The sequence below is a fragment of the Amblyomma mixtum genome, chromosome 3 (genome assembly GCF_055824585.1).
Source record: "Amblyomma mixtum isolate Tamu chromosome 3, ASM5582458v1, whole genome shotgun sequence".
Classification (NCBI taxonomy): Eukaryota; Metazoa; Arthropoda; class Arachnida; order Ixodida; family Ixodidae; genus Amblyomma; species Amblyomma mixtum.
In genome coordinates, this window is record NC_143014.1 from 131,764,768 (window position 1) to 131,834,720 (window position 69,953).

General features: G+C 44.5%; 4 protein-coding genes and 2 long non-coding RNA genes across 26 annotated transcripts; 2 read left to right on the forward strand and 4 right to left on the reverse strand.

Moving 5' to 3' along the window:
* Positions 1-10,573: 10,573 nt before the first annotated feature.
* LOC149351955 (uncharacterized) lies at positions 10,574-19,969 on the reverse strand. Of its 7 annotated transcripts, none has more exons than XM_089581167.1 (13): positions 19,882-19,965; positions 19,258-19,330; positions 18,387-18,485; positions 18,207-18,285; positions 16,982-17,286; positions 16,830-16,895; positions 16,635-16,671; positions 14,996-15,133; positions 14,294-14,322; positions 14,123-14,181; positions 13,433-13,514; positions 12,797-12,881; positions 10,574-10,785 (listed from the first exon to the last, which is right to left on the reverse strand). In XM_089581167.1, the coding sequence occupies exons 1-13, from the start codon at positions 19,940-19,942 to the stop codon at positions 10,675-10,677; spliced, it is 1,224 nt and encodes a 407-aa protein (XP_089437293.1). In that variant the 5' UTR covers positions 19,943-19,965; the 3' UTR covers positions 10,574-10,674. The 7 variants fall into 7 exon arrangements, with proteins under 7 accessions (XP_089437293.1, XP_089437295.1, XP_089437296.1 ...); XM_089581169.1 differs by having other exon boundaries at positions 19,793-19,943; XM_089581170.1 differs by having other exon boundaries at positions 19,781-19,936.
* On the forward strand, positions 15,316-27,971 carry LOC149351956 (uncharacterized). 2 transcript variants are annotated; one of them, XR_016290666.1, is made up of 3 exons: positions 15,316-20,261; positions 21,626-23,540; positions 26,611-27,971. It is a non-coding gene; the product is annotated as an uncharacterized LOC149351956 (long non-coding RNA). The 2 variants fall into 2 exon arrangements; XR_016290665.1 differs by having other exon boundaries at positions 21,626-27,971.
* Positions 27,972-30,120: 2,149 nt separating this feature from the next.
* Positions 30,121-39,516, reverse strand: LOC149351957 (uncharacterized). Of its 7 annotated transcripts, none has more exons than XM_089581175.1 (13): positions 39,431-39,514; positions 38,807-38,879; positions 37,936-38,034; positions 37,756-37,834; positions 36,531-36,835; positions 36,379-36,444; positions 36,184-36,220; positions 34,545-34,682; positions 33,843-33,871; positions 33,672-33,730; positions 32,982-33,063; positions 32,346-32,430; positions 30,121-30,332 (listed from the first exon to the last, which is right to left on the reverse strand). In XM_089581175.1, the coding sequence occupies exons 1-13, from the start codon at positions 39,489-39,491 to the stop codon at positions 30,222-30,224; spliced, it is 1,224 nt and encodes a 407-aa protein (XP_089437301.1). In that variant the 5' UTR covers positions 39,492-39,514; the 3' UTR covers positions 30,121-30,221. The 7 variants fall into 7 exon arrangements, with proteins under 7 accessions (XP_089437301.1, XP_089437302.1, XP_089437303.1 ...); XM_089581176.1 differs by having other exon boundaries at positions 39,342-39,492; XM_089581177.1 differs by having other exon boundaries at positions 39,330-39,485.
* LOC149351958 (uncharacterized) lies at positions 34,874-47,521 on the forward strand. 2 transcript variants are annotated; one of them, XR_016290668.1, is made up of 4 exons: positions 34,874-39,810; positions 41,175-41,230; positions 43,059-43,089; positions 46,160-47,521. It is a non-coding gene; the product is annotated as an uncharacterized LOC149351958 (long non-coding RNA). The 2 variants fall into 2 exon arrangements; XR_016290667.1 differs by lacking the exon at positions 43,059-43,089 and having other exon boundaries at positions 34,883-39,810.
* Positions 47,522-49,670: 2,149 nt separating this feature from the next.
* LOC149351959 (uncharacterized) lies at positions 49,671-59,074 on the reverse strand. 7 transcript variants are annotated; one of them, XM_089581182.1, is made up of 13 exons: positions 58,979-59,067; positions 58,355-58,427; positions 57,484-57,582; positions 57,304-57,382; positions 56,080-56,384; positions 55,928-55,993; positions 55,733-55,769; positions 54,094-54,231; positions 53,392-53,420; positions 53,221-53,279; positions 52,531-52,612; positions 51,895-51,979; positions 49,671-49,882 (listed from the first exon to the last, which is right to left on the reverse strand). In XM_089581182.1, the coding sequence occupies exons 1-13, from the start codon at positions 59,037-59,039 to the stop codon at positions 49,772-49,774; spliced, it is 1,224 nt and encodes a 407-aa protein (XP_089437308.1). In that variant the 5' UTR covers positions 59,040-59,067; the 3' UTR covers positions 49,671-49,771. The 7 variants fall into 7 exon arrangements, with proteins under 7 accessions (XP_089437308.1, XP_089437309.1, XP_089437310.1 ...); XM_089581183.1 differs by having other exon boundaries at positions 58,890-59,041; XM_089581184.1 differs by having other exon boundaries at positions 58,878-59,034.
* An 8,250-nt stretch (positions 59,075-67,324) lies between these two features.
* LOC149351960 (uncharacterized) lies at positions 67,325-68,095 on the reverse strand. Its single transcript, XM_089575655.1, has one exon. The coding sequence runs from the start codon at positions 68,093-68,095 to the stop codon at positions 67,325-67,327; it is 771 nt and encodes a 256-aa protein (XP_089431781.1).
* Between the last annotated feature and the right edge of the window lie 1,858 nt (positions 68,096-69,953).

Genomic DNA, 69,953 nt, shown 5'->3' on the forward strand with positions numbered 1-69,953 from the left:
TTGGCGAGAGTGTGCGAAATAAAAGCGAACCGCTACCATTTGAGCGAGCTATCCCGTCGGAGAATGCAGCGGCGACATGTATTTATTTCGAAGCGGGCGAGCTGGGCGCCGCCATCTGCTGGAGGAGGAGGGTGTGATCTACACTGAATACAGCATTTCGTGAAATGGTTTGGATAAAGTGACCAGACGTCCCGATTCAGGCGGGACATGTCCCTCTTTTGCGGGCCTGGTCCTGCTGTCCTGCCAGCATGCCTGTGGGACGGCGTTTTGTCCCGCCTTATCTACACTGGCTACACGCGCTCTGCCTAGCTCCACCAACCAGCCTAAATAATGGCAGAAACAAGCCATTGCCAGGTGGCTCGCGGAAAAGCGCTCGCAGTTGTGAGTCGCGTTTTTTCTCAAACTATAGCTAGATCTAGCCAAAAAAACTGTTAGAGTGTTGGCTAGCTAGTGAGCCGAAGTTAAATCCGGGTACAAAAATTGTTTGCCTATGCTATAGTTATGCGTTTGTCCACGCTGTTCCCTCCGCGTGCTTGCGTTTGTTTGTTTTATTGCTTCTTTGTCGCACCAATGAAAATGCCTGAATGGAAGTGCAAGTTCACCGGAGCACTGGGTAAGGAGTTCCTATTCCTGAAGAAAGGTAAGTCGGAGCACGATGTCCGCTCCGAGAAAAGTGGACGAGACTTTTCCATCGCCCGCATTGGACGTCTTGAAATTTTAAAACACATAGGCACCGTCGTGAAGCACAAGCGGCATATGCCAGCTGCTGCGTCTTCCATTGCACCGAAGAAGCTTTTCAAGCAAGAACATGCCCCCCTCCCCCCCTTAATGTCCCGCTTTGGGGTCTGAAGAACATGGGCGTCCGGAGGGGGGGGCAAGGGGGGGGCGGCTGCACCCCCCTGGAAAATCACTCACTCTAACCGTGAGTGATGGCCGCACACCAGGGGCGGCGGTGCGCTCAGCAAAAAGAGTAAAAGCGGCCCCGCTTCCAGCTTTGGGTCACATCTGCGAAGTGCCGCGTCCGGGGACGCGTCGTTGCAGACATACAGCGGCACCGGCGAGCATGTGTTTCGAGGCGTCTTGAGATGGGTGCCTGTTTCTTTGATCTCTAGAGAGATAGCCACACGGAGGCAGACAGTGCACAATCCGGCCACCGATGAATTCTTCAGGAGGGAGGGACAAATCAGCCGTGTCCACCCCCGCTTTGTCGGGCTGCTCAAGGGCAAGCAGGCGATGAGTTGGCGCCGCCGCCGCTCGCTGTCTCCTCCGATCCACGGGAGAGCGCAGTTCGGTAGAAGCGCCGCTTTCAGAATCTTCGGCAAAGGGGATTAGCAGTTGCTTTTGTTCACGGCGACGCAGTCTCCAGAGGCGCCCCCACACCAGCGTTCCTTGCATCTTCTCCGGAAGCCAGCGCCTTTGGTCAAGGCAGCCCGATGGCGCCTGCCTGGCTCGCCTGGCTCGCCTGTCACCTCTGGCTGGGCCTCAAATCCCAACAGCGCCCATGTACTGTGCGATGTCAGTGCATGGTAAAGAGACCCAGGTGGTCGACATTATCCGGAACTCTGTACTACTCCGTCCCTCATAGCCTGAGTCGTTTTGGGGCTCTGAACCCCATAAAAACACACAAAACAAATTTTCCGACCGGAGTGGCGAGTGTCCCTTCCCCTCGGAAGTCGCGAGGCGTTCCTTTCACCCCCAAAGTGCTATTAGGAACGACGACAACAAGTCTCGCCGGGTGGCCGCCAGCACGCCTGTTTCTACTGTGTATGGCTGCTAGCGACTTGAGGGTGATTGCTTTCGGGCCTGCCGCCATGGACCACAAGCACCGAGAGGACCCAGGTGCCAGCTGACTTCAATTACGGAGTTTGCCCGGTTGGAGTGCAGGAACAAAACCAGACCCCCTTCATAAAGTGCCTGCACGTGTAGAACGCCGCCGCCGCCTCGGGGAGACGAACGTTATCTTCCCCATTTGCCGTGACCGTGCCAGGGAACAAAGGGCCTCGTCTCCGGTTGCTCTTTGGCGTGCCCAAGCACCGCGACAAGCTGGCGGGCCTCATCTCCGACCCAAGCACGAGGAACCACTTTCGGCGTTTTCGTGACCTCGCGTCTGGCCTCGAGCGGCGGGTGGCATTTGATGATCAACAGATGTCGGTGACCCGCAGAAACCTTCGGCTGGCCGGAGGCCATCACCTACCGCCGTCAACGCTACCTCGACGACAACCTTCTTTCCCTCAGACTCCACATGTGAAGGGGGCGTGACCATGAGTGCAGTGTCGTGTGTGTGCGCACAGGTGAAAGCTCTAGGCCCCTCCCACTCCGGCAAGGGCGTCCTCAACCTAGGGACTTTAGGGAACAAGAAGGATATAAAACTCGACAACGGATGCGGCAGAATCGTCTCACTTCTAACCACCAATGTAAAATGTAAATAAACCTATTCTCCTTTCGCCATCTACCTCTTCGCTCAGCGGCACTCCTGTCCTGAACCCTCAACTCCAACAGTGCGTATTCGGGGATACTGCGGCAAGTAGGCCCTTGCAAGTGCGCGCGCCTCTGTGTTTGTGCTTCGGTATTTTTAGTGGCCGGTTGTCAACGAAGCTGAGAACAATCAAGACAGCGGACGAGAAAACGACGAGCGGCGAGTAGTGTGTGTGCAAATACTCGACTGTGCGGTTGCGCGAGCAAGATGGAGCGAGGTGTATGAAGCTGCGAGCGTGCATTTATCTTGTAAATAAGTTTTCGTTGTATATATAGTCATTTTTTGTTTTCAACGTACGCATTCAACCGTTTTTTCGATCAATGTGTATATATTTTTAACACTACCAACCCCGAAGAACTCCATAGCCAGCTTTGTCTCGCGCGGTTCCGAATGATGGACATTCGGCGCTTCTTCAAGCGTCAGCGGTTGTCTGACGAAGCGTCATCCAAATGCGCCCCTGCAGATTCTGGTGTGATATGTGACAACGGTGTAGCATTTGAACAGAGTGATGCAAGCTTTTATCACCGGACAGTAGCTGATGTCGTCGACTCCATGGAAGGGACTCTGTCAACAGTGAGTTCAGGTAATGCAGCAGGCCGAGATGATTCCATTTCTCCTTTCTTGGGATTTAAGTCCGGATTTGACCAGAGCGATGCAACCTTTCATCACCGGACAGTAGCCGACGTCGTCGTCTCCATGGAAGGAACTTCACCAGCGAGCTCCGGTCACGCAGTAAACCGAGACGATTCCCTTTCTCCTTGCTTGGGATCGAAGTCCGGAGACAACATCAAGAAAACAAATAACTTGCCTCAAGAATATGACTTAGGAGAGTTTCTAGGCAAAGCTAAACTCACTGGCATACCGGACTTTTTGAAGTTACGTCTTCTTACTAAGCCATGGTCACCAAATGTTACATACGATTTTAAGAAGGATGTAACACCTGGAAAGAGGCCTTTTCGACATCAATGGCTGGGAGATTACGCCCCCTGGCTTGCGTACTCAGCGACAGCGAAAGGCGCTATTTGTCGTTTTTGCGTCATTTTTCCTCCACGTGTTCACCGGGGTACTCAAGGAAGTTTTATCGTGCGCGCTTTCAGTAACTACAGAAAAATGCACGAGGCGTGCAGGGATCACGTAAAATCCCAATGGCACCAGGAGGCAATGACGGCCTCACAGAACTTTATGGATGTGATGAAAGGCAAGCAGCTACCCGTTGTAGAGCAGCTGAATAGAGCACTCCACGCGCAAGTTGAAAGGAACCGTGAGAAACTATTTCCAATAGTTTCCACCATTGTCTTTTGCGCGACGCATGACTTGCCAATTCGCGGCAAGCAGTCCGATAGTGGAGTCTTCAATGATCTGCTTGACTTTCGTGTAGAAGCTGGAGATACTCTACTTCAGGAGCACTTCGCTTCTTCTGCTGGCAATGCCAAGTACACTTCTGTCCGCGTCCAGAACGAGATCATCACAATCTGTGGCGACATCCTGAAAGAGCAGATAGTTACCGAAGCTAACAAAGCGTTTGCTTTTTCCGTTCTTGCTGACGAAACTGCAGATATTTCAGGAAAAGAGCAGATGTCTATAGGCGTTCGCTTTATTGACAAGGCGGGAGCCGAAGTGTGCGTTCGAGAGCAGTTTTTGGGATTTGTAGAGCTGGAGCAATTAAACTCCGCTTGCATCGCCGCGGCAATCTTGAAGTTTTTGACGAATGTCGGGCTGATTCTTTCGAACCTCGTTGGACAGGGGTACGATGGATGCTCTACAATGGCTGGAAAAGAAGCTGGAGTGAACAAAATTATACAAAAACAGTTCCCGAAGGCACTATTTTTCCACTGTGCAAGTCACAAACTAAATCTCGTCATCAACGATCTGAACGACGTCTCTGAAATTCGAAACACAATTGGCATAATCAAACAAACCATAAACTTCCTCCGCGAGAGCGTACTCCGGAGAAAATTGGTGCCGAACATTCCGATGCTGTGTGAGACAAGATGGTCTGCAAAATATAAGTCTATTAGGATCTTCTCTCAGCATTACGTGGCCATAGTCGAAGCACTCGAGGAGCTCGCGTCCACGGAATCATGCTCGAACGCTGCAACTAGACAACGAGCTCACATCCTCTACTGCGCAACAACAAGCTCATCTTTCATCGTCTGCTTGCATATTGTAGTGAAGTACAGCGCTCGGCTCGAACCAGTTACGAACATTCTGCAAGGTGTATCCATGGACTTCCATTCTGTGCATGACCACATCACTGAGCTGCAACGTATTTTTCGCGGCCACCGGACGAACGCTGTAGAGGAGTTCTCTAACATCATGAATGCAGCAAGGGAGGCAGCCAATCACTTAAATGTGGTGATATCTGTGCCAAGACAAGTCTCTCGTCAGGCCCACCGAGACAACTACGGGATTCAGTCGCCGGAGGAATACTACCGTGTGGCAATATATGTGCCGTACTTGGACTCCCTCACTGCTTCTTTAGCTCGGCGCTTTTCTGAAAGCAATGAGAGGATCTTCAAACTTCTCCAGCTGCATCCATCAAAAATGAAGCACTTGAGCCGTGTTGAGTTCGCTGTTCTCGCCGAAGAACTCCAGTGCTTTTACGGCATCGACAATTTCAAGGAAGAGGCCATCTCTTGGTACGAGATGTGGTGCAACAAAACTGGGGACCCATCAGAAATAACTTACTGCGAGCTTCTACATCAGGCCAAGACATTCTTCCCTGGTGTTGCAAAAGCCATTGAGGTGGCTCTGGCTTTGCCAGTTACTACCTGTACGGTCGAACGCTCCTTCAGTACAATGAGGAGAGTGAAAACGTGGCTACGCTCAACGATGACAAACGACAGACTGGACGGCCTTTGTATGATGAGTGTGCACCGAGAGCGTGTAATGAAGCACAGGAATGAATTTATCACCCGTGTCATCACGCAATTCGCCCAGAAAAATCCGAGGCGTCTACAGTTGCTGTTTACTGACTGACTGTCGTTGCGTGTTTGTGAACATATTGTGCTGTGTGCTGGTCATCAATGCGGGTGTGTCGAGAACCCGTATGCAGCAAGACTGAGCACTCTTCTCCACGAAGTGATAGTATCTTTTTGCATTTTTATTAATTTTAATTGTTTCTTCGTTGATAAACTCTAATGTATCTCTCCTAGCCACGCTTTAATTTGCTGTTTGTAATTTTTCTTTCATGTGTGTATTTTACTTATTTATTTTATTTATTTATAAATAAATAAATTTACTCCGCAAATAGTGCCTTTTTGCTACGAACATAACCCCCCCCCCCCCCTCCGGCGCCAACAGCCAATGGGGCCCCCCCCTGCAAAAAATTCTGCGGACGCCCTTGCTGAAGAATATGGTCACTTTAGGTTTGGAACACTTTCTTTGGTGCTGCTGGCACACACAGCTAATATGAAGTGGGCTGTTTAAGCCATATTGTACCTGCAAACACGTCCTAATCGGGTATGAAACATCACGGTTAGAAGAATACCAGCCTTTAGCACGGTGGTGATGTACGAGGCAAGACGCTAGCTTTCAAGTCAGCTGTAATTTTGTACCTCGTCTTTGGTGCCTCCTTTTAGTGCATAAATGAGAGGAAGCCAGCAGTGCATTTACCGGTCTCTTTAACGCGAGAGGTGAATGAAGCAGCGTTGACAGGTTTCACTTCGAATATTTTAAGGCATCTGCATGCTGTAAAAAAAAGGTAGTTAATAGAAAGTACAAAGCGTGATGCCAGTGTCAGTCTTGCAAATTATGGTAATGACATTCTCAAAATACTGGAATTGAAGGGGAACAGAAGAATAATGCAAATGAAGTGATGTCCAAAGTAGAGAGAACCACTGGTAAGCGGTACAGTGGATGAGTACCACAGAGCATTTACACAGAAACACAGCACTCACTGAAGTTTTAATGCCAAGCTTATATGCAAGCAACACTTGAATGGACAGGCTGCAAATGCATTCACTGTCTGCTTCGATGGTGTTGTTTGATGAACTGCCTATTGTCAGGTTGTGGGTTCATTTTTAGACACTGGTCATTTGCATTTGCATTGAAGAAAACGTATACTGAGAAACCAAATAGTTGCAAGTGACACTTATGCTCCATGTGACAGTGCCATCGGCAGGGATAACTCCGTTATATGCTGACCGTGTACTTCTCATTGAGCATATCTTGCTTGTACGCCACACACCATGAACCAAGTGTGCTACTGTTTATGGGGTTCAGGTATGACTTCCACAAGTTGAGTCCTTCAGTTAGTTTGCGCCATCTTGTTCAAGTGTCATTTCAGGCTGACTAAGCTCCAATATCCGAGCTTCTGCTGCACAGCAATAACAAGAAAGCACATTGTATCATTCCATTCTTCTGTTGATTTTTCTAATTCCATACTATGAGCAGCATGTTCGTTGGCTCCAGAAGTGCCGTGATGTGCACCCATAGCTGCCCCTTCATCTTCATCAGCATTGGTGCTTCAAATGGTGGCTATGAAAGCACAGTATTTTTTTGAAGAAATAAGGGATTTTCTGAAAATTTTCAACAACTGAAGTACAGACTTGGGTTACTGACATGTGACTTGAACGCGAACCATAATTTATTTTTAAAACAATCTTAATCAAGCAAGTTTAGGTGCACAGAAAGGCCTTGTATTAAATTATTAAAGAAGTACAGACACATTTTCACCTTTTCACATTTGTTCAAACAGTATCTGATACCCTCTGCACTGTTTTTTGTTTTCCTTATGTGTGAATCATACATGTTGTATAAACATTAAAGGTGCACTGAAGAAGAATCTGAACTCGCCTTTTTGCCGCGGGAACTCAATCTACACGTTCTGAGCATTCTTAGAAACTTCGATTTATTGACCTGTGTGGCCGATTTCCCTAATTAAATCGAATTAATGTCCGGCTCCCGCCTTTTTTTTTAATTCTCCCTCGTACTGTGGGCGGAGTCGACCAACGCGGGGAGTGCCTTTCACCCAGTCCCGTGGCGGCTTGCCGCTCTGCTATCGGCGGAGTAATACGTAGTAATCCGCAGAAGCAAATAGTCCGCGCGTATTTTTACTTCTGCGGGCTTATTTTGCGGCTATATTATCTGCGAATGAAACTATTTATTCACGAAAACCTAAAAAACAACATAAAGCGAAAGCAAAGCCTCCAAGGAGCTGGCTGAAAGGCACTCCACGCGTTGGTCGACTCCGCCCACCGTACGAGGGAGAATTCAAAAATAAAGGCGGGAGCCGGACGTTAATTAGATTTAATTAGAGAAATCGGCCACACAGGGCAATAAGTCGAAGTTCCTAAGAATGCTCGGAACGTGTAGATCGAGTTCCCGCGGCAAAAAGGCGATTTCAGATTCCTCTTCAGTGCACCTTTAACCAAGCCATTCATCACAAGAATCTACTGTTTTCTGCTCCCATATCTGCAAAAATATCTGGTGAATGTATATTTGTAGCCCACAAACGTCAGAACTGTCACACGGTTTGTCATTGTTGCAGCCTGTGTGATTTGTAAGGTGCTTTGAATGCAATTTGCAGGCATTTCATCATGTGGCATTCAGAAGACTTCTTTGTACGTCACATAGTGCCAACAGGTATCGTTACATTTCTTATAAGTGTTAAAGAAAACGTGAAACTTTACATGACCATTGCAAGTACTGCATGCATGTTAAAGGTGCCCTGCGACGTAGATAAAGCATGGGGTCTTTATTCTTTGTATGCAGAGTAAGGGACATTGTGAGTCCCGAACGCGCAATGAGATCACCGAAATCATAATATTTGATATTTTAATCTTCGCTAGAAATGCTTGTTTCGAGCCGATGGTGTCGCAACGCGGCGGCCATTTGCGGCAGCGGAAATGAGGAGGCATCCAGATAGGGCGCTGCCTTTCTCATTGGTTGGGCGTCCAGTTTGCATATTGTTCCTTTATACTTGCGAAATGAATCCAAAATATTATGTCTCTGAGTACTGAAAGCTTTTCGCATGCCACAAAAACTGGAAAGAAGCAGGGAAAGCGAATGAAAACTAACAAGAATACAGCTAGGGGCGATACTTTCCATTCCGCTTCAAACCTTCGTGGCAGCCAGCGCTGTTCAAAAAACCTTGGCTCAAACCAGAAAGCGCGCGCGTCGAGACCGGCCGTGACCATACCAAGACGGCAGCGAAAAAAAAAGCTAGTCGACAAGAAAGGCCGGACAGGAGACCAGAGTCGAGTTTGGGGGGGGGGGGGGGGGGGGGGGGGGGCTACTGCCCACCTCCTTCCAGTCCGACTAAAAAAGAAACTTCGGGGAGCTTCCTTTGTTGTTAGTCACCCCTGCCCTGAGTACGGCGTCGCGTACACGGGGTGAAGACGCCGTCAAGATGCGCGGGTGTCTACAGCCCCGACAAAGCAACAACTGCATGGACGCTTCCGCTGCGTGTGCGCCAGGCGCGGTTCTGATTGGTAGCGCCCAATCTCGGTACTGGGTGAGTGAAATGGGCGAGTGAAGTGCGTTTTCGTCTGAGCTTTTCATTTCGAATTTTCAGAGTGGAATAACTTTCGTTTGCATGCTCCGATTTCAATAATTCTTTTTGCTCTGGTCTCTGGAAAGCATGATGAATCTATTTAATATTAACTGGCACCGAGGAAATCATCGCGGTGCCCCTTTAATGCTGAGTGCAGATCTACATTATTAAAAGTTGTCTGTACTTCTTTTATGGAAAATGCATACAGATTTAATTGGCTTGCTATCATATTACTCCTATGGATTAATTGACTCCCATTGTGGTTATCTGTATGATCATGCCCTTGAGCCCTGGGGACCATCCTATCCACAGTGACTAGGTAGCTGGGATTGTAAACGCTGTTGTCATGACCCGTTGTCAAAAAGGCATGTTTCTTCCTGTTGGATTGCACATCAAAACCCATCGATGGAATGTTTGACATTTGAGTGGTGCACCTGGCAGAATTTAGCCTTGGAACATCTGTATATTTTGCTTAGAGTAGTTATTTTGCAAGCTCCCATAATGCATACCACAAACAGGCGTAAGTCTTGTCCCGCTAGGCATAAGTGGGCAACATTATGCAGGAAATGTCTATTGCTTGAAAAGTGCAAGTTTATTGGAGCAACACTGCGACTTGCAAGTTAGGCCTAATACAAATGGCACCACTAATTGAAAAAAGAAAAAAAAAACGCAGTCAAGTTGATATCGCATGCCACATCAGTAAGTTTGCATTGCTAAGTGAATTCACCATATCACAGGTGCTGTTCAGTCTGTAGTGACGATGGAATACTGAGTCCAATGGGCTTATGTTCCTCTTTCTGAATCCTCTGTAGTTTGCAGAGGCACTTGCTGTGGGAAGACAGTGCAGATGTATGAAAGGTCTGTAGAGATTGCACCCACTATGTGAAAGAGTCATCACAAGTGTTGAGGGTAGAAAGAAAGCTGGACTAAAGGTCACATATCAGTTATGCATGTCCCATTTCTCCCGCTGACAACATAAATTCGGAGAAATTGGCTGCAGTTTTCAAACCACCTTCTCACTCTGTGCATACCCCCCACCCCAACCCACAAACCCACCAAAAAGAAGAAAATCAAACTCCACAGATCCGGCAGTGCCGTGTTTAACAAATTCGCATGACTAAGAAACATTCAGTGGTCAGTTGGAGACAGTGTTAGAGAAACCAATGCACATTCAAGGTCTGATGTTGGCGCAAGTTATTATCCACAACAGCAATGCAGAGTGAAACATTCAGACACCACGTTCCATTTGTTTGCATTCAGCAATTCAGCATTAGCCTGCTGAAGCACTGAACTTATGATTCAGGGAAGCCTGCTACTAAAGCCAGGCTGTGCAAGCTTTTCTGCACGCCATTGCTGGCGGCTGTCACTTTGCAATCTTTTGTTCACCTCTGAAAATGCCATCCTGTCTTGCAACAATGGAGTGCCTTAGTGAGTGCTGCTAGCAGGAAATTTACAGCATGTCTGTTGTACTAAGGCTTGTGCTTGTGACCCAGTGTGGACTGAAGAAGCGGTGTGTTGAGTGAAACTTGTATCTGTGCTGATGGCTTTGTTGGGCATGTGCACAGCACATCATGGTACTTCCGCAAGTAAAACAACACGAGGAAATGCGAGTTTTTATCTTCTCCATTGCTCTGCACGAAATGGACTACACCAAAGTTACAACACCGCCAAGCATCTTGGCCGTGCAAAAACTGGGAAGCGACTATTGGTTGCTGCTTTGGCTCCTGTGTGCAGCCAAAAGCTTGTTCACAAACTCCTCCACATCAGGTTCCGCAACTGGCTGCACTGCAGGCCTGCACATCTTGTCAATGTCCTGAAAAGGCAGACACAAAGTAGTGGACGCCATTGGGGCATCAACTTAAAAACTACACACTGCTTGCTTTTGTGGAAGCAGCAGGCAATAACTCTGCCAGTAGAAAACTGGAGATGCTCCTCTAACTGCCTTTTTCACCCTCCTCCTGAACAACCGCACCAAACGTGCACTGTGTGCTGTCTTCAAGCAGCCGAGAGAGACTTAAGACAATGGTATGCCAGACTCTCTGGACTGCGAAAAAAAATTTGAGAATGCCAGCGAATGCAGACTGCTTGTACAACTGCCCTTTTCCAGGTGGATACCGCATTTACTGAACATATCCCATGAACCCCTCATATGGATTGCACGAACGTCCTAGACATAATTGCTACAGCATTTGTATTGAACGTTTCTTGAACTAATACTGCATTTGTGTGCTTTCCAGCTAAGTAAAAAAGCATTAATAGTGAAACCATCATGAAGCTGAGTAAATATCCTTACTGCCTGAGAATGCTGCAAATGTTACAGCTCTGCTTTGTAACCACAACAGAAAGCATACATGCATCCCACGATTTGATACAGTAGGTGATGTGACAGTGGAAGACTAAAATGTGGTATACTGTGCATATCATTTTGGCTAAACTAGTTTTTTTTTAAATATAAAATACTCGGAACTGAACGTTCAGTGCAACTAATTTATGCAAGCAATCTAGTGAAAAGATGAATCTGAAGTTAAGCCTGAGACAGTGTTAGTGTTCACCTACAACATGCAGCGTACATAGGTATTTTACGACCTAGCTTTTGACTACAAGTGAAAACTCATTGTTGCTAAAGCACAACACACTGCTCTGTGGTTCCTTTCCTGCAATAGTTTTGCTTTCGATAAGGCACTGTTGCCTGCATACAATTATTAATTCGGACATGATGAACGCACGAGGTGCTGTCACCTAAAGCTGGCTGGGCATGTCTGGATGACATTTTTAATTCCAACAGCAAAATTTTCCTTTCCAACAAAATACGTATCTTGTTTACAGAAAAGTCTCATGTTTAAAAACACTAGTATGTGGAAATTTAAAATTTTCTTGCATATCACCTTATAGAGAAACTGCTACATGACAACAGTGATTTACTGCACGCACAAGTAACTTGTTTTTTTTTCTGAACAAAATACAATTGAAAAGAAGAAACTATCGATTTTCTTCTTTTTAAGCCAAAAAAAGACAAGGTGTAAAAAATGGGTGCAATTATGCATTTCACTGCAACTTCCTTTCTAAACAGCTTGTAAAGTTAGCTCAGTGAAACTTACTGTCACCATAGTTATGTACCTTTTCCGCAGGCATGCCAGTATTCATGTTAAAGAAAAAGACATCTCTGCTGTTTTCCAAAGTTACAGGCACTTGAGGTCACAGCTTCTTTCAACAGAATCATCAAGTTTAGCAGCGACGAACACCCCTTTGTTTACAATTATTGTGTTGAAAATGAAAATGAGTTCCATATCTCGGTAAAGTGAAGGTACGCTCCCGGAGAAAAATGCCAGAAATCATGTTGTGGCACACTTGCACAGACACAAAGTTCAGAAAAAAAAAAAACATACACATTCCGGAACATGAGTTGGATAAACAAAACATTTCGACATTCACAGGCTTCTTAATTTATATGTGCATCCAAATTAGTGCAAGTAGCATCTTCTAGCACTATGAGCAGAGCATTAAAAAAAAAAGGAAAGGAAAGGTTTGCAGTTCCTTTTGATTTCACCCTTATTTCATATAAATTAGGAAGGATCTAGTCACGTGTAATTTCAGTTATTTTGCCGCTACTGCTGATGCCTGATGGACTCCGCTGAGAATGCTGATCTCACCCCAAGCCTAATGGGGCTATGCCAGGCCCATGAGAAGTGCTTGCATTGTCTTTTCTAGTGTCTTGCATCCAGTTTCGGTTTGTTTATCAGGAATCACCTCCAACTTACGTGAATATTCAACAAATCTAGCGCCTCAGTCTCTGCCAAATGTCTAAAAAGTGAGCTCACATTTACCTTATCATTCAGCAACACGAACGGCTTCTTGCAAGCAGCAGACAGGCGCTGGTCAATTTCTGCTTTCGCTGCCTTGAGGGTCTCCCTAGCAAAGCAAGGATTGAAACTTCTTGTGAAACCCTAACAGCTTAAAAATTGCAGGTGCACCAAAAGAATATCTGACGAACACATACTTTTTAACTTCTTGCAGGAAAGCTCGGAAACTCTCAATTTCTGACTGTAAGCACAGGCACAACAATCAAATGCTACAAAGATTTTCTTGCGTCACAGATCTGAACTACTTGTATGACTATGATAACTCGTGTAATGCGTAAATAGTCTGCCTGAACACAGACCTTGCAAATATAAAAAGTGTTAAACTAGAAACTGTTGCTGGTGTGTGTTGAAGAACACAGTGCCCTGAACGTGAATGCATACATGGCACAGCAGCAACTCATAAATAAAGCACCGGAAATGCAAGCACGTAAAATTTGCTGACTTTGAAAAACCTCCGCTATTCTTGGTGATCTCGCTGAACTTCCTGGACCAAGAATGTCCATGCAAAGGATAGTGCACACGGTTGTTTCAGTTAGTAAGGCAAGGTTATGAAAGTTATGCCTAAGTGTCAGCCTTGTTAAATGGAATACAGAAACTAACTTTTGTTCTTGCAGTCGTCGTAGTGTAGTCCTTAAGGCAGCCAAGTGCAGTTTCGCTGCTTCCAAAACCTGCTGAATACAGCCTTGATGGCAAAAGAGCACAGTTCAGTTCAGTAACCAACCAGTCACAACACTTTTTTTTTTTTACACACTTCCAAATAGCGACAGTACAACACCCCCCCATCCAACAAGCTGCATAATTATAACAAGCTTGATTTCAGCAAAAGCAGAAAGCAGGCAAACTGAGCACTATTGTTTTGTATGCAATGTATGTGAAACAGGAAACACATCCATTTTTGTGACAGCACAGTCGTGCTGCTACTTGTTATATCCACTCAAGAATTTTACAGCTATTCAAATGTGAAGCCTCTGGCCATTAACAATTTCTGAGAACAATGACACCTTGCATACTTCTTTTGTTCTTTTCACTTAACTTTCAACATGAACAACATTTGGCATGAATCAACAACAGCATCTTGTAATACTGGCACATGTAAGATGTAGTTTCACATCAGTCGCATTCACTGATGGGATAAAAGTAAAGCTTTACTGCAAAAAAAAGTATTTTTATGTGGAAAAAAACCTTTTCCTTGCCCTCTTTTGTAACCGCATGTAGTTAACTATGACTGGTCATCTTAAAATGCCAAACACCACAAGTTCTTGGATATTCTGTTTAAGCAAAGCAACTTGCCTTCCTTGTCCGATTGGGCTGACAACTTTTTGTTCAATTCAGTACAGTTCTTGAACATCCTTAAAAAAAAGACATTAAGAAGAACATACTGTAGCAACTAGACAAAAACCTGTGCTTTTATTGCGAAGCTCAGCGGAGGTGGCCAACGCCACAAAGCAGTACCGCACTCACCCAACAACATCCACAAGTCCGGACGAGCTCTGTAAAGAAAATTTGCCGGATTTTATAGGGGCTGCAACACTTGTGCATTCAACATAACCATACAGACTGACATACGAAAGCATAGCACGCGGGCTGCACTTTCACATAAAAAGAAAACATTGCAGGATTAAAATTCTGCTAATGAGTTATGCCTGTGGTGTGTGTATTGCAGCTGTGAGGTTAAGTTCATGCTGAAAACATCAGAAAGTCGTGTTAGCCTCAGTGTCAGCTGCAGTACCAAGGCAAGGTATAACAGCACACTCGTACTTACACCACTTTAGCAAGTGGACCAGCGTGCACAGCCAATTCCAGCTTCCTGACCCATGCCATGCATTCACAATGATCCTCATATTATTGAAGTATGCTCATTACAACATTAGCACTAAAGTACTTGCAACATTGCGAAAAGGTATTTACAACGTAGCATGTCTAGAATATTTCCTCAGTTAAAAAACAAAACAAAAAAAGACTTAACAACACTAAACAAACTTTTCGGCACCTACTCTGATTATATTTCTTTTTCGAGAGTACGACAGATGCCAGAACCACCCCAACATTACATTGTAAAGCTCTGTGTTTCAGTGCAGAACTAAAGCAGTAGCTACATTGAGGGGGCAAATTAGGCCTTTAAGCACTGCAGATGGCCTGCAAAACAAGCAATGAATTACTTACGAGAAATGTGGATTGCTTGTCAGTAAGTGATGACAGATCAATCACATGCTTGGACCTGCCAAGAGTCTCAACTGCTTCACTGATGCCTGCTACTGCTTTCTTCGTATCTCGTTCCTCAGCTCTCATTTTCCGGCAAAGCTATGATAAGAGCAAGATAAAAAAAACTACACATGCACGGAAGAGACTTAAGACAGCACGTAGATACTGCTTGTTTTTTTCCCCTTTTGACGCCTACAAATGGTTTGGTTTAAGGGGGTTTAATGTCCCAAAGCGACTCAGGCTATGAGGGACGCCGTAGTGGAGGGCTCCGGAAATTTCGACCACCTGGGGTTCTTTAACGTGCACTGACATCGCACAGCACACGGGCCTCTAGAATTTCACCTTCATCGAAATTCAGCCGCCGCAGCCGGGATCGAACCCGCGTCTTTTGGGTCAGCAGTCGAGCGCTGTAACCACTGAGCCACCGCGGAGGGGCTGACGCCTACAAATGGATCTACAGTCAACCCTTCAAAAAATTATGGCTGATTTGCGTAGTTCAGCAAAATTAATGCGAATTACGTGAGCTAGCATTTCGGTTTCACTTCAGTTCAAGTATTCAGATGCACTGTACACAGATGGCAGTTGTTCGGATAGCGATAATTAGTTAATGCTCATATATGCGCACTTGGTCATTCTCTACATCACATTCATAGATTCCTGGGAGTCCTCATACCACTCCTGGTATGCAGCAGTGGTGCAGCAGTTAAATGGTATGCCACTCCCCAGCAATGGCAGGGGCTGCCATCGACAGGGCTCGTGAAACCCAGGTTGCATTTCCCGAGCAACCTCTCACGACCAATCATTAACTGGATTGCTGCGGTGGGCTGTTTGCCCACAACCCGGTGACAAGTGGGCAACCTGCCAGGCGTATATTTACACACACACACACACATCAGGGCAGGTTATGCTCTGTGGCAGGTCTCAGACATACAGAAAAACAAACACACATCGGCTAAACTGCGGGAAATAGCCACTATAAATGCTAGTGCACTAAAAAACTTAGAAGACAGCATCTCTAAGCAAGAAGTCAAACAGAAATCAGAAAGGTCACCTAACCATCCCAATCAAACCTCCCAAAAGGCAGATGCTCGGGGAATGTGTGCGAATGCCCATGCTCATTTATTAATGTGCTACCATTAGAAGGGTCTATGCACGAAAAAATAGTGACTGCTGTCGCGCGTGACGCAGTGCAAACCTTGTCACGCCATCTCAACCTGCCCACCATAGCAAGTGGCAATTAAATTAATGACTAGGTCATGAGAGGTTGCTTCGGAAGAGCTGCCTGGGTCTCACAAGCCCCACTGGTGGCTGTGTTTGAAACAACCACCTGCCATCGCAGGGCAGTGACGCATCGCTGAACCACTGCACCAGTGCGCCAGGAGTGTTATGAGGACTTCCAGCGACCTATGAATGTAAAGCAGAGAATAACCAATTCCGCATATACGGGCATTTACCCATTAAGGCTACCACATCATACCCTTTAAGGCGGAGCTACTACAGAAAACGCTGACGAATTCAAATGACCGACCAGTTATCACCTAAGAAGTTTTTTTTTTTAGTGCTTGTTGGAATGCCAAAAAAAAAAAAAAGAGAGACTGACCTTCTCTAGCCTCACAAGAGTGTCATCCGATTCAAACCTGTCGAAAGAGAAAATGCAGAGATAAAGCCTAAATAACCTTTAAAATCATATAAACTTTTCAACAGGCTACCTCCTACAATAATGAACTCGCACATCTATACTTGACTAAAACAGAACACGATCAGGAAAAAAAAAAAGAACAAAACACTGACTCACCTCTGAACCTGAGCTTGCAAGTGTTTTATCGAAAGTTTCAAGTCTGACTGTTTCTTTTCCAATAAACTGCCAAGATTAAATTATGAAAAACGTGAGCATTAACAAAGGTTTGTAGGTATCAAAGATCACAAAACGAGCAAATGGAGGTTCACCTTTGCGGCTTCGCCTTTTCCGATTCAAAAGCATCCAATTCTTCCTGAAAAGCAGCATTCTGTGATCGTGTCTGAATCGTATCCTTCTTAATCATTTCTAATTTCCAAGCTGGACGCTTTGATGGAGAGAAGGGGCTACTGAAATGTAGTGAATCCTCCAGTGAATCCTCCAGTGAATCCTCCAGTTTGCGGTGAAGCACGAACATGGACAGGCTGGCAAGAAACTTGGAGCACTGCGGCGTTCCAGGCCGAAGCAGCAGCGCAGCGCTGAACTCTTGAATGTAAGGAGCTGCAAGCTCATCACCCTACAGGGACCAATCAGAACAGTACTGATCGCATGCTACTCACAGCAGCCATGCTCTATACTTCTACACATGCGACAAGACATGCCTTACAAGCAACCTGTGGGTTCTTTCATCACTGCTTTTAAAAGCTTTTCTTTTTCACAGTGCTTTTATGTCAGCGATAAACAGTACTACTATAAGGAAACACATTAGATTTTCTGAGTAATACTTCTGCCTCAGATTCCACGCTGACAACTGCAAAAGTGGAACTGTGCAAAAAAAAAAAACTGCCGGCAAAAGGACAAATTTTTCTTCTGTTTTCAGTCTGAGGATTCAACTCTGCTAAAAACAACTTTTCTCAAATGCACCTTAACAATGGTACCAAGTTCAGCAACCCTGCAATAGTACAACCTAATTACACGGAAAAAATTTTGCTGTGACATCAGAAATCCTTTCCAAGGTGACAGCCTTGCTATTTTGCAATTCTTTCAGTGCAGCTGAAGTCTCTCAAAGATGCCTTTTTTTTGTTTATTGAATTTACCAGTTCTCACTTTCATTATGGCAAATGTGACACACACAGTAGACACAGTTTGAAGTACAAGCACTGCCAGCACTTCATAAGTCCACTTTCTGATTAGCAACATCACCCACAGTTTATAAACTGTAGTCTCTACATTCTTTTATGATGATTCAGGTTCAATATAAAAGAAGGTGCCTGACAAGGCCATAAGCACAATGCCTAGCAAGTGCTTCAGAGTCCATTGAGACATTGTGACTGTCTCAATGATGATGCCCACCACAGAAAAGAACACTTTCAGGTAAAAGAAAGGAACCATTTCTGGTACATCAGGGAAGGATGATGGCTAGAGAGATGACTAATAGCACTGCACATACAAAAAAAGGTGGGTCAGTATTATTTAACAACATCTGCTAGTACTTGCCTGCAAAGTAGACATCCAATGTGTGATCTCTCCACGGAAGCATTTGTCCGACTCGCCAGTCTTTACTGGCCAGATATTCCTGCAAGGCCACATATAAGCAAGGTCAGCCAGGCGCTCACTGCAGCTGACCTGCAAGCCATATTATTTTGTTCAGGGAGAAAATTAAAAGGAATGACCTACTTCATCCTTGACTCCACAGCCTTCTTGTCATACGTGTAATAGAGGAAGTATAGCACTTGGCGAACAGTGGCTGGAGCTTGTCTGCCCCTGAAGTGCTCCCTGTTAGAAAAGCATAAAGCGGAAATCTATGCATAAGACTTGGAGACACTTAAGCTCAGTTTCAACATATGACGCGACAGTGTTAATCATTCACTTCAGCAGCCTGGGGTCCTCTTCGCGTGTAACTTAGCAGACATGGACACTACCGACCGTGGCAGGTGGCTGTTTCAAACACAGTCAGCGGTGAGGCTTGTGTGAGACTCAGGTTGCTTCCCGAGCAACCTGTCACGACCAATGATTAATTTAACTGCCACCTGCCACGGTCCGCAGTTTGCTCACAATCCGGTGAGCAGGTTGTGAGTACATTGCATGTTCACGGTACCTAGATGGGAGGTGGGACATCAGCTTTTCTTGACAAGGTGACGATGCCGGGGTTGTCACTGAATGGGGCCATTAACACTAATGCATTAATATCAAGTTAACGTCTGCAGTATCCAGTCATTACATGCAAGAATGAAATGGCCATAATATAACCCTACAACTCAAACTGAATATAAGATGGAATGGAACTAGACAGACAGCTCATGCACGTGTGTTTACATCATCCGTGATCCTATCAAGTAACCCCTTATAATTAAGATAATGCTGTTGGGCTTGTATACTACCCGAAGTTGCTGCAAGCCTGGGAAAGTTACACACATGTACCATAGCGGTCACTATGCTTTGCACACTACTGTCTCGTAAAAAACTGTTAGTACAGCAAGTCCTAAAGTAAAGCATCAGTCAAATGACATCCTTTGTGACCTAAAAGGTTGAAAGAAAAGGCACTTACGGTAGAAGCTTAGTGTCATCATATGGCTTGAAGTGCATAGCGTCAAGACAACCCAGCAAAAGATCCTCCATTCCTGTGTTAGCGGTGAAATAGCAGAATTGCATGCCAATGCTTAAACTGCAAAAAGTACACGAAGGAGAGGAGCATGGGTGTGCACAGAGGGGGCCTAGGGGACAGTGGCCATTTGACCCAACAAGTTTTACTACAGGGATAATCATCCGTGACGCAGGTTCTCTGGAAATGTAGGCTGCTAAAGGTATACGGATACACCACATGCGCCCAGACGCGTGCAGTGTGTCCGCGTGTGGTCTAAGTTTTAACGCGATAGCATTAAGGAGTTCGCGTTGCAGAAAATCCGGTGTCGTCGTCGGATGCGCTAGCTGTAAGCTTTGAAATGAGCGCCAAGGTTTTACGACATACAAAAGCGGATAATCCTACGAAACGCACAGCCTGCACCAGAACTTTGTACTAATACGGTTTTCTAGATCAAAACTTTGATGAGAAGAAAACGCGACGAACGCACGACGTCCGTTACCGAACAGCACTCTCCGTCCTGAGCACGAGATTGACGAGATGTATTTCCTACTTCGCAGTAGATAGTACACTATTCGCAGTTTCGCGGACCTGAACCAAGGCCTCTTGACCACCTGAACATCGAGAGAACAAACTCCGCAGAACTGCGCATGCGCGCCCAGAGAGTAGGTGGAAAGGAGGACGGTTGGCGGATGTGACGCCGAAGGGTTTTTCGGTTTTCTGTTTTTGCGGCATGTAGCTCTCGAACCCAGACGCCTAAAATTATGCCGAGGCCCGTCCGAGACCGAGGATGGCGCGCGTTTCAGAGAACGGGCGAACTCGTGTATGCTCCAGCGCCTCGTTGCGCTATCTGCGCTTTCGTTTCTCTCTCGTGAATCGGCCCGCTGCTGTTTTGGTAGATGCGAGCTCGGTGAATTTTGCTCTCAGTTCATGGTTTAGGCAGTCCTACCTTCAACCTTTTCCAGACTGAGGTGAGTGCTGTCAAAATAATTCATTGTGCACGCGCGATGTTGTTTCGTACTTGCCCGCCAACTAGATAAAAAGTGTTCGTCGTCGCTCTGTCATCGCCTTGTGGCTTGTTGAAAGAGCTGCTGCACGACTGCGCAAGTGTGTGACGGTCTCGATTATTAATGCGGCGTCTTCTGATGTAAATTTCGCGACATCGTGCGGGGGAAGGCGCGCGAGGAGACCGCGGAGTGGCGTCGATGAGGTCGTTTTTTCGCGCTTGAGAGGACTGTTGCATGTTTGCTACTGTGCACCTATCGATAGTCGGTTGCCTCTAACGAAGGTTTGTCTTTTTCAAGATTCATCTCCGGCGCTATGAAAGCGTCGGGATTGCCGACAGGTAGGTGGCGTTTACCTGTGCGGACCAGTTGTATGTTTTCCTTCCTTTTTCACGCGGTGCTGCAATGCAGGAGATAAGCTTCTTTGTGATACTTCCAAAGAGCGAAAGAAGGGGTTGCTGGCCAGCGGGGAGCCTAAGTTTAAATATGAGCTGGCTCAGTGTGAAAAAAAAACTGGCGTACCTCGGAGTGCCACGAACCTTCTGTACAGGATGAGACTGCAGTAATGCATTCATTGTGCTTATCCGCTCAGGCCCGTCACTGCCAAGTAACTCATGTGTAAGGCGACGGATGCCGCAAGGAATACGTGACTTCATTAGCCTTCAGCTAGCACTAGGTCGATGCCCATGGAAATATTTATCGTTTTACAACCGAAATAACTGCATTGGTATAATTCTCTGAGTTTGTTTAAACATTTGGGATGCCTGTCCCTACCATAGTTTCCCAACACTTGTTCTGTGTGCTCCAATGCATTCGAGGAAGCTATGGGAAAGATTTCCAGAAAAAAATAATGCATTCATAAGTAACAGGCAGTGCGTGCCTTTAAGCCGCTGCCAAGGGCACTGAGAGGGTATTCAGACAAACCAAAGATGACGCTGAGCCAGCATGTCTTTTGGAGGAGAGCTAGCAGCCGCTGTGTGGACTTCATGTGGCTATCAAGGGACAAGGCAGCAGCTGCTATAACCACTTTTCAGCGCAGTTCCATGCAAGCAGCATGTGCAGCACTTACTGTATCAGTGAATCCACTACACTGTTTTGTTTGTTGTAATTAATTGTTTTGGAAATGCACATCTAGTACATTTACGAAACAATTAATTCGTGTGTGTATCAACCAGCAGCTACCAATGTCGTTACTTTGTTTTTCTGCTGCAGCAGGAGCCCTCACTTGCTTTACTCAATTCTGGGAGCGAGTTTGTTGAATTCATCTGTGCAAACTGGCCGTGTTTGTAGCATTACTCTGATCTGCAGCATGCGCCTTTCCTTATTTGCAGATCCTTCCACCAGCTGGATTCTACCTTGACCTCATTACCACAGTGAGCTGAGATTGGTATGGCGTAATGCATACTTTCGCTGTTTCCACAGGTTCGGAGCGTGCTCCTGGTTAAGTTTTAAAAAGTTTGAATTTTTGAAAGCATGCCCGCAATGTATTTACTTTTATTGTGGGGTGCGTATTTTGGCACCTCCGCATTTATGGTACGCTGTTGTTTGAAAAGTTATTCTGAGCACTTTCGGCTACATGATTTGCAGAGAGAGAAGTTGGGCAAACACCAACGCACCTATGTAATTTGCCTACAGAATGAAAGCAGCAGATTTAGATCTGTACAAGTTTGTACTAGATTCATAAGCAGACAGTGTGCCGTATAGAACAAGCTATACACAGCCTCTTGTACATGTATAACAGCTATTGTTCTGTGGGAGCACCCTTTATGTGAAGCTGCTGTGGTGGCTCAGTGATTATTTTGCTCTGCTACTGACCTGAAAGATGCAGGTTTTCTAATGCCTAAAATTCCTAAAAAAAAGTCTTGTGTGGAAGCACTGTGCGATGTCAGTGCACGTTAGAGAACCCCAGGTGGTCGAAATTTCCGGAGCCCTTCACTACGGCGTCCCTCACAGCCTGAGTTGCTTTAGGACGTTAAACCTTCATAAACCATAAACCTTCATGTGCGGTGGTGTCCAAAACATAGCTTTGTTGAAGGTAACTTGGCATGTAATAGGCCACAGCTTCTTGCAATCACTTGAGAGCGTCTGTTGCAACTTGTATGAGGCAACATGCCCCCAGATCTGTCGCCGTTTATAGCAGTTACTTGGGTATACTAGAATTCAAGACAACCCTTCATCTGGTTGCCTTTGAGTCAGGTGCCCAAGTGGTTCAAAGTTGAAACTCTTAATGGACTACAGACACCTATTTTTAGTTGCATGTTTTCTTCTTGCAAATGATGCATTAGACATTGAACTTATGGATCACCACTTGCTTTCGCCTGCAACTGCTAAATAATTTATAACTGAATTTCTTATTTCATGTTGTTCTCGTTTCGGTTTTATCAACCGAACAATGGCGGTGACATGTAGTTGGCCTTTAGGTTGCGTCAGCAGGAAGAAACTTCATATACATGCTTTTACGTAGGTTTGATTCACTACAACACTTAAACCAGCCTGCTTCTAGAAATGGAATGGCAACAAATGACGTATCAGCAGTTGTATTGCCGTTTTTATCGTGTCTCACGTGACCTAGATACCAACTACACATCACAGCCATCGTTCAGTTGATGAAACCGAAACAACGTCGGGAAGAAATACAATTCTAAATTATTTACCGGTCATAGGCGAATGTCGCACGGTGGTACATGTATATTAATGTCTAATGCATCATTTGAAAGAAAACACGAAGCAAAAATTTGGTGTCTGTAGTATTTTAGGCACCCTGTGAAATACTCTTGTGGAAGTGGTACAGAGAGGAAAGGAAAGCCCACTGCATTGGCAGCATTTTTGCTGTTTTCCTTCATGCGTTTTCTCACCTGAACAGTTTTTCTGTAGGTAATGTGTTTTTCTGTAGAAACTTCTGTTTCTTCAAGTGAGGACTAAATTTATTGTAATATCTAATATTTTATTATTGTATTATTAGTGCATGATTTATATTGATGATTCTTCTTCCAAAACTCCAGGGCCTTATTTAGCTCTCTTAGGCTGTTGTACCATTCTTTAAATCTCTAGAGCTGGTTACCTGCTTCATGTTTTTGTGCTTTCTGTTGTATATTTCTGCTCTGTTAGCAAGAAAGATTAATCTCCATCAAAGTGCGCCCTCCCAAACAGAGTGGTGACATGCTCGGTTTATTAATACCCCTCCGTTTCTTCGTTATACTCCTGTGTACATGTAGGTCTTTGAGGAACTGAAGTTTTTGTGCATAGGTGAGTATATATAGTTTGGAATTGAGATGTGAACTTACAGTTGTAAACCACAATTCTCAATTTCGCAGTACATACACCATGACATGGTGCATGTACTTGTGTGGGATAAAGTAACACACCTGTCCCCTTTGTTTCAAACTGCATTTGATTTCCACTCTTTGGAGTGCAACTTTATTAAATCAAGCTCAGAATATAGAATGACATCAGCAGCTTTGTTAGCCGGGCCACCATCAATGCAGACAACAGTACCGTCGATACACCCAGCTCTGTGTGGCATTTGCGAGTGCACCGTAGTAAGCACAGTTAGAGTAGTTCTAGGCAGTGGTGGCGGCAACAAAGGCAGCACACTATTGGAGAGATCAGTTGCCAGTGCTGATCAGTGGCAGTCGTGGAAGTAAGCCAGAATCTTGAGCTTCTCTCAGCAGCAGTCCTAGTGGGCAGGTCGGTGCAGGCGTAAGTCATGAGCAGAAACAGGGCAGTCTGAAGTCCATAGTCACCACTCATGGGGAATGCTGGGACAGAAGAAGGTATCTGGGTTCACAGACATACTTTGGTGAGGAGTAGCTCAGCTGCAAAAGAGCAATGTCATTAGAGGGCAGGGACTGCGGAACTTTTTTGGGGGGTTGGGGGGCAGGACTTGGAGTTTGTTCAGTTATTTGTTTATTTATTCCATGTTTTACTAAAATTATTATTGAATTTTATTTACTTTTGGTTTTTACTCTTATATTTTACTGCTCAAAAATATATTTGTTATTGCATGTAAAACTTAAATTGAAATCGGCAGCTTTATAACCTTTTCCAACCTAGCGACCACTACGCTGGACATCAGAAAAAAAGCAATGAAAAAAATCAAACAAAGCTAAATCAAAACCAAAACCATTTCGATGGCTTCTGGAAGAGACGAGGAATATCTCCATCATGATAGTTCCTCTCTTGGCCGCATCTTTTTAGGAGGGCAGCTTCCACGAGCAGACCGCCACGCGCGACGTGCTCAAGCAAACAATTTCTTTTAAAGTTTCCTCTTCATCCAATTCAAATATATATATAAATTCTCGCAAGTGAATCAAATTTCATTTGAAACAATGTGGTTAAAAGTTTGCCCTAGTTGTGAGTAGTTTTTTCGCAATGTGATAATATTTTTATCTCCAATGTACTGGTCACTAGGATTTAATTGTTCGTATTGTTCTAATCCGTGCGCAAGCAAGTTACATTTGATTTTCAATATTGTTTGGTGCCAAAATTAAATAACTCCCACTATCGTTCGAGAAACACCCTGATGTGGATTTGTCGTCCAAGTAATATGCTTCTGAGCACCATTCGGTTGTTTTATTTGTAGGAAAGACTCTCACTAATGAGGAAATTAGGGAAATTTTGTTTGGAGACTACTCAAACCTTGATGTCAATTCGTACTCAGGCGGCAAAGCGGAAAAATTCCAACCACAGTCTGGGCTTCATAGTGAAGAAAGTAGCTACAATTCTTAAAGTGCAGATGAAAATGTGCTACTCCTAGGGCAACAAATAAATCCCAGTGTTCAGTATACTGGACATGGTTCTCCCTTGAAAACCGCTGTACTTACTGCCCTCGTAATTTGTTTACAAGCTTTTTAATAGCTTCTAACGAGATAAAACCACCACAAATTTTTGTGCTCGCCACAAAAATTCGGGATGAAAAGGGATAAAGATGTAGATGCAAGGAGTGATGAACTGCATTCGGAAAGTTTGCACATAGTCTGTGTGAGTTCTGCAGATCACGTTCATGAACAGGGGTCAGTAAATCAACTAGTACTGCAGGGATGTGATTGGTTGAGGATACTCAGATGAAATGCTTTATGACTGGCTATAAAGCAACTAGCTGAGCCGCGCTGTGCTTTACATTAATAATGTCCTAAAACTGAATGTCAGAAATCTCATCTGGGTGCATATATTAAGTTAGTCCTTAAGGTGTATTACAGTATATTTAAGAAAGTGATGAATACATGCATGATACAGTAAAATACAGTGAACATTCCAGTAACTTGCATAAACATTTCTTTCATAACAGCTATATATGAAAATCAAACTTTATTTGGCTGTTAGCACTCCCCTTCCCCCCCTTATATGAATGTGCCAGTCATGCCAAAATTAAATTTATTCATTCATTTACTTGGCCGTCATGTTCAAGAATGGGAAATGGGCACTTGCTGCTGGAGGAGTAAGGTAGAAATTGAAAGCTCCACCTTAAGGGTATGACGCGATGACTTGAACGTAGTGGGTTCTTTCCCATAAATGCAAAACATCATTCTCGACTTTACATTCATAGATCCCTGGGAGCCCTCATACCACTCCTGGTGCTGTGGTGCAGTGGTTAAGCGATGCACCACTGCTCTGCTATGGCAGGTGCTGTCACCGGTGGGACTTGAGCGACAAAGGTTGCTCTTCCTGAGCGACCAATCATTAATTTAACTGCCACCCGCCACGGTCACCAGAAAATCCGGTGTCAGCGTCGGCATTGTGTGTGAAAAACCGCGTGCATGGCTCGGGCAGGTGGTGCCCATAGAGCAACCTAGGAGGCAGGTGGGCCATCTTGGTCACGTGACCTTGAGGCGTCATCACAACCTGCCCACCAGATAGTGAGCAAACTGCCCATCGTGGCCGGTGGCAGTGAAATTAATGATCGGTCGCTCGGGGAGAGCAACATGGGGCTCACCACTGGCAGTACCTGTCATCGCAGGGCAGTGGTTCATCGCTCAACTGCTGCACCACTGCTCCAGGAGGGGCATGAGGAGTCCCAGGAGACCGATAACGCTATCGTGTCATACCCTTAGGGCCGAGATTAAGTGTCCCTTCCAATTTTTCTTATTCTAGGTCGTGGTCTAAATCTGCAATTCCTTCTGTTTCGGTTGCTATAAATTTTTATCAACTGCATAAAACCTGCATACTTTAATTGTGGCGGTCAGTGCTTCATCCACTACGCATTTCACTGTGCTAAACAAAAACTTATTCAAGTTGTCGGGAGGCATGGGTAACCACAAGGGGAAAGTTGCACTTCTACTGCCAGGGCAGCTGTCGTGGTGCTTCTGTGTGCTTGCAGGTCCAGATCAGCTTCTTCAAGCCCTTGTGCTGCACTGACAGCATCCAAGCAGGTTGTGTTCCTTCTGTCAAGGAGGATGTTGTTTTCTGAAAATGTTCTGCGAGGACTACAGCAATGCATCGATTGCTCCAATGATGACATACTGCGTGCAGCATGAGAAACCAAATGGCAATAGAAAGAGCACATACACATACCAGCACTGCCTCACAAGTTCAGGCTGCAGATATCATTTTGTCACAGCTACAAGACAGTGCTGGCACGCATATGTGTTTGTTCTATTGCTGTCTAATTTCTCACACTGTGCACAGTTTTATGTGCTGCCTCCAACTAGCCCAGCTTGCATTGCAACCTACATTCATGGCTGATAGGAGACTGTGCATGCAAGCTGCTGTTTACAGAAGTGGTATGCCTTGATATACAGGGTGCTCCGTATTTATCAGTCGGGGTTGTAAAAAAAATTCTCCTGCGCAAACTACTTATCTGTTTGAACTTGAGCACTGGCCATAATGTAGCTTATGATAGTCTGCATTTTTCAGTAATTGGTTTAAACATCAGAACTTGCTTGAATTGTCCGGAATCGGCAAAAAACTACAGTTCGTCTAGGTAAGCGGAGCAGCATATTTGACAGGCTGTGCCAACTGGGGTACTGCGAGACCTACTCCAGCTCCGAGCAGGGATATTGTTTGCCTCGCAGTTCACCAGATGGCAAAGCCTCTCAAATCGGCTATCCCGCTCGCCTCCATGAAAATTCCGCGCGCAGACGACTCCAGTCTTTCACCGATTCTTGGCAGTCCAGGCAAGTTCCGACGTTAAAGTATTTATCGGAAAACACAGATATCATAAGCTACCCTGTGGTCTGTGCTTTAGCAGAAATAGACCAGTGGTTTGCACAAGAGAATTTTTTTACAACCCTGACTGATAAATATGGAGCACCCTGTATATGGCGCCTGTACCATGCAGTGAATGCACTGGCACAAAGTACTGCAAAAAGCGACCTACATTAAGATGGTCATTTTTCTTTCCACGATTTCATTCCAGAGTGAAACAGTTATATTTTACTTCTGTTCTTGGAAAAAAAGGACACACAAACACACACACAAAAAAAAAAACTCACGCAGTGGCTCAGTGGTTATGGTGCTTGGTGTCTAACCCGAAAGACGTGGGTTAAATCCTAGCTGTGGCAGTTCCATTTCAATGGAGGCGAGATGCTGGAATCCTGTGTACTGTGTGATGTGTCAATGCATGTTAAAAGACCCCGGGTGGTTAAACCCACAGCCCTTCCTCCACTATGGCATCCCTCATAGCCCGAGTCGCTTTGGAACGTTAACCCAATAAACCAGACCAAACCTGTTCTTGCAAAATGTGCTTCTAGTTCATCACTCTGATGCTTTCTGCTCTCATTTGGAACATAACACTGTACAGTGCTGTGATCGACAAGAAAAATGGCCTGTAGTTGACCTCCCGCTCTTGGCTTCCACTTACCAAATCCTGGCAAATCCTGCGGCTGATAGCAAGGGCCTTGACGAGTCGGAGAGTGCCGCTTCACGCATGCCTTTTCCGTGCCCCACTATTCGGCGGATCATGCGGGTGACATTGAGATCTGAGGTGCGGAGTGTCTACAGGGTGTGGGTGGGTTTTCCGTCATGTTGAACCCAGAGGACAAGGACCCGGATAAGCGGGCATTTCTCAATGAGATGGTCATGGCTTCGGAGGCAGATAGAGCCAGGTGACTTGTAGCGGGGTCCGTGTGTTCGAATCACTTCAGTTTTTTCCAGGGCTCGTTGCATGCCACTGCTGGTGACGAAATCCCCAACGGTTAGGATGGCTTTTTGAAGAGCCTCTTTCTTGGCTGCGAAGGAGCCCCATGTAGACCTTGAGGAAATATTGTCTGCATACATGGTGTAGCTGAGGTCCTGTTGAGCAGCTAGTTGGTGGAATAACTTTCGTTTGCATGCTCCGATTTCAATAATTCTTTTTGCTCTGGTCTCTGGAAAGCATGATGAATCTATTTAATATTAACTGGCACCGAGGAAATCATCGCGGTGCCCCTTTAATGCTGAGTGCAGATCTACATTATTAAAAGTTGTCTGTACTTCTTTTATGGAAAATGCATACAGATTTAATTGGCTTGCTATCATATTACTCCTATGGATTAATTGACTCCCATTGTGGTTATCTGTATGATCATGCCCTTGAGCCCTGGGGACCATCCTATCCACAGTGACTAGGTAGCTGGGATTGTAAACGCTGTTGTCATGACCCGTTGTCAAAAAGGCATGTTTCTTCCTGTTGGATTGCACATCAAAACCCATCGATGGAATGTTTGACATTTGAGTGGTGCACCTGGCAGAATTTAGCCTTGGAACATCTGTATATTTTGCTTAGAGTAGTTATTTTGCAAGCTCCCATAATGCATACCACAAACAGGCATAAGTCTTGTCCCGCTAGGCATAAGTGGGCAACATTATGCAGGAAATGTCTATTGCTTGAAAAGTGCAAGTTTATTGGAGCAACACTGCGACTTGCAAGTTAGGCCTAATACAAATGGCACCACTAATTGAAAAAAGAAAAAAAAAACGCAGTCAAGTTGATATCGCATGCCACATCAGTAAGTTTGCATTGCTAAGTGAATTCACCATATCACAGGTGCTGTTCAGTCTGTAGTGACGATGGAATACTGAGTCCAATGGGCTTATGTTCCTCTTTCTGAATCCTCTGTAGTTTGCAGAGGCACTTGCTGTGGGAAGACAGTGCAGATGTATGAAAGGTCTGTAGAGATTGCACCCACTATGTGAAAGAGTCATCACAAGTGTTGAGGGTAGAAAGAAAGCTGGACTAAAGGTCACATATCAGTTATGCATGTCCCATTTCTCCCGCTGACAACATAAATTCGGAGAAATTGGCTGCAGTTTTCAAACCACCTTCTCACTCTGTGCATACCCCCCACCCCAACCCACAAACCCACCAAAAAGAAGAAAATCAAACTCCACAGATCCGGCAGTGCCGTGTTTAACAAATTCGCATGACTAAGAAACATTCAGTGGTCAGTTGGAGACAGTGTTAGAGAAACCAATGCACATTCAAGGTCTGATGTTGGCGCAAGTTATTATCCACAACAGCAATGCAGAGTGAAACATTCAGACACCACGTTCCATTTGTTTGCATTCAGCAATTCAGCATTAGCCTGCTGAAGCACTGAACTTATGATTCAGGGAAGCCTGCTACTAAAGCCAGGCTGTGCAAGCTTTTCTGCACGCCATTGCTGGCGGCTGTCACTTTGCAATCTTTTGTTCACCTCTGAAAATGCCATCCTGTCTTGCAACAATGGAGTGCCTTAGTGAGTGCTGCTAGCAGGAAATTTACAGCATGTCTGTTGTACTAAGGCTTGTGCTTGTGACCCAGTGTGGACTGAAGAAGCGGTGTGTTGAGTGAAACTTGTATCTGTGCTGATGGCTTTGTTGGGCATGTGCACAGCACATCATGGTACTTCCGCAAGTAAAACAACACGAGGAAATGCGAGTTTTTATCTTCTCCATTGCTCTGCACGAAATGGACTACACCAAAGTTACAACACCGCCAAGCATCTTGGCCGTGCAAAAACTGGGAAGCGACTATTGGTTGCTGCTTTGGCTCCTGTGTGCAGCCAAAAGCTTGTTCACAAACTCCTCCACATCAGGTTCCGCAACTGGCTGCACTGCAGGCCTGCACATCTTGTCAATGTCCTGAAAAGGCAGACACAAAGTAGTGGACGCCATTGGGGCATCAACTTAAAAACTACACACTGCTTGCTTTTGTGGAAGCAGCAGGCAATAACTCTGCCAGTAGAAAACTGGAGATGCTCCTCTAACTGCCTTTTTCACCCTCCTCCTGAACAACCGCACCAAACGTGCACTGTGTGCTGTCTTCAAGCAGCCGAGAGAGACTTAAGACAATGGTATGCCAGACTCTCTGGACTGCGAAAAAAAATTTGAGAATGCCAGCGAATGCAGACTGCTTGTACAACTGCCCTTTTCCAGGTGGATACCGCATTTACTGAACATATCCCATGAACCCCTCATATGGATTGCACGAACGTCCTAGACATAATTGCTACAGCATTTGTATTGAACGTTTCTTGAACTAATACTGCATTTGTGTGCTTTCCAGCTAAGTAAAAAAGCATTAATAGTGAAACCATCATGAAGCTGAGTAAATATCCTTACTGCCTGAGAATGCTGCAAATGTTACAGCTCTGCTTTGTAACCACAACAGAAAGCATACATGCATCCCACGATTTGATACAGTAGGTGATGTGACAGTGGAAGACTAAAATGTGGTATACTGTGCATATCATTTTGGCTAAACTAGTTTTTTTTTAAATATAAAATACTCGGAACTGAACGTTCAGTGCAACTAATTTATGCAAGCAATCTAGTGAAAAGATGAATCTGAAGTTAAGCCTGAGACAGTGTTAGTGTTCACCTACAACATGCAGCGTACATAGGTATTTTACGACCTAGCTTTTGACTACAAGTGAAAACTCATTGTTGCTAAAGCACAACACACTGCTCTGTGGTTCCTTTCCTGCAATAGTTTTGCTTTCGATAAGGCACTGTTGCCTGCATACAATTATTAATTCGGACATGATGAACGCACGAGGTGCTGTCACCTAAAGCTGGCTGGGCATGTCTGGATGACATTTTTAATTCCAACAGCAAAATTTTCCTTTCCAACAAAATACGTATCTTGTTTACAGAAAAGTCTCATGTTTAAAAACACTAGTATGTGGAAATTTAAAATTTTCTTGCATATCACCTTATAGAGAAACTGCTACATGACAACAGTGATTTACTGCACGCACAAGTAACTTGTTTTTTTTTTCTGAACAAAATACAATTGAAAAGAAGAAACTATCGATTTTCTTCTTTTTAAGCCAAAAAAAGACAAGGTGTAAAAAATGGGTGCAATTATGCATTTCACTGCAACTTCCTTTCTAAACAGCTTGTAAAGTTAGCTCAGTGAAACTTACTGTCACCATAGTTATGTACCTTTTCCGCAGGCATGCCAGTATTCATGTTAAAGAAAAAGACATCTCTGCTGTTTTCCAAAGTTACAGGCACTTGAGGTCACAGCTTCTTTCAACAGAATCATCAAGTTTAGCAGCGACGAACACCCCTTTGTTTACAATTATTGTGTTGAAAATGAAAATGAGTTCCATATCTCGGTAAAGTGAAGGTACGCTCCCGGAGAAAAATGCCAGAAATCATGTTGTGGCACACTTGCACAGACACAAAGTTCAGAAAAAAAAAAAACATACACATTCCGGAACATGAGTTGGATAAACAAAACATTTCGACATTCACAGGCTTCTTAATTTATATGTGCATCCAAATTAGTGCAAGTAGCATCTTCTAGCACTATGAGCAGAGCATTAAAAAAAAAAAGGAAAGGAAAGGTTTGCAGTTCCTTTTGATTTCACCCTTATTTCATATAAATTAGGAAGGATCTAGTCACGTGTAATTTCAGTTACTTTGCCGCTACTGCTGATGCCTGATGGACTCCGCTGAGAATGCTGATCTCACCCCAAGCCTAATGGGGCTATGCCAGGCCCATGAGAAGTGCTTGCATTGTCTTTTCTAGTGTCTTGCATCCAGTTTCGGTTTGTTTATCAGGAATCACCTCCAACTTACGTGAATATTCAACAAATCTAGCGCCTCAGTCTCTGCCAAATGTCTAAAAAGTGAGCTCACATTTACCTTATCATTCAGCAACACGAACGGCTTCTTGCAAGCAGCAGACAGGCGCTGGTCAATTTCTGCTTTCGCTGCCTTGAGGGTCTCCCTAGCAAAGCAAGGATTGAAACTTCTTGTGAAACCCTAACAGCTTAAAAATTGCAGGTGCACCAAAAGAATATCTGACGAACACATACTTTTTAACTTCTTGCAGGAAAGCTCGGAAACTCTCAATTTCTGACTGTAAGCACAGGCACAACAATCAAATGCTACAAAGATTTTCTTGCGTCACAGATCTGAACTACTTGTATGACTATGATAACTCGTGTAATGCGTAAATAGTCTGCCTGAACACAGACCTTGCAAATATAAAAAGTGTTAAACTAGAAACTGTTGCTGGTGTGTGTTGAAGAACACAGTGCCCTGAACGTGAATGCATACATGGCACAGCAGCAACTCATAAATAAAGCACCGGAAATGCAAGCACGTAAAATTTGCTGACTTTGAAAAACCTCCGCTATTCTTGGTGATCTCGCTGAACTTCCTGGACCAAGAATGTCCATGCAAAGGATAGTGCACACGGTTGTTTCAGTTAGTAAGGCAAGGTTATGAAAGTTATGCCTAAGTGTCAGCCTTGTTAAATGGAATACAGAAACTAACTTTTGTTCTTGCAGTCGTCGTAGTGTAGTCCTTAAGGCAGCCAAGTGCAGTTTCGCTGCTTCCAAAACCTGCTGAATACAGCCTTGATGGCAAAAGAGCACAGTTCAGTTCAGTAACCAACCAGTCACAACACTTTTTTTTTTTTACACACTTCCAAATAGCGACAGTACAACACCCCCCCATCCAACAAGCTGCATAATTATAACAAGCTTGATTTCAGCAAAAGCAGAAAGCAGGCAAACTGAGCACTATTGTTTTGTATGCAATGTATGTGAAACAGGAAACACATCCATTTTTGTGACAGCACAGTCGTGCTGCTACTTGTTATATCCACTCAAGAATTTTACAGCTATTCAAATGTGAAGCCTCTGGCCATTAACAATTTCTGAGAACAATGACACCTTGCATACTTCTTTTGTTCTTTTCACTTAACTTTCAACATGAACAACATTTGGCATGAATCAACAACAGCATCTTGTAATACTGGCACATGTAAGATGTAGTTTCACATCAGTCGCATTCACTGATGGGATAAAAGTAAAGCTTTACTGCAAAAAAAAGTATTTTTATGTGGAAAAAAACCTTTTCCTTGCCCTCTTTTGTAACCGCATGTAGTTAACTATGACTGGTCATCTTAAAATGCCAAACACCACAAGTTCTTGGATATTCTGTTTAAGCAAAGCAACTTGCCTTCCTTGTCCGATTGGGCTGACAACTTTTTGTTCAATTCAGTACAGTTCTTGAACATCCTTAAAAAAAAGACATTAAGAAGAACATACTGTAGCAACTAGACAAAAACCTGTGCTTTTATTGCGAAGCTCAGCGGAGGTGGCCAACGCCACAAAGCAGTACCGCACTCACCCAACAACATCCACAAGTCCGGACGAGCTCTGTAAAGAAAATTTGCCGGATTTTATAGGGGCTGCAACACTTGTGCATTCAACATAACCATACAGACTGACATACGAAAGCATAGCACGCGGGCTGCACTTTCACATAAAAAGAAAACATTGCAGGATTAAAATTCTGCTAATGAGTTATGCCTGTGGTGTGTGTATTGCAGCTGTGAGGTTAAGTTCATGCTGAAAACATCAGAAAGTCGTGTTAGCCTCAGTGTCAGCTGCAGTACCAAGGCAAGGTATAACAGCACACTCGTACTTACACCACTTTAGCAAGTGGACCAGCGTGCACAGCCAATTCCAGCTTCCTGACCCATGCCATGCATTCACAATGATCCTCATATTATTGAAGTATGCTCATTACAACATTAGCACTAAAGTACTTGCAACATTGCGAAAAGGTATTTACAACGTAGCATGTCTAGAATATTTCCTCAGTTAAAAAACAAAACAAAAAAAGACTTAACAACACTAAACAAACTTTTCGGCACCTACTCTGATTATATTTCTTTTTCGAGAGTACGACAGATGCCAGAACCACCCCAACATTACATTGTAAAGCTCTGTGTTTCAGTGCAGAACTAAAGCAGTAGCTACATTGAGGGGGCAAATTAGGCCTTTAAGCACTGCAGATGGCCTGCAAAACAAGCAATGAATTACTTACGAGAAATGTGGATTGCTTGTCAGTAAGTGATGACAGATCAATCACATGCTTGGACCTGCCAAGAGTCTCAACTGCTTCACTGATGCCTGCTACTGCTTTCTTCGTATCTCGTTCCTCAGCTCTCATTTTCCGGCAAAGCTATGATAAGAGCAAGATAAAAAAAACTACACATGCACGGAAGAGACTTAAGACAGCACGTAGATACTGCTTGTTTTTTTCCCCTTTTGACGCCTACAAATGGTTTGGTTTAAGGGGGTTTAATGTCCCAAAGCGACTCAGGCTATGAGGGACGCCGTAGTGGAGGGCTCCGGAAATTTCGACCACCTGGGGTTCTTTAACGTGCACTGACATCGCACAGCACACGGGCCTCTAGAATTTCACCTTCATCGAAATTCAGCCGCCGCAGCCGGGATCGAACCCGCGTCTTTTGGGTCAGCAGTCGAGCGCTGTAACCACTGAGCCACCGCGGAGGGGCTGACGCCTACAAATGGATCTACAGTCAACCCTTCAAAAAATTATGGCTGATTTGCGTAGTTCAGCAAAATTAATGCGAATTACGTGAGCTAGCATTTCGGTTTCACTTCAGTTCAAGTATTCAGATGCACTGTACACAGATGGCAGTTGTTCGGATAGCGATAATTAGTTAATGCTCATATATGCGCACTTGGTCATTCTCTACATCACATTCATAGATTCCTGGGAGTCCTCATACCACTCCTGGTATGCAGCAGTGGTGCAGCAGTTAAATGGTATGCCACTCCCCAGCAATGGCAGGGGCTGCCATCGACAGGGCTCGTGAAACCCAGGTTGCATTTCCCGAGCAACCTCTCACGACCAATCATTAACTGGATTGCTGCGGTGGGCTGTTTGCCCACAACCCGGTGACAAGTGGGCAACCTGCCAGGCGTATATTTACACACACACACACACATCAGGGCAGGTTATGCTCTGTGGCAGGTCTCAGACATACAGAAAAACAAACACACATCGGCTAAACTGCGGGAAATAGCCACTATAAATGCTAGTGCACTAAAAAACTTAGAAGACAGCATCTCTAAGCAAGAAGTCAAACAGAAATCAGAAAGGTCACCTAACCATCCCAATCAAACCTCCCAAAAGGCAGATGCTCGGGGAATGTGTGCGAATGCCCATGCTCATTTATTAATGTGCTACCATTAGAAGGGTCTATGCACGAAAAAATAGTGACTGCTGTCGCGCGTGACGCAGTGCAAACCTTGTCACGCCATCTCAACCTGCCCACCATAGCAAGTGGCAATTAAATTAATGACTAGGTCATGAGAGGTTGCTTCGGAAGAGCTGCCTGGGTCTCACAAGCCCCACTGGTGGCTGTGTTTGAAACAACCACCTGCCATCGCAGGGCAGTGACGCATCGCTGAACCACTGCACCAGTGCGCCAGGAGTGTTATGAGGACTTCCAGCGACCTATGAATGTAAAGCAGAGAATAACCAATTCCGCATATACGGGCATTTACCCATTAAGGCTACCACATCATACCCTTTAAGGCGGAGCTACTACAGAAAACGCTGACGAATTCAAATGACCGACCAGTTATCACCTAAGAAGTTTTTTTTTTTAGTGCTTGTTGGAATGCCAAAAAAAAAAAAAAGAGAGACTGACCTTCTCTAGCCTCACAAGAGTGTCATCCGATTCAAACCTGTCGAAAGAGAAAATGCAGAGATAAAGCCTAAATAACCTTTAAAATCATATAAACTTTTCAACAGGCTACCTCCTACAATAATGAACTCGCACATCTATACTTGACTAAAACAGAACACGATCAGGAAAAAAAAAAAGAACAAAACACTGACTCACCTCTGAACCTGAGCTTGCAAGTGTTTTATCGAAAGTTTCAAGTCTGACTGTTTCTTTTCCAATAAACTGCCAAGATTAAATTATGAAAAACGTGAGCATTAACAAAGGTTTGTAGGTATCAAAGATCACAAAACGAGCAAATGGAGGTTCACCTTTGCGGCTTCGCCTTTTCCGATTCAAAAGCATCCAATTCTTCCTGAAAAGCAGCATTCTGTGATCGTGTCTGAATCGTATCCTTCTTAATCATTTCTAATTTCCAAGCTGGACGCTTTGATGGAGAGAAGGGGCTACTGAAATGTAGTGAATCCTCCAGTGAATCCTCCAGTGAATCCTCCAGTTTGCGGTGAAGCACGAACATGGACAGGCTGGCAAGAAACTTGGAGCACTGCGGCGTTCCAGGCCGAAGCAGCAGCGCAGCGCTGAACTCTTGAATGTAAGGAGCTGCAAGCTCATCACCCTACAGGGACCAATCAGAACAGTACTGATCGCATGCTACTCACAGCAGCCATGCTCTATACTTCTACACATGCGACAAGACATGCCTTACAAGCAACCTGTGGGTTCTTTCATCACTGCTTTTAAAAGCTTTTCTTTTTCACAGTGCTTTTATGTCAGCGATAAACAGTACTACTATAAGGAAACACATTAGATTTTCTGAGTAATACTTCTGCCTCAGATTCCACGCTGACAACTGCAAAAGTGGAACTGTGCAAAAAAAAAAAACTGCCGGCAAAAGGACAAATTTTTCTTCTGTTTTCAGTCTGAGGATTCAACTCTGCTAAAAACAACTTTTCTCAAATGCACCTTAACAATGGTACCAAGTTCAGCAACCCTGCAATAGTACAACCTAATTACACGGAAAAAATTTTGCTGTGACATCAGAAATCCTTTCCAAGGTGACAGCCTTGCTATTTTGCAATTCTTTCAGTGCAGCTGAAGTCTCTCAAAGATGCCTTTTTTTTGTTTATTGAATTTACCAGTTCTCACTTTCATTATGGCAAATGTGACACACACAGTAGACACAGTTTGAAGTACAAGCACTGCCAGCACTTCATAAGTCCACTTTCTGATTAGCAACATCACCCACAGTTTATAAACTGTAGTCTCTACATTCTTTTATGATGATTCAGGTTCAATATAAAAGAAGGTGCCTGACAAGGCCATAAGCACAATGCCTAGCAAGTGCTTCAGAGTCCATTGAGACATTGTGACTGTCTCAATGATGATGCCCACCACAGAAAAGAACACTTTCAGGTAAAAGAAAGGAACCATTTCTGGTACATCAGGGAAGGATGATGGCTAGAGAGATGACTAATAGCACTGCACATACAAAAAAAGGTGGGTCAGTATTATTTAACAACATCTGCTAGTACTTGCCTGCAAAGTAGACATCCAATGTGTGATCTCTCCACGGAAGCATTTGTCCGACTCGCCAGTCTTTACTGGCCAGATATTCCTGCAAGGCCACATATAAGCAAGGTCAGCCAGGCGCTCACTGCAGCTGACCTGCAAGCCATATTATTTTGTTCAGGGAGAAAATTAAAAGGAATGACCTACTTCATCCTTGACTCCACAGCCTTCTTGTCATACGTGTAATAGAGGAAGTATAGCACTTGGCGAACAGTGGCTGGAGCTTGTCTGCCCCTGAAGTGCTCCCTGTTAGAAAAGCATAAAGCGGAAATCTATGCATAAGACTTGGAGACACTTAAGCTCAGTTTCAACATATGACGCGACAGTGTTAATCATTCACTTCAGCAGCCTGGGGTCCTCTTCGCGTGTAACTTAGCAGACATGGACACTACCGACCGTGGCAGGTGGCTGTTTCAAACACAGTCAGCGGTGAGGCTTGTGTGAGACTCAGGTTGCTTCCCGAGCAACCTGTCACGACCAATGATTAATTTAACTGCCACCTGCCACGGTCCGCAGTTTGCTCACAATCCGGTGAGCAGGTTGTGAGTACATTGCATGTTCACGGTACCTAGATGGGAGGTGGGACATCAGCTTTTCTTGACAAGGTGACGATGCCGGGGTTGTCACTGAATGGGGCCATTAACACTAATGCATTAATATCAAGTTAACGTCTGCAGTATCCAGTCATTACATGCAAGAATGAAATGGCCATAATATAACCCTACAACTCAAACTGAATATAAGATGGAATGGAACTAGACAGACAGCTCATGCACGTGTGTTTACATCATCCGTGATCCTATCAAGTAACCCCTTATAATTAAGATAATGCTGTTGGGCTTGTATACTACCCGAAGTTGCTGCAAGCCTGGGAAAGTTACACACATGTACCATAGCGGTCACTATGCTTTGCACACTACTGTCTCGTAAAAAACTGTTAGTACAGCAAGTCCTAAAGTAAAGCATCAGTCAAATGACATCCTTTGTGACCTAAAAGGTTGAAAGAAAAGGCACTTACGGTAGAAGCTTAGTGTCATCATATGGCTTGAAGTGCATAGCGTCAAGACAACCCAGCAAAAGATCCTCCATTCCTGTGTTAGCGGTGAAATAGCAGAATTGCATGCCAATGCTTAAACTGCAAAAAGTACACGAAGGAGAGGAGCATGGGTGTGCACAGAGGGGGCCTAGGGGACAGTGGCCATTTGACCCAACAAGTTTTACTACAGGGATAATCATCCGTGACGCAGGTTCTCTGGAAATGTAGGCTGCTAAAGGTATACGGATACACCACATGCGCCCAGACGCGTGCAGTGTGTCCGCGTGTGGTCTAAGTTTTAACGCGATAGCATTAAGGAGTTCGCGTTGCAGAAAATCCGGTGTCGTCGTCGGATGCGCTAGCTGTAAGCTTTGAAATGAGCGCCAAGGTTTTACGACATACAAAAGCGGATAATCCTACGAAACGCACAGCCTGCACCAGAACTTTGTACTAATACGGTTTTCTAGATCAAAACTTTGATGAGAAGAAAACGCGACGAACGCACGACGTCCGTTACCGAACAGCACTCTCCGTCCTGAGCACGAGATTGACGAGATGTATTTCCTACTTCGCAGTAGATAGTACACTATTCGCAGTTTCGCGGACCTGAACCAAGGCCTCTTGACCACCTGAACATCGAGAGAACAAACTCCGCAGAACTGCGCATGCGCGCCCAGAGAGTAGGTGGAAAGGAGGACGGTTGGCGGATGTGACGCCGAAGGGTTTTTCGGTTTTCTGTTTTTGCGGCATGTAGCTCTCGAACCCAGACGCCTAAAATTATGCCGAGGCCCGTCCGAGACCGAGGATGGCGCGCGTTTCAGAGAACGGGCGAACTCGTGTATGCTCCAGCGCCTCGTTGCGCTATCTGCGCTTTCGTTTCTCTCTCGTGAATCGGCCCGCTGCTGTTTTGGTAGATGCGAGCTCGGTGAATTTTGCTCTCAGTTCATGGTTTAGGCAGTCCTACCTTCAACCTTTTCCAGACTGAGGTGAGTGCTGTCAAAATAATTCATTGTGCACGCGCGATGTTGTTTCGTACTTGCCCGCCAACTAGATAAAAAGTGTTCGTCGTCGCTCTGTCATCGCCTTGTGGCTTGTTGAAAGAGCTGCTGCACGACTGCGCAAGTGTGTGACGGTCTCGATTATTAATGCGGCGTCTTCTGATGTAAATTTCGCGACATCGTGCGGGGGAAGGCGCGCGAGGAGACCGCGGAGTGGCGTCGATGAGGTCGTTTTTTCGCGCTTGAGAGGACTGTTGCATGTTTGCTACTGTGCACCTATCGATAGTCGGTTGCCTCTAACGAAGGTTTGTCTTTTTCAAGATTCATCTCCGGCGCTATGAAAGCGTCGGGATTGCCGACAGGTAGGTGGCGTTTACCTGTGCGGACCAGTTGTATGTTTTCCTTCCTTTTTCACGCGGTGCTGCAATGCAGGAGATAAGCTTCTTTGTGATACTTCCAAAGAGCGAAAGAAGGGGTTGCTGGCCAGCGGGGAGCCTAAGTTTAAATATGAGCTGGCTCAGTGTGAAAAAAAAACTGGCGTACCTCGGAGTGCCACGAACCTTCTGTACAGGATGAGACTGCAGTAATGCATTCATTGTGCTTATCCGCTCAGGCCCGTCACTGCCAAGTAACTCATGTGTAAGGCGACGGATGCCGCAAGGAATACGTGACTTCATTAGCCTTCAGCTAGCACTAGGTCGATGCCCATGGAAATATTTATCGTTTTACAACCGAAATAACTGCATTGGTATAATTCTCTGAGTTTGTTTAAACATTTGGGATGCCTGTCCCTACCATAGTTTCCCAACACTTGTTCTGTGTGCTCCAATGCATTCGAGGAAGCTATGGGAAAGATTTCCAGAAAAAAATAATGCATTCATAAGTAACAGGCAGTGCGTGCCTTTAAGCCGCTGCCAAGGGCACTGAGAGGGTATTCAGACAAACCAAAGATGACGCTGAGCCAGCATGTCTTTTGGAGGAGAGCTAGCAGCCGCTGTGTGGACTTCATGTGGCTATCAAGGGACAAGGCAGCAGCTGCTATAACCACTTTTCAGCGCAGTTCCATGCAAGCAGCATGTGCAGCACTTACTGTATCAGTGAATCCACTACACTGTTTTGTTTGTTGTAATTAATTGTTTTGGAAATGCACATCTAGTACATTTACGAAACAATTAATTCGTGTGTGTATCAACCAGCAGCTACCAATGTCGTTACTTTGTTTTTCTGCTGCAGCAGGAGCCCTCACTTGCTTTACTCAATTCTGGGAGCGAGTTTGTTGAATTCATCTGTGCAAACTGGCCGTGTTTGTAGCATTACTCTGATCTGCAGCATGCGCCTTTCCTTATTTGCAGATCCTTCCACCAGCTGGATTCTACCTTGACCTCATTACCACAGTGAGCTGAGATTGGTATGGCGTAATGCATACTTTCGCTGTTTCCACAGGTTCGGAGCGTGCTCCTGGTTAAGTTTTAAAAAGTTTGAATTTTTGAAAGCATGCCCGCAATGTATTTACTTTTATTGTGGGGTGCGTATTTTGGCACCTCCGCATTTATGGTACGCTGTTGTTTGAAAAGTTATTCTGAGCACTTTCGGCTACATGATTTGCAGAGAGAGAAGTTGGGCAAACACCAACGCACCTATGTAATTTGCCTACAGAATGAAAGCAGCAGATTTAGATCTGTACAAGTTTGTACTAGATTCATAAGCAGACAGTGTGCCGTATAGAACAAGCTATACACAGCCTCTTGTACATGTATAACAGCTATTGTTCTGTGGGAGCACCCTTTATGTGAAGCTGCTGTGGTGGCTCAGTGATTATTTTGCTCTGCTACTGACCTGAAAGATGCAGGTTTTCTAATGCCTAAAATTCCTAAAAAAAAGTCTTGTGTGGAAGCACTGTGCGATGTCAGTGCACGTTAGAGAACCCCAGGTGGTCGAAATTTCCGGAGCCCTTCACTACGGCGTCCCTCACAGCCTGAGTTGCTTTAGGACGTTAAACCTTCATAAACCATAAACCTTCATGTGCGGTGGTGTCCAAAACATAGCTTTGTTGAAGGTAACTTGGCATGTAATAGGCCACAGCTTCTTGCAATCACTTGAGAGCGTCTGTTGCAACTTGTATGAGGCAACATGCCCCCAGATCTGTCGCCGTTTATAGCAGTTACTTGGGTATACTAGAATTCAAGACAACCCTTCATCTGGTTGCCTTTGAGTCAGGTGCCCAAGTGGTTCAAAGTTGAAACTCTTAATGGACTACAGACACCTATTTTTAGTTGCATGTTTTCTTCTTGCAAATGATGCATTAGACATTGAACTTATGGATCACCACTTGCTTTCGCCTGCAACTGCTAAATAATTTATAACTGAATTTCTTATTTCATGTTGTTCTCGTTTCGGTTTTATCAACCGAACAATGGCGGTGACATGTAGTTGGCCTTTAGGTTGCGTCAGCAGGAAGAAACTTCATATACATGCTTTTACGTAGGTTTGATTCACTACAACACTTAAACCAGCCTGCTTCTAGAAATGGAATGGCAACAAATGACGTATCAGCAGTTGTATTGCCGTTTTTATCGTGTCTCACGTGACCTAGATACCAACTACACATCACAGCCATCGTTCAGTTGATGAAACCGAAACAACGTCGGGAAGAAATACAATTCTAAATTATTTACCGGTCATAGGCGAATGTCGCACGGTGGTACATGTATATTAATGTCTAATGCATCATTTGAAAGAAAACACGAAGCAAAAATTTGGTGTCTGTAGTATTTTAGGCACCCTGTGAAATACTCTTGTGGAAGTGGTACAGAGAGGAAAGGAAAGCCCACTGCATTGGCAGCATTTTTGCTGTTTTCCTTCATGCGTTTTCTCACCTGAACAGTTTTTCTGTAGGTAATGTGTTTTTCTGTAGAAACTTCTGTTTCTTCAAGTGAGGACTAAATTTATTGTAATATCTAATATTTTATTATTGTATTATTAGTGCATGATTTATATTGATGATTCTTCTTCCAAAACTCCAGGGCCTTATTTAGCTCTCTTAGGCTGTTGTACCATTCTTTAAATCTCTAGAGCTGGTTACCTGCTTCATGTTTTTGTGCTTTCTGTTGTATATTTCTGCTCTGTTAGCAAGAAAGATTAATCTCCATCAAAGTGCGCCCTCCCAAACAGAGTGGTGACATGCTCGGTTTATTAATACCCCTCCGTTTCTTCGTTATACTCCTGTGTACATGTAGGTCTTTGAGGAACTGAAGTTTTTGTGCATAGGTGAGTATATATAGTTTGGAATTGAGATGTGAACTTACAGTTGTAAACCACAATTCTCAATTTCGCAGTACATACACCATGACATGGTGCATGTACTTGTGTGGGATAAAGTAACACACCTGTCCCCTTTGTTTCAAACTGCATTTGATTTCCACTCTTTGGAGTGCAACTTTATTAAATCAAGCTCAGAATATAGAATGACATCAGCAGCTTTGTTAGCCGGGCCACCATCAATGCAGACAACAGTACCGTCGATACACCCAGCTCTGTGTGGCATTTGCGAGTGCACCGTAGTAAGCACAGTTAGAGTAGTTCTAGGCAGTGGTGGCGGCAACAAAGGCAGCACACTATTGGAGAGATCAGTTGCCAGTGCTGATCAGTGGCAGTCGTGGAAGTAAGCCAGAATCTTGAGCTTCTCTCAGCAGCAGTCCTAGTGGGCAGGTCGGTGCAGGCGTAAGTCATGAGCAGAAACAGGGCAGTCTGAAGTCCATAGTCACCACTCATGGGGAATGCTGGGACAGAAGAAGGTATCTGGGTTCACAGACATACTTTGGTGAGGAGTAGCTCAGCTGCAAAAGAGCAATGTCATTAGAGGGCAGGGACTGCGGAACTTTTTTGGGGGGTTGGGGGGCAGGACTTGGAGTTTGTTCAGTTATTTGTTTATTTATTCCATGTTTTACTAAAATTATTATTGAATTTTATTTACTTTTGGTTTTTACTCTTATATTTTACTGCTCAAAAATATATTTGTTATTGCATGTAAAACTTAAATTGAAATCGGCAGCTTTATAACCTTTTCCAACCTAGCGACCACTACGCTGGACATCAGAAAAAAAGCAATGAAAAAAATCAAACAAAGCTAAATCAAAACCAAAACCATTTCGATGGCTTCTGGAAGAGACGAGGAATATCTCCATCATGATAGTTCCTCTCTTGGCCGCATCTTTTTAGGAGGGCAGCTTCCACGAGCAGACCGCCACGCGCGACGTGCTCAAGCAAACAATTTCTTTTAAAGTTTCCTCTTCATCCAATTCAAATATATATATAAATTCTCGCAAGTGAATCAAATTTCATTTGAAACAATGTGGTTAAAAGTTTGCCCTAGTTGTGAGTAGTTTTTTCGCAATGTGATAATATTTTTATCTCCAATGTACTGGTCACTAGGATTTAATTGTTCGTATTGTTCTAATCCGTGCGCAAGCAAGTTACATTTGATTTTCAATATTGTTTGGTGCCAAAATTAAATAACTCCCACTATCGTTCGAGAAACACCCTGATGTGGATTTGTCGTCCAAGTAATATGCTTCTGAGCACCATTCGGTTGTTTTATTTGTAGGAAAGACTCTCACTAATGAGGAAATTAGGGAAATTTTGTTTGGAGACTACTCAAACCTTGATGTCAATTCGTACTCAGGCGGCAAAGCGGAAAAATTCCAACCACAGTCTGGGCTTCATAGTGAAGAAAGTAGCTACAATTCTTAAAGTGCAGATGAAAATGTGCTACTCCTAGGGCAACAAATAAATCCCAGTGTTCAGTATACTGGACATGGTTCTCCCTTGAAAACCGCTGTACTTACTGCCCTCGTAATTTGTTTACAAGCTTTTTAATAGCTTCTAACGAGATAAAACCACCACAAATTTTTGTGCTCGCCACAAAAATTCGGGATGAAAAGGGATAAAGATGTAGATGCAAGGAGTGATGAACTGCATTCGGAAAGTTTGCACATAGTCTGTGTGAGTTCTGCAGATCACGTTCATGAACAGGGGTCAGTAAATCAACTAGTACTGCAGGGATGTGATTGGTTGAGGATACTCAGATGAAATGCTTTATGACTGGCTATAAAGCAACTAGCTGAGCCGCGCTGTGCTTTACATTAATAATGTCCTAAAACTGAATGTCAGAAATCTCATCTGGGTGCATATATTAAGTTAGTCCTTAAGGTGTATTACAGTATATTTAAGAAAGTGATGAATACATGCATGATACAGTAAAATACAGTGAACATTCCAGTAACTTGCATAAACATTTCTTTCATAACAGCTATATATGAAAATCAAACTTTATTTGGCTGTTAGCACTCCCCTTCCCCCCCTTATATGAATGTGCCAGTCATGCCAAAATTAAATTTATTCATTCATTTACTTGGCCGTCATGTTCAAGAATGGGAAATGGGCACTTGCTGCTGGAGGAGTAAGGTAGAAATTGAAAGCTCCACCTTAAGGGTATGACGCGATGACTTGAACGTAGTGGGTTCTTTCCCATAAATGCAAAACATCATTCTCGACTTTACATTCATAGATCCCTGGGAGCCCTCATACCACTCCTGGTGCTGTGGTGCAGTGGTTAAGCGATGCACCACTGCTCTGCTATGGCAGGTGCTGTCACCGGTGGGACTTGAGCGACAAAGGTTGCTCTTCCTGAGCGACCAATCATTAATTTAACTGCCACCCGCCACGGTCACCAGAAAATCCGGTGTCAGCGTCGGCATTGTGTGTGAAAAACCGCGTGCATGGCTCGGGCAGGTGGTGCCCATAGAGCAACCTAGGAGGCAGGTGGGCCATCTTGGTCACGTGACCTTGAGGCGTCATCACAACCTGCCCACCAGATAGTGAGCAAACTGCCCATCGTGGCCGGTGGCAGTGAAATTAATGATCGGTCGCTCGGGGAGAGCAACATGGGGCTCACCACTGGCAGTACCTGTCATCGCAGGGCAGTGGTTCATCGCTCAACTGCTGCACCACTGCTCCAGGAGGGGCATGAGGAGTCCCAGGAGACCGATAACGCTATCGTGTCATACCCTTAGGGCCGAGATTAAGTGTCCCTTCCAATTTTTCTTATTCTAGGTCGTGGTCTAAATCTGCAATTCCTTCTGTTTCGGTTGCTATAAATTTTTATCAACTGCATAAAACCTGCATACTTTAATTGTGGCGGTCAGTGCTTCATCCACTACGCATTTCACTGTGCTAAACAAAAACTTATTCAAGTTGTCGGGAGGCATGGGTAACCACAAGGGGAAAGTTGCACTTCTACTGCCAGGGCAGCTGTCGTGGTGCTTCTGTGTGCTTGCAGGTCCAGATCAGCTTCTTCAAGCCCTTGTGCTGCACTGACAGCATCCAAGCAGGTTGTGTTCCTTCTGTCAAGGAGGATGTTGTTTTCTGAAAATGTTCTGCGAGGACTACAGCAATGCATCGATTGCTCCAATGATGACATACTGCGTGCAGCATGAGAAACCAAATGGCAATAGAAAGAGCACATACACATACCAGCACTGCCTCACAAGTTCAGGCTGCAGATATCATTTTGTCACAGCTACAAGACAGTGCTGGCACGCATATGTGTTTGTTCTATTGCTGTCTAATTTCTCACACTGTGCACAGTTTTATGTGCTGCCTCCAACTAGCCCAGCTTGCATTGCAACCTACATTCATGGCTGATAGGAGACTGTGCATGCAAGCTGCTGTTTACAGAAGTGGTATGCCTTGATATACAGGGTGCTCCGTATTTATCAGTCGGGGTTGTAAAAAAAATTCTCCTGCGCAAACTACTTATCTGTTTGAACTTGAGCACTGGCCATAATGTAGCTTATGATAGTCTGCATTTTTCAGTAATTGGTTTAAACATCAGAACTTGCTTGAATTGTCCGGAATCGGCAAAAAACTACAGTTCGTCTAGGTAAGCGGAGCAGCATATTTGACAGGCTGTGCCAACTGGGGTACTGCGAGACCTACTCCAGCTCCGAGCAGGGATATTGTTTGCCTCGCAGTTCACCAGATGGCAAAGCCTCTCAAATCGGCTATCCCGCTCGCCTCCATGAAAATTCCGCGCGCAGACGACTCCAGTCTTTCACCGATTCTTGGCAGTCCAGGCAAGTTCCGACGTTAAAGTATTTATCGGAAAACACAGATATCATAAGCTACCCTGTGGTCTGTGCTTTAGCAGAAATAGACCAGTGGTTTGCACAAGAGAATTTTTTTACAACCCTGACTGATAAATATGGAGCACCCTGTATATGGCGCCTGTACCATGCAGTGAATGCACTGGCACAAAGTACTGCAAAAAGCGACCTACATTAAGATGGTCATTTTTCTTTCCACGATTTCATTCCAGAGTGAAACAGTTATATTTTACTTCTGTTCTTGGAAAAAAAGGACACACAAACACACACACAAAAAAAAAAAACTCACGCAGTGGCTCAGTGGTTATGGTGCTTGGTGTCTAACCCGAAAGACGTGGGTTAAATCCTAGCTGTGGCAGTTCCATTTCAATGGAGGCGAGATGCTGGAATCCTGTGTACTGTGTGATGTGTCAATGCATGTTAAAAGACCCCGGGTGGTTAAACCCACAGCCCTTCCTCCACTATGGCATCCCTCATAGCCCGAGTCGCTTTGGAACGTTAACCCAATAAACCAGACCAAACCTGTTCTTGCAAAATGTGCTTCTAGTTCATCACTCTGATGCTTTCTGCTCTCATTTGGAACATAACACTGTACAGTGCTGTGATCGACAAGAAAAATGGCCTGTAGTTGACCTCCCGCTCTTGGCTTCCACTTACCAAATCCTGGCAAATCCTGCGGCTGATAGCAAGGGCCTTGACGAGTCGGAGAGTGCCGCTTCACGCATGCCTTTTCCGTGCCCCACTATTCGGCGGATCATGCGGGTGACATTGAGATCTGAGGTGCGGAGTGTCTACAGGGTGTGGGTGGGTTTTCCGTCATGTTGAACCCAGAGGACAAGGACCCGGATAAGCGGGCATTTCTCAATGAGATGGTCATGGCTTCGGAGGCAGATAGAGCCAGGTGACTTGTAGCGGGGTCCGTGTGTTCGAATCACTTCAGTTTTTTCCAGGGCTCGTTGCATGCCACTGCTGGTGACGAAATCCCCAACGGTTAGGATGGCTTTTTGAAGAGCCTCTTTCTTGGCTGCGAAGGAGCCCCATGTAGACCTTGAGGAAATATTGTCTGCATACATGGTGTAGCTGAGGTCCTGTTGAGCAGCTAGTTGGTGGAATAACTTTCGTTTGCATGCTCCGATTTCAATAATTCTTTTTGCTCTGGTCTCTGGAAAGCATGATGAATCTATTTAATATTAACTGGCACCGAGGAAATCATTGCGGTGCCCCTTTAATGCTGAGTGCAGATCTACATTATTAAAAGTTGTCTGTACTTCTTTTATGGAAAATGCATACAGATTTAATTGGCTTGCTATCATATTACTCCTATGGATTAATTGACTCCCATTGTGGTTATCTGTATGATCATGCCCTTGAGCCCTGGGGACCATCCTATCCACAGTGACTAGGTAGCTGGGATTGTAAACGCTGTTGTCATGACCCGTTGTCAAAAAGGCATGTTTCTTCCTGTTGGATTGCACATCAAAACCCATCGATGGAATGTTTGACATTTGAGTGGTGCACCTGGCAGAATTTAGCCTTGGAACATCTGTATATTTTGCTTAGAGTAGTTATTTTGCAAGCTCCCATAATGCATACCACAAACAGGCGTAAGTCTTGTCCCGCTAGGCATAAGTGGGCAACATTATGCAGGAAATGTCTATTGCTTGAAAAGTGCAAGTTTATTGGAGCAACACTGCGACTTGCAAGTTAGGCCTAATACAAATGGCACCACTAATTGAAAAAAGAAAAAAAAAACGCAGTCAAGTTGATATCGCATGCCACATCAGTAAGTTTGCATTGCTAAGTGAATTCACCATATCACAGGTGCTGTTCAGTCTGTAGTGACGATGGAATACTGAGTCCAATGGGCTTATGTTCCTCTTTCTGAATCCTCTGTAGTTTGCAGAGGCACTTGCTGTGGGAAGACAGTGCAGATGTATGAAAGGTCTGTAGAGATTGCACCCACTATGTGAAAGAGTCATCACAAGTGTTGAGGGTAGAAAGAAAGCTGGACTAAAGGTCACATATCAGTTATGCATGTCCCATTTCTCCCGCTGACAACATAAATTCGGAGAAATTGGCTGCAGTTTTCAAACCACCTTCTCACTCTGTGCATACCCCCCACCCCAACCCACAAACCCACCAAAAAGAAGAAAATCAAACTCCACAGATCCGGCAGTGCCGTGTTTAACAAATTCGCATGACTAAGAAACATTCAGTGGTCAGTTGGAGACAGTGTTAGAGAAACCAATGCACATTCAAGGTCTGATGTTGGCGCAAGTTATTATCCACAACAGCAATGCAGAGTGAAACATTCAGACACCACGTTCCATTTGTTTGCATTCAGCAATTCAGCATTAGCCTGCTGAAGCACTGAACTTATGATTCAGGGAAGCCTGCTACTAAAGCCAGGCTGTGCAAGCTTTTCTGCACGCCATTGCTGGCGGCTGTCACTTTGCAATCTTTTGTTCACCTCTGAAAATGCCATCCTGTCTTGCAACAATGGAGTGCCTTAGTGAGTGCTGCTAGCAGGAAATTTACAGCATGTCTGTTGTACTAAGGCTTGTGCTTGTGACCCAGTGTGGACTGAAGAAGCGGTGTGTTGAGTGAAACTTGTATCTGTGCTGATGGCTTTGTTGGGCATGTGCACAGCACATCATGGTACTTCCGCAAGTAAAACAACACGAGGAAATGCGAGTTTTTATCTTCTCCATTGCTCTGCACGAAATGGACTACACCAAAGTTACAACACCGCCAAGCATCTTGGCCGTGCAAAAACTGGGAAGCGACTATTGGTTGCTGCTTTGGCTCCTGTGTGCAGCCAAAAGCTTGTTCACAAACTCCTCCACATCAGGTTCCGCAACTGGCTGCACTGCAGGCCTGCACATCTTGTCAATGTCCTGAAAAGGCAGACACAAAGTAGTGGACGCCATTGGGGCATCAACTTAAAAACTACACACTGCTTGCTTTTGTGGAAGCAGCAGGCAATAACTCTGCCAGTAGAAAACTGGAGATGCTCCTCTAACTGCCTTTTTCACCCTCCTCCTGAACAACCGCACCAAACGTGCACTGTGTGCTGTCTTCAAGCAGCCGAGAGAGACTTAAGACAATGGTATGCCAGACTCTCTGGACTGCGAAAAAAAATTTGAGAATGCCAGCGAATGCAGACTGCTTGTACAACTGCCCTTTTCCAGGTGGATACCGCATTTACTGAACATATCCCATGAACCCCTCATATGGATTGCACGAACGTCCTAGACATAATTGCTACAGCATTTGTATTGAACGTTTCTTGAACTAATACTGCATTTGTGTGCTTTCCAGCTAAGTAAAAAAGCATTAATAGTGAAACCATCATGAAGCTGAGTAAATATCCTTACTGCCTGAGAATGCTGCAAATGTTACAGCTCTGCTTTGTAACCACAACAGAAAGCATACATGCATCCCACGATTTGATACAGTAGGTGATGTGACAGTGGAAGACTAAAATGTGGTATACTGTGCATATCATTTTGGCTAAACTAGTTTTTTTTTAAATATAAAATACTCGGAACTGAACGTTCAGTGCAACTAATTTATGCAAGCAATCTAGTGAAAAGATGAATCTGAAGTTAAGCCTGAGACAGTGTTAGTGTTCACCTACAACATGCAGCGTACATAGGTATTTTACGACCTAGCTTTTGACTACAAGTGAAAACTCATTGTTGCTAAAGCACAACACACTGCTCTGTGGTTCCTTTCCTGCAATAGTTTTGCTTTCGATAAGGCACTGTTGCCTGCATACAATTATTAATTCGGACATGATGAACGCACGAGGTGCTGTCACCTAAAGCTGGCTGGGCATGTCTGGATGACATTTTTAATTCCAACAGCAAAATTTTCCTTTCCAACAAAATACGTATCTTGTTTACAGAAAAGTCTCATGTTTAAAAACACTAGTATGTGGAAATTTAAAATTTTCTTGCATATCACCTTATAGAGAAACTGCTACATGACAACAGTGATTTACTGCACGCACAAGTAACTTGTTTTTTTTTCTGAACAAAATACAATTGAAAAGAAGAAACTATCGATTTTCTTCTTTTTAAGCCAAAAAAAGACAAGGTGTAAAAAATGGGTGCAATTATGCATTTCACTGCAACTTCCTTTCTAAACAGCTTGTAAAGTTAGCTCAGTGAAACTTACTGTCACCATAGTTATGTACCTTTTCCGCAGGCATGCCAGTATTCATGTTAAAGAAAAAGACATCTCTGCTGTTTTCCAAAGTTACAGGCACTTGAGGTCACAGCTTCTTTCAACAGAATCATCAAGTTTAGCAGCGACGAACACCCCTTTGTTTACAATTATTGTGTTGAAAATGAAAATGAGTTCCATATCTCGGTAAAGTGAAGGTACGCTCCCGGAGAAAAATGCCAGAAATCATGTTGTGGCACACTTGCACAGACACAAAGTTCAGAAAAAAAAAAAACATACACATTCCGGAACATGAGTTGGATAAACAAAACATTTCGACATTCACAGGCTTCTTAATTTATATGTGCATCCAAATTAGTGCAAGTAGCATCTTCTAGCACTATGAGCAGAGCATTAAAAAAAAAAAGGAAAGGAAAGGTTTGCAGTTCCTTTTGATTTCACCCTTATTTCATATAAATTAGGAAGGATCTAGTCACGTGTAATTTCAGTTATTTTGCCGCTACTGCTGATGCCTGATGGACTCCGCTGAGAATGCTGATCTCACCCCAAGCCTAATGGGGCTATGCCAGGCCCATGAGAAGTGCTTGCATTGTCTTTTCTAGTGTCTTGCATCCAGTTTCGGTTTGTTTATCAGGAATCACCTCCAACTTACGTGAATATTCAACAAATCTAGCGCCTCAGTCTCTGCCAAATGTCTAAAAAGTGAGCTCACATTTACCTTATCATTCAGCAACACGAACGGCTTCTTGCAAGCAGCAGACAGGCGCTGGTCAATTTCTGCTTTCGCTGCCTTGAGGGTCTCCCTAGCAAAGCAAGGATTGAAACTTCTTGTGAAACCCTAACAGCTTAAAAATTGCAGGTGCACCAAAAGAATATCTGACGAACACATACTTTTTAACTTCTTGCAGGAAAGCTCGGAAACTCTCAATTTCTGACTGTAAGCACAGGCACAACAATCAAATGCTACAAAGATTTTCTTGCGTCACAGATCTGAACTACTTGTATGACTATGATAACTCGTGTAATGCGTAAATAGTCTGCCTGAACACAGACCTTGCAAATATAAAAAGTGTTAAACTAGAAACTGTTGCTGGTGTGTGTTGAAGAACACAGTGCCCTGAACGTGAATGCATACATGGCACAGCAGCAACTCATAAATAAAGCACCGGAAATGCAAGCACGTAAAATTTGCTGACTTTGAAAAACCTCCGCTATTCTTGGTGATCTCGCTGAACTTCCTGGACCAAGAATGTCCATGCAAAGGATAGTGCACACGGTTGTTTCAGTTAGTAAGGCAAGGTTATGAAAGTTATGCCTAAGTGTCAGCCTTGTTAAATGGAATACAGAAACTAACTTTTGTTCTTGCAGTCGTCGTAGTGTAGTCCTTAAGGCAGCCAAGTGCAGTTTCGCTGCTTCCAAAACCTGCTGAATACAGCCTTGATGGCAAAAGAGCACAGTTCAGTTCAGTAACCAACCAGTCACAACACTTTTTTTTTTTTACACACTTCCAAATAGCGACAGTACAACACCCCCCCATCCAACAAGCTGCATAATTATAACAAGCTTGATTTCAGCAAAAGCAGAAAGCAGGCAAACTGAGCACTATTGTTTTGTATGCAATGTATGTGAAACAGGAAACACATCCATTTTTGTGACAGCACAGTCGTGCTGCTACTTGTTATATCCACTCAAGAATTTTACAGCTATTCAAATGTGAAGCCTCTGGCCATTAACAATTTCTGAGAACAATGACACCTTGCATACTTCTTTTGTTCTTTTCACTTAACTTTCAACATGAACAACATTTGGCATGAATCAACAACAGCATCTTGTAATACTGGCACATGTAAGATGTAGTTTCACATCAGTCGCATTCACTGATGGGATAAAAGTAAAGCTTTACTGCAAAAAAAAGTATTTTTATGTGGAAAAAAACCTTTTCCTTGCCCTCTTTTGTAACCGCATGTAGTTAACTATGACTGGTCATCTTAAAATGCCAAACACCACAAGTTCTTGGATATTCTGTTTAAGCAAAGCAACTTGCCTTCCTTGTCCGATTGGGCTGACAACTTTTTGTTCAATTCAGTACAGTTCTTGAACATCCTTAAAAAAAAGACATTAAGAAGAACATACTGTAGCAACTAGACAAAAACCTGTGCTTTTATTGCGAAGCTCAGCGGAGGTGGCCAACGCCACAAAGCAGTACCGCACTCACCCAACAACATCCACAAGTCCGGACGAGCTCTGTAAAGAAAATTTGCCGGATTTTATAGGGGCTGCAACACTTGTGCATTCAACATAACCATACAGACTGACATACGAAAGCATAGCACGCGGGCTGCACTTTCACATAAAAAGAAAACATTGCAGGATTAAAATTCTGCTAATGAGTTATGCCTGTGGTGTGTGTATTGCAGCTGTGAGGTTAAGTTCATGCTGAAAACATCAGAAAGTCGTGTTAGCCTCAGTGTCAGCTGCAGTACCAAGGCAAGGTATAACAGCACACTCGTACTTACACCACTTTAGCAAGTGGACCAGCGTGCACAGCCAATTCCAGCTTCCTGACCCATGCCATGCATTCACAATGATCCTCATATTATTGAAGTATGCTCATTACAACATTAGCACTAAAGTACTTGCAACATTGCGAAAAGGTATTTACAACGTAGCATGTCTAGAATATTTCCTCAGTTAAAAAACAAAACAAAAAAAGACTTAACAACACTAAACAAACTTTTCGGCACCTACTCTGATTATATTTCTTTTTCGAGAGTACGACAGATGCCAGAACCACCCCAACATTACATTGTAAAGCTCTGTGTTTCAGTGCAGAACTAAAGCAGTAGCTACATTGAGGGGGCAAATTAGGCCTTTAAGCACTGCAGATGGCCTGCAAAACAAGCAATGAATTACTTACGAGAAATGTGGATTGCTTGTCAGTAAGTGATGACAGATCAATCACATGCTTGGACCTGCCAAGAGTCTCAACTGCTTCACTGATGCCTGCTACTGCTTTCTTCGTATCTCGTTCCTCAGCTCTCATTTTCCGGCAAAGCTATGATAAGAGCAAGATAAAAAAAACTACACATGCACGGAAGAGACTTAAGACAGCACGTAGATACTGCTTGTTTTTTTCCCCTTTTGACGCCTACAAATGGTTTGGTTTAAGGGGGTTTAATGTCCCAAAGCGACTCAGGCTATGAGGGACGCCGTAGTGGAGGGCTCCGGAAATTTCGACCACCTGGGGTTCTTTAACGTGCACTGACATCGCACAGCACACGGGCCTCTAGAATTTCACCTTCATCGAAATTCAGCCGCCGCAGCCGGGATCGAACCCGCGTCTTTTGGGTCAGCAGTCGAGCGCTGTAACCACTGAGCCACCGCGGAGGGGCTGACGCCTACAAATGGATCTACAGTCAACCCTTCAAAAAATTATGGCTGATTTGCGTAGTTCAGCAAAATTAATGCGAATTACGTGAGCTAGCATTTCGGTTTCACTTCAGTTCAAGTATTCAGATGCACTGTACACAGATGGCAGTTGTTCGGATAGCGATAATTAGTTAATGCTCATATATGCGCACTTGGTCATTCTCTACATCACATTCATAGATTCCTGGGAGTCCTCATACCACTCCTGGTATGCAGCAGTGGTGCAGCAGTTAAATGGTATGCCACTCCCCAGCAATGGCAGGGGCTGCCATCGACAGGGCTCGTGAAACCCAGGTTGCATTTCCCGAGCAACCTCTCACGACCAATCATTAACTGGATTGCTGCGGTGGGCTGTTTGCCCACAACCCGGTGACAAGTGGGCAACCTGCCAGGCGTATATTTACACACACACACACACATCAGGGCAGGTTATGCTCTGTGGCAGGTCTCAGACATACAGAAAAACAAACACACATCGGCTAAACTGCGGGAAATAGCCACTATAAATGCTAGTGCACTAAAAAACTTAGAAGACAGCATCTCTAAGCAAGAAGTCAAACAGAAATCAGAAAGGTCACCTAACCATCCCAATCAAACCTCCCAAAAGGCAGATGCTCGGGGAATGTGTGCGAATGCCCATGCTCATTTATTAATGTGCTACCATTAGAAGGGTCTATGCACGAAAAAATAGTGACTGCTGTCGCGCGTGACGCAGTGCAAACCTTGTCACGCCATCTCAACCTGCCCACCATAGCAAGTGGCAATTAAATTAATGACTAGGTCATGAGAGGTTGCTTCGGAAGAGCTGCCTGGGTCTCACAAGCCCCACTGGTGGCTGTGTTTGAAACAACCACCTGCCATCGCAGGGCAGTGACGCATCGCTGAACCACTGCACCAGTGCGCCAGGAGTGTTATGAGGACTTCCAGCGACCTATGAATGTAAAGCAGAGAATAACCAATTCCGCATATACGGGCATTTACCCATTAAGGCTACCACATCATACCCTTTAAGGCGGAGCTACTACAGAAAACGCTGACGAATTCAAATGACCGACCAGTTATCACCTAAGAAGTTTTTTTTTTTAGTGCTTGTTGGAATGCCAAAAAAAAAAAAAAGAGAGACTGACCTTCTCTAGCCTCACAAGAGTGTCATCCGATTCAAACCTGTCGAAAGAGAAAATGCAGAGATAAAGCCTAAATAACCTTTAAAATCATATAAACTTTTCAACAGGCTACCTCCTACAATAATGAACTCGCACATCTATACTTGACTAAAACAGAACACGATCAGGAAAAAAAAAAAGAACAAAACACTGACTCACCTCTGAACCTGAGCTTGCAAGTGTTTTATCGAAAGTTTCAAGTCTGACTGTTTCTTTTCCAATAAACTGCCAAGATTAAATTATGAAAAACGTGAGCATTAACAAAGGTTTGTAGGTATCAAAGATCACAAAACGAGCAAATGGAGGTTCACCTTTGCGGCTTCGCCTTTTCCGATTCAAAAGCATCCAATTCTTCCTGAAAAGCAGCATTCTGTGATCGTGTCTGAATCGTATCCTTCTTAATCATTTCTAATTTCCAAGCTGGACGCTTTGATGGAGAGAAGGGGCTACTGAAATGTAGTGAATCCTCCAGTGAATCCTCCAGTGAATCCTCCAGTTTGCGGTGAAGCACGAACATGGACAGGCTGGCAAGAAACTTGGAGCACTGCGGCGTTCCAGGCCGAAGCAGCAGTGCAGCGCTGAACTCTTGAATGTAAGGAGCTGCAAGCTCATCACCCTACAGGGACCAATCAGAACAGTACTGATCGCATGCTACTCACAGCAGCCATGCTCTATACTTCTACACATGCGACAAGACATGCCTTACAAGCAACCTGTGGGTTCTTTCATCACTGCTTTTAAAAGCTTTTCTTTTTCACAGTGCTTTTATGTCAGCGATAAACAGTACTACTATAAGGAAACACATTAGATTTTCTGAGTAATACTTCTGCCTCAGATTCCACGCTGACAACTGCAAAAGTGGAACTGTGCAAAAAAAAAAAACTGCCGGCAAAAGGACAAATTTTTCTTCTGTTTTCAGTCTGAGGATTCAACTCTGCTAAAAACAACTTTTCTCAAATGCACCTTAACAATGGTACCAAGTTCAGCAACCCTGCAATAGTACAACCTAATTACACGGAAAAAATTTTGCTGTGACATCAGAAATCCTTTCCAAGGTGACAGCCTTGCTATTTTGCAATTCTTTCAGTGCAGCTGAAGTCTCTCAAAGATGCCTTTTTTTGTTTATTGAATTTACCAGTTCTCACTTTCATTATGGCAAATGTGACACACACAGTAGACACAGTTTGAAGTACAAGCACTGCCAGCACTTCATAAGTCCACTTTCTGATTAGCAACATCACCCACAGTTTATAAACTGTAGTCTCTACATTCTTTTATGATGATTCAGGTTCAATATAAAAGAAGGTGCCTGACAAGGCCATAAGCACAATGCCTAGCAAGTGCTTCAGAGTCCATTGAGACATTGTGACTGTCTCAATGATGATGCCCACCACAGAAAAGAACACTTTCAGGTAAAAGAAAGGAACCATTTCTGGTACATCAGGGAAGGATGATGGCTAGAGAGATGACTAATAGCACTGCACATACAAAAAAAGGTGGGTCAGTATTATTTAACAACATCTGCTAGTACTTGCCTGCAAAGTAGACATCCAATGTGTGATCTCTCCACGGAAGCATTTGTCCGACTCGCCAGTCTTTACTGGCCAGATATTCCTGCAAGGCCACATATAAGCAAGGTCAGCCAGGCGCTCACTGCAGCTGACCTGCAAGCCATATTATTTTGTTCAGGGAGAAAATTAAAAGGAATGACCTACTTCATCCTTGACTCCACAGCCTTCTTGTCATACGTGTAATAGAGGAAGTATAGCACTTGGCGAACAGTGGCTGGAGCTTGTCTGCCCCTGAAGTGCTCCCTGTTAGAAAAGCATAAAGCGGAAATCTATGCATAAGACTTGGAGACACTTAAGCTCAGTTTCAACATATGACGCGACAGTGTTAATCATTCACTTCAGCAGCCTGGGGTCCTCTTCGCGTGTAACTTAGCAGACATGGACACTACCGACCGTGGCAGGTGGCTGTTTCAAACACAGTCAGCGGTGAGGCTTGTGTGAGACTCAGGTTGCTTCCCGAGCAACCTGTCACGACCAATGATTAATTTAACTGCCACCTGCCACGGTCCGCAGTTTGCTCACAATCCGGTGAGCAGGTTGTGAGTACATTGCATGTTCACGGTACCTAGATGGGAGGTGGGACATCAGCTTTTCTTGACAAGGTGACGATGCCGGGGTTGTCACTGAATGGGGCCATTAACACTAATGCATTAATATCAAGTTAACGTCTGCAGTATCCAGTCATTACATGCAAGAATGAAATGGCCATAATATAACCCTACAACTCAAACTGAATATAAGATGGAATGGAACTAGACAGACAGCTCATGCACGTGTGTTTACATCATCCGTGATCCTATCAAGTAACCCCTTATAATTAAGATAATGCTGTTGGGCTTGTATACTACCCGAAGTTGCTGCAAGCCTGGGAAAGTTACACACATGTACCATAGCGGTCACTATGCTTTGCACACTACTGTCTCGTAAAAAACTGTTAGTACAGCAAGTCCTAAAGTAAAGCATCAGTCAAATGACATCCTTTGTGACCTAAAAGGTTGAAAGAAAAGGCACTTACGGTAGAAGCTTAGTGTCATCATATGGCTTGAAGTGCATAGCGTCAAGACAACCCAGCAAAAGATCCTCCATTCCTGTGTTAGCGGTGAAATAGCAGAATTGCATGCCAATGCTTAAACTGCAAAAAGTACACGAAGGAGAGGAGCATGGGTGTGCACAGAGGGGGCCTAGGGGACAGTGGCCATTTGACCCAACAAGTTTTACTACAGGGATAATCATCCGTGACGCAGGTTCTCTGGAAATGTAGGCTGCTAAAGGTATACGGATACACCACATGCGCCCAGACGCGTGCAGTGTGTCCGCGTGTGGTCTAAGTTTTAACGCGATAGCATTAAGGAGTTCGCGTTGCAGAAAATCCGGTGTCGTCGTCGGATGCGCTAGCTGTAAGCTTTGAAATGAGCGCCAAGGTTTTACGACATACAAAAGCGGATAATCCTACGAAACGCACAGCCTGCACCAGAACTTTGTACTAATACGGTTTTCTAGATCAAAACTTTGATGAGAAGAAAACGCGACGAACGCACGACGTCCGTTACCGAACAGCACTCTCCGTCCTGAGCACGAGATTGACGAGATGTATTTCCTACTTCGCAGTAGATAGTACACTATTCGCAGTTTCGCGGACCTGAACCAAGGCCTCTTGACCACCTGAACATCGAGAGAACAAACTCCGCAGAACTGCGCATGCGCGCCCAGAGAGTAGGTGGAAAGGAGGACGGTTGGCGGATGTGACGCCGAAGGGTTTTTCGGTTTTCTGTTTTTGCGGCATGTAGCTCTCGAACCCAGACGCCTAAAATTATGCCGAGGCCCGTCCGAGACCGAGGATGGCGCGCGTTTCAGAGAACGGGCGAACTCGTGTATGCTCCAGCGCCTCGTTGCGCTATCTGCGCTTTCGTTTCTCTCTCGTGAATCGGCCCGCTGCTGTTTTGGTAGATGCGAGCTCGGTGAATTTTGCTCTCAGTTCATGGTTTAGGCAGTCCTACCTTCAACCTTTTCCAGACTGAGGTGAGTGCTGTCAAAATAATTCATTGTGCACGCGCGATGTTGTTTCGTACTTGCCCGCCAACTAGATAAAAAGTGTTCGTCGTCGCTCTGTCATCGCCTTGTGGCTTGTTGAAAGAGCTGCTGCACGACTGCGCAAGTGTGTGACGGTCTCGATTATTAATGCGGCGTCTTCTGATGTAAATTTCGCGACATCGTGCGGGGGAAGGCGCGCGAGGAGACCGCGGAGTGGCGTCGATGAGGTCGTTTTTTCGCGCTTGAGAGGACTGTTGCATGTTTGCTACTGTGCACCTATCGATAGTCGGTTGCCTCTAACGAAGGTTTGTCTTTTTCAAGATTCATCTCCGGCGCTATGAAAGCGTCGGGATTGCCGACAGGTAGGTGGCGTTTACCTGTGCGGACCAGTTGTATGTTTTCCTTCCTTTTTCACGCGGTGCTGCAATGCAGGAGATAAGCTTCTTTGTGATACTTCCAAAGAGCGAAAGAAGGGGTTGCTGGCCAGCGGGGAGCCTAAGTTTAAATATGAGCTGGCTCAGTGTGAAAAAAAAACTGGCGTACCTCGGAGTGCCACGAACCTTCTGTACAGGATGAGACTGCAGTAATGCATTCATTGTGCTTATCCGCTCAGGCCCGTCACTGCCAAGTAACTCATGTGTAAGGCGACGGATGCCGCAAGGAATACGTGACTTCATTAGCCTTCAGCTAGCACTAGGTCGATGCCCATGGAAATATTTATCGTTTTACAACCGAAATAACTGCATTGGTATAATTCTCTGAGTTTGTTTAAACATTTGGGATGCCTGTCCCTACCATAGTTTCCCAACACTTGTTCTGTGTGCTCCAATGCATTCGAGGAAGCTATGGGAAAGATTTCCAGAAAAAAATAATGCATTCATAAGTAACAGGCAGTGCGTGCCTTTAAGCCGCTGCCAAGGGCACTGAGAGGGTATTCAGACAAACCAAAGATGACGCTGAGCCAGCATGTCTTTTGGAGGAGAGCTAGCAGCCGCTGTGTGGACTTCATGTGGCTATCAAGGGACAAGGCAGCAGCTGCTATAACCACTTTTCAGCGCAGTTCCATGCAAGCAGCATGTGCAGCACTTACTGTATCAGTGAATCCACTACACTGTTTTGTTTGTTGTAATTAATTGTTTTGGAAATGCACATCTAGTACATTTACGAAACAATTAATTCGTGTGTGTATCAACCAGCAGCTACCAATGTCGTTACTTTGTTTTTCTGCTGCAGCAGGAGCCCTCACTTGCTTTACTCAATTCTGGGAGCGAGTTTGTTGAATTCATCTGTGCAAACTGGCCGTGTTTGTAGCATTACTCTGATCTGCAGCATGCGCCTTTCCTTATTTGCAGATCCTTCCACCAGCTGGATTCTACCTTGACCTCATTACCACAGTGAGCTGAGATTGGTATGGCGTAATGCATACTTTCGCTGTTTCCACAGGTTCGGAGCGTGCTCCTGGTTAAGTTTTAAAAAGTTTGAATTTTTGAAAGCATGCCCGCAATGTATTTACTTTTATTGTGGGGTGCGTATTTTGGCACCTCCGCATTTATGGTACGCTGTTGTTTGAAAAGTTATTCTGAGCACTTTCGGCTACATGATTTGCAGAGAGAGAAGTTGGGCAAACACCAACGCACCTATGTAATTTGCCTACAGAATGAAAGCAGCAGATTTAGATCTGTACAAGTTTGTACTAGATTCATAAGCAGACAGTGTGCCGTATAGAACAAGCTATACACAGCCTCTTGTACATGTATAACAGCTATTGTTCTGTGGGAGCACCCTTTATGTGAAGCTGCTGTGGTGGCTCAGTGATTATTTTGCTCTGCTACTGACCTGAAAGATGCAGGTTTTCTAATGCCTAAAATTCCTAAAAAAAAGTCTTGTGTGGAAGCACTGTGCGATGTCAGTGCACGTTAGAGAACCCCAGGTGGTCGAAATTTCCGGAGCCCTTCACTACGGCGTCCCTCACAGCCTGAGTTGCTTTAGGACGTTAAACCTTCATAAACCATAAACCTTCATGTGCGGTGGTGTCCAAAACATAGCTTTGTTGAAGGTAACTTGGCATGTAATAGGCCACAGCTTCTTGCAATCACTTGAGAGCGTCTGTTGCAACTTGTATGAGGCAACATGCCCCCAGATCTGTCGCCGTTTATAGCAGTTACTTGGGTATACTAGAATTCAAGACAACCCTTCATCTGGTTGCCTTTGAGTCAGGTGCCCAAGTGGTTCAAAGTTGAAACTCTTAATGGACTACAGACACCTATTTTTAGTTGCATGTTTTCTTCTTGCAAATGATGCATTAGACATTGAACTTATGGATCACCACTTGCTTTCGCCTGCAACTGCTAAATAATTTATAACTGAATTTCTTATTTCATGTTGTTCTCGTTTCGGTTTTATCAACCGAACAATGGCGGTGACATGTAGTTGGCCTTTAGGTTGCGTCAGCAGGAAGAAACTTCATATACATGCTTTTACGTAGGTTTGATTCACTACAACACTTAAACCAGCCTGCTTCTAGAAATGGAATGGCAACAAATGACGTATCAGCAGTTGTATTGCCGTTTTTATCGTGTCTCACGTGACCTAGATACCAACTACACATCACAGCCATCGTTCAGTTGATGAAACCGAAACAACGTCGGGAAGAAATACAATTCTAAATTATTTACCGGTCATAGGCGAATGTCGCACGGTGGTACATGTATATTAATGTCTAATGCATCATTTGAAAGAAAACACGAAGCAAAAATTTGGTGTCTGTAGTATTTTAGGCACCCTGTGAAATACTCTTGTGGAAGTGGTACAGAGAGGAAAGGAAAGCCCACTGCATTGGCAGCATTTTTGCTGTTTTCCTTCATGCGTTTTCTCACCTGAACAGTTTTTCTGTAGGTAATGTGTTTTTCTGTAGAAACTTCTGTTTCTTCAAGTGAGGACTAAATTTATTGTAATATCTAATATTTTATTATTGTATTATTAGTGCATGATTTATATTGATGATTCTTCTTCCAAAACTCCAGGGCCTTATTTAGCTCTCTTAGGCTGTTGTACCATTCTTTAAATCTCTAGAGCTGGTTACCTGCTTCATGTTTTTGTGCTTTCTGTTGTATATTTCTGCTCTGTTAGCAAGAAAGATTAATCTCCATCAAAGTGCGCCCTCCCAAACAGAGTGGTGACATGCTCGGTTTATTAATACCCCTCCGTTTCTTCGTTATACTCCTGTGTACATGTAGGTCTTTGAGGAACTGAAGTTTTTGTGCATAGGTGAGTATATATAGTTTGGAATTGAGATGTGAACTTACAGTTGTAAACCACAATTCTCAATTTCGCAGTACATACACCATGACATGGTGCATGTACTTGTGTGGGATAAAGTAACACACCTGTCCCCTTTGTTTCAAACTGCATTTGATTTCCACTCTTTGGAGTGCAACTTTATTAAATCAAGCTCAGAATATAGAATGACATCAGCAGCTTTGTTAGCCGGGCCACCATCAATGCAGACAACAGTACCGTCGATACACCCAGCTCTGTGTGGCATTTGCGAGTGCACCGTAGTAAGCACAGTTAGAGTAGTTCTAGGCAGTGGTGGCGGCAACAAAGGCAGCACACTATTGGAGAGATCAGTTGCCAGTGCTGATCAGTGGCAGTCGTGGAAGTAAGCCAGAATCTTGAGCTTCTCTCAGCAGCAGTCCTAGTGGGCAGGTCGGTGCAGGCGTAAGTCATGAGCAGAAACAGGGCAGTCTGAAGTCCATAGTCACCACTCATGGGGAATGCTGGGACAGAAGAAGGTATCTGGGTTCACAGACATACTTTGGTGAGGAGTAGCTCAGCTGCAAAAGAGCAATGTCATTAGAGGGCAGGGACTGCGGAACTTTTTTGGGGGGTTGGGGGGCAGGACTTGGAGTTTGTTCAGTTATTTGTTTATTTATTCCATGTTTTACTAAAATTATTATTGAATTTTATTTACTTTTGGTTTTTACTCTTATATTTTACTGCTCAAAAATATATTTGTTATTGCATGTAAAACTTAAATTGAAATCGGCAGCTTTATAACCTTTTCCAACCTAGCGACCACTACGCTGGACATCAGAAAAAAAGCAATGAAAAAAATCAAACAAAGCTAAATCAAAACCAAAACCATTTCGATGGCTTCTGGAAGAGACGAGGAATATCTCCATCATGATAGTTCCTCTCTTGGCCGCATCTTTTTAGGAGGGCAGCTTCCACGAGCAGACCGCCACGCGCGACGTGCTCAAGCAAACAATTTCTTTTAAAGTTTCCTCTTCATCCAATTCAAATATATATATAAATTCTCGCAAGTGAATCAAATTTCATTTGAAACAATGTGGTTAAAAGTTTGCCCTAGTTGTGAGTAGTTTTTTCGCAATGTGATAATATTTTTATCTCCAATGTACTGGTCACTAGGATTTAATTGTTCGTATTGTTCTAATCCGTGCGCAAGCAAGTTACATTTGATTTTCAATATTGTTTGGTGCCAAAATTAAATAACTCCCACTATCGTTCGAGAAACACCCTGATGTGGATTTGTCGTCCAAGTAATATGCTTCTGAGCACCATTCGGTTGTTTTATTTGTAGGAAAGACTCTCACTAATGAGGAAATTAGGGAAATTTTGTTTGGAGACTACTCAAACCTTGATGTCAATTCGTACTCAGGCGGCAAAGCGGAAAAATTCCAACCACAGTCTGGGCTTCATAGTGAAGAAAGTAGCTACAATTCTTAAAGTGCAGATGAAAATGTGCTACTCCTAGGGCAACAAATAAATCCCAGTGTTCAGTATACTGGACATGGTTCTCCCTTGAAAACCGCTGTACTTACTGCCCTCGTAATTTGTTTACAAGCTTTTTAATAGCTTCTAACGAGATAAAACCACCACAAATTTTTGTGCTCGCCACAAAAATTCGGGATGAAAAGGGATAAAGATGTAGATGCAAGGAGTGATGAACTGCATTCGGAAAGTTTGCACATAGTCTGTGTGAGTTCTGCAGATCACGTTCATGAACAGGGGTCAGTAAATCAACTAGTACTGCAGGGATGTGATTGGTTGAGGATACTCAGATGAAATGCTTTATGACTGGCTATAAAGCAACTAGCTGAGCCGCGCTGTGCTTTACATTAATAATGTCCTAAAACTGAATGTCAGAAATCTCATCTGGGTGCATATATTAAGTTAGTCCTTAAGGTGTATTACAGTATATTTAAGAAAGTGATGAATACATGCATGATACAGTAAAATACAGTGAACATTCCAGTAACTTGCATAAACATTTCTTTCATAACAGCTATATATGAAAATCAAACTTTATTTGGCTGTTAGCACTCCCCTTCCCCCCCTTATATGAATGTGCCAGTCATGCCAAAATTAAATTTATTCATTCATTTACTTGGCCGTCATGTTCAAGAATGGGAAATGGGCACTTGCTGCTGGAGGAGTAAGGTAGAAATTGAAAGCTCCACCTTAAGGGTATGACGCGATGACTTGAACGTAGTGGGTTCTTTCCCATAAATGCAAAACATCATTCTCGACTTTACATTCATAGATCCCTGGGAGCCCTCATACCACTCCTGGTGCTGTGGTGCAGTGGTTAAGCGATGCACCACTGCTCTGCTATGGCAGGTGCTGTCACCGGTGGGACTTGAGCGACAAAGGTTGCTCTTCCTGAGCGACCAATCATTAATTTAACTGCCACCCGCCACGGTCACCAGAAAATCCGGTGTCAGCGTCGGCATTGTGTGTGAAAAACCGCGTGCATGGCTCGGGCAGGTGGTGCCCATAGAGCAACCTAGGAGGCAGGTGGGCCATCTTGGTCACGTGACCTTGAGGCGTCATCACAACCTGCCCACCAGATAGTGAGCAAACTGCCCATCGTGGCCGGTGGCAGTGAAATTAATGATCGGTCGCTCGGGGAGAGCAACATGGGGCTCACCACTGGCAGTACCTGTCATCGCAGGGCAGTGGTTCATCGCTCAACTGCTGCACCACTGCTCCAGGAGGGGCATGAGGAGTCCCAGGAGACCGATAACGCTATCGTGTCATACCCTTAGGGCCGAGATTAAGTGTCCCTTCCAATTTTTCTTATTCTAGGTCGTGGTCTAAATCTGCAATTCCTTCTGTTTCGGTTGCTATAAATTTTTATCAACTGCATAAAACCTGCATACTTTAATTGTGGCGGTCAGTGCTTCATCCACTACGCATTTCACTGTGCTAAACAAAAACTTATTCAAGTTGTCGGGAGGCATGGGTAACCACAAGGGGAAAGTTGCACTTCTACTGCCAGAGCAGCTGTCGTGGTGCTTCTGTGTGCTTGCAGGTCCAGATCAGCTTCTTCAAGCCCTTGTGCTGCACTGACAGCATCCAAGCAGGTTGTGTTCCTTCTGTCAAGGAGGATGTTGTTTTCTGAAAATGTTCTGCGAGGACTACAGCAATGCATCGATTGCTCCAATGATGACATACTGCGTGCAGCATGAGAAACCAAATGGCAATAGAAAGAGCACATACACATACCAGCACTGCCTCACAAGTTCAGGCTGCAGATATCATTTTGTCACAGCTACAAGACAGTGCTGGCACGCATATGTGTTTGTTCTATTGCTGTCTAATTTCTCACACTGTGCACAGTTTTATGTGCTGCCTCCAACTAGCCCAGCTTGCATTGCAACCTACATTCATGGCTGATAGGAGACTGTGCATGCAAGCTGCTGTTTACAGAAGTGGTATGCCTTGATATACAGGGTGCTCCGTATTTATCAGTCGGGGTTGTAAAAAAAATTCTCCTGCGCAAACTACTTATCTGTTTGAACTTGAGCACTGGCCATAATGTAGCTTATGATAGTCTGCATTTTTCAGTAATTGGTTTAAACATCAGAACTTGCTTGAATTGTCCGGAATCGGCAAAAAACTACAGTTCGTCTAGGTAAGCGGAGCAGCATATTTGACAGGCTGTGCCAACTGGGGTACTGCGAGACCTACTCCAGCTCCGAGCAGGGATATTGTTTGCCTCGCAGTTCACCAGATGGCAAAGCCTCTCAAATCGGCTATCCCGCTCGCCTCCATGAAAATTCCGCGCGCAGACGACTCCAGTCTTTCACCGATTCTTGGCAGTCCAGGCAAGTTCCGACGTTAAAGTATTTATCGGAAAACACAGATATCATAAGCTACCCTGTGGTCTGTGCTTTAGCAGAAATAGACCAGTGGTTTGCACAAGAGAATTTTTTTACAACCCTGACTGATAAATATGGAGCACCCTGTATATGGCGCCTGTACCATGCAGTGAATGCACTGGCACAAAGTACTGCAAAAAGCGACCTACATTAAGATGGTCATTTTTCTTTCCACGATTTCATTCCAGAGTGAAACAGTTATATTTTACTTCTGTTCTTGGAAAAAAAGGACACACAAACACACACACAAAAAAAAAAAACTCACGCAGTGGCTCAGTGGTTATGGTGCTTGGTGTCTAACCCGAAAGACGTGGGTTAAATCCTAGATGTGGCAGTTCCATTTCAATGGAGGCGAGATGCTGGAATCCTGTGTACTGTGTGATGTGTCAATGCATGTTAAAAGACCCCGGGTGGTTAAACCCACAGCCCTTCCTCCACTATGGCATCCCTCATAGCCCGAGTCGCTTTGGAACGTTAACCCAATAAACCAGACCAAACCTGTTCTTGCAAAATGTGCTTCTAGTTCATCACTCTGATGCTTTCTGCTCTCATTTGGAACATAACACTGTACAGTGCTGTGATCGACAAGAAAAATGGCCTGTAGTTGACCTCCCGCTCTTGGCTTCCACTTACCAAATCCTGGCAAATCCTGCGGCTGATAGCAAGGGCCTTGACGAGTCGGAGAGTGCCGCTTCACGCATGCCTTTTCCGTGCCCCACTATTCGGCGGATCATGCGGGTGACATTGAGATCTGAGGTGCGGAGTGTCTACAGGGTGTGGGTGGGTTTTCCGTCATGTTGAACCCAGAGGACAAGGACCCGGATAAGCGGGCATTTCTCAATGAGATGGTCATGGCTTCGGAGGCAGATAGAGCCAGGTGACTTGTAGCGGGGTCCGTGTGTTCGAATCACTTCAGTTTTTTCCAGGGCTCGTTGCATGCCACTGCTGGTGACGAAATCCCCAACGGTTAGGATGGCTTTTTGAAGAGCCTCTTTCTTGGCTGCGAAGGAGCCCCATGTAGACCTTGAGGAAATATTGTCTGCATACATGGTGTAGCTGAGGTCCTGTTGAGCAGCTAGTTGGTGGGCCAAGGGGGCCATAACAATATTAAAAAGAAGTGGGGAGAGGACAGCTCCTTGCAAGGTGCCCTTATTATGAGTGTTGAAGGGTTGGGATCGCATAGTGCCTATGCCGATTGTGGCGGTGCGGTTGGAGAGGAAGGCGGTGCTGTAGTTGATATGATTGAGGTTGTTCAGGATGGCTGTGTGGGTGATGTTGTCAAATGCCCGCTTGAAGTTCGCCTCCAGATGGCATGCCCGTGAGTACGTCGTTTTTAGCAGGAGAAAGGCGTCTTGGGTGGAAAGTCCAGGGTGGAAACCGATCATGTACAGGGGAAAGAGGTTTTTAGCATCAGTGCGGTTTCGGAGACGGGTATGAACGATCTGTTCATAGATCTTGCCGAGGCAAGACATGAATAGGGCAGAGTGCCTTAACTGAAGGAGGTTTGTTGAACTTGGGAATGAGGATGACCTCCACATGTTTCCACTCTGGGGGGAGCTTTGGCTGGTGCATGGCACAGGGATAATGGCAGATCATTGGGAGAGCCCTTTATCCTGCACAGGCATGATGAATCGAAAACGCAGTTTCAAATGTATTTGACCACCATTCAGAGTTATCTCTCTGAACAAACATTCAAGGTCCGTATAGGGAATTCCTTATCTAAGCAGTTTTTCACATGAGAATGGTTTCCCTCAAGGCGGCGTTCTTAGCTGCACCCTTTTCATGGTCAAAATGAATTACTTGAAGAGCATCCTACCGAGATCAATATCCTACACTATTTATGTTGACGATTTGCAAATAAGCTACAAGTCATGTAATTTGTCCATCTGTGAGCAGCAAATTCAGCTAGGAGTGAACAAAGTATCAAAGTGGGCACACAAGAACGGATTTAAACTCAACACAGAAAAGACAGTCAGTGTACTCCTCTAAAAAAAAATGTGGTGTTAGACCTGAACCCGACATCACACTGAATGGGCAGAGTATTGCTGTCCAAAAAGACCACAAATTTCTTGGCGTCATAGTCGACGAAAAGCTTACGTTCGTCACACACATTGAGCAGTTAAGGCTGAAATGTATGAAGGCAGTGAACCTTCTAAAAATCGTGTCACACCAGTCGCGGGGTACAGATGGAGACTGCCTGCTGAGTCTTCTAAATGGCGTAGTTCTATCATGTATAGACTACCGCTGAGTAGCGTACGAGTCAGCTCGAAGAACCACCTTAAAAATGGTCGATGCAGTGTACCACCTGGGTCTGCGGTTGGCTACTGGTGCTTTCCGTACAAGCCCAATTGCTAGTTTGTACAATAAGGTGGACTGATAGCCACTTGAACTAAGGCGAAGTTTACAAGTATAGCATACGCCACCAAGGTATTATCTCATGCCGACCATCCATGCAGCGTGCTTATGCGAAACCCGACCAGTACACTGACTGTTTTCAAAGAGACCGTCTGAAATCCCACCTTCACCTATTAGAGTCGCCACACTTGTCCAAGAAATGAGCATACCAGTCTCTAATACTGATGACTTCTTCTAGAGACGTGATTGCTCCCTGGGAAGTGCATCCAGTTGTCTGTGACAGAACTTTTTGTGAGGTTGGCAAGCATGGGTCGCCAATTGGCATAAAACAGTACTTCATGTCCCTAAAAGCAAAGTATCAGTGCACAGAGTTTTACACTGATGACTCCAAGACATCTTCAGTTTGGCCCTGCCGCGGTGGCTCAGTGGTTACGGCGCTCAGCTGCTGACCCGAGAGACGCGGGTTCGATCCCGGCCGCGGCGGCCAAATTTTGATGGAGGCGAAATTCTAGAGGCCCATGTACTGTGCGATGTCAGTGCACGTTAAAGAACCCCAGGTGGTCGACATTTCCAGAGACCTTCACTACGGCGTCCCTCATAGCCTGAGTAGCTTTGGGACGTTAAACCCCAATAAAACCAAACCAAAACCAAACATCTTCAGTTTCATGTGCAGTTCACAGCTGTCAATTTTCTGAGACAAAAACAATGAATAGACACAAGCATATTTACTGCAGAATGTCATGGCATCCTGCTGGCTGTTAGGTCCATCCTGCAAAAGAAAATCCCTACCTCTGTTATTTACTGTGATTCCTTAAGTGTGGTTATAGCCCTGTCCTCTGGGAAACCCTATAAAAGCCCCATTATGAATTCCCTGCGCGCAAACTTCCATGTTTGCGTGCACATTGAACCTTAAAATTACAATATACTGGGTACGAGGTCACTGTGGCATAGATGGAAATGAGGAAGCTGATAAGCTTGCTGCGTCAGCTGCTGAACTGAGTCTTATCAGTGTTAACCAACTTCCATACCAGGACCTCAGGC

Coding starts and splice junctions, on each gene's coding strand:
- LOC149351955 (XM_089581167.1), bottom strand. CDS start 19,942: ATGCGCAGTTCTGCGGAGTTTGTTCTCTCGATGTTCAGGTGGTCAAGA. Junction 16,672..16,829: donor TTGCAAGCTCAGGTTCAGAG/GTGAGTCAGTGT, acceptor CTCTTTCGACAG/GTTTGAATCGGATGACACTC. Junction 10,786..12,796: donor TCGTGTTGCTGAATGATAAG/GTAAATGTGAGC, acceptor CTGCCTTTTCAG/GACATTGACAAGATGTGCAG.
- LOC149351957 (XM_089581175.1), bottom strand. CDS start 39,491: ATGCGCAGTTCTGCGGAGTTTGTTCTCTCGATGTTCAGGTGGTCAAGA. Junction 36,221..36,378: donor TTGCAAGCTCAGGTTCAGAG/GTGAGTCAGTGT, acceptor CTCTTTCGACAG/GTTTGAATCGGATGACACTC. Junction 33,064..33,671: donor AGCCCAATCGGACAAGGAAG/GCAAGTTGCTTT, acceptor TTTGCCATCAAG/GCTGTATTCAGCAGGTTTTG.
- LOC149351959 (XM_089581182.1), bottom strand. CDS start 59,039: ATGCGCAGTTCTGCGGAGTTTGTTCTCTCGATGTTCAGGTGGTCAAGA. Junction 53,421..54,093: donor ACAAGCAATCCACATTTCTC/GTAAGTAATTCA, acceptor TTTTCTTTACAG/AGCTCGTCCGGACTTGTGGA. Junction 52,613..53,220: donor AGCCCAATCGGACAAGGAAG/GCAAGTTGCTTT, acceptor TTTGCCATCAAG/GCTGTATTCAGCAGGTTTTG.
- LOC149351960 (XM_089575655.1), bottom strand. CDS start 68,095: ATGTGGAGGTCATCCTCATTCCCAAGTTCAACAAACCTCCTTCAGTTA.